This window comes from Serinus canaria, chromosome 1, assembly GCF_022539315.1.
Source record: "Serinus canaria isolate serCan28SL12 chromosome 1, serCan2020, whole genome shotgun sequence".
Lineage (NCBI taxonomy): Eukaryota > Metazoa > Chordata > Aves > Passeriformes > Fringillidae > Serinus > Serinus canaria.
The window spans coordinates 27583921-27644100 of NC_066313.1; the positions used below are offsets into that span (position 1 = coordinate 27583921).

General features: G+C 40.7%; 1 protein-coding gene across 1 annotated transcript; it reads left to right on the forward strand.

Moving 5' to 3' along the window:
- The first annotated feature begins 13263 nt into the window (after positions 1-13263).
- Positions 13264-38909, forward strand: LOC103827180 (transient receptor potential cation channel subfamily V member 6). Its single transcript, XM_009102662.4, has 15 exons — positions 13264-13865; positions 23293-23390; positions 23795-23917; positions 24814-24954; positions 25488-25586; positions 25794-25969; positions 26851-26997; positions 29298-29510; positions 29831-29917; positions 30948-31024; positions 31212-31377; positions 31668-31734; positions 32317-32585; positions 33714-33820; positions 35346-38909. Exons 1-15 carry the CDS (start codon positions 13735-13737, stop codon positions 35617-35619), a joined length of 2175 nt encoding a protein of 724 aa, XP_009100910.1. The 5' UTR covers positions 13264-13734; the 3' UTR covers positions 35620-38909.
- Positions 38910-60180: the final 21271 nt, after the last annotated feature.

Below are 60180 nucleotides of genomic sequence, written 5' to 3' on the forward strand. Positions count from 1 at the left end.
TCATGATTTCTCAGAATTGCAACAGAGGGCAGGAGCTGCCAGACTGTGCATTCTTCCCATCATACTCTTGATAATGTGGTGCCCAATCAGCAATCTGATCTGTAATTTTTGGAATGCGAACCGTGCCCACTTCTGCAGCACCTGAGCTCAGGTTCTTCCTGGGATCCTTTGTGCATGTCTGGCAGCCTGGCCCTAGGAAACAAATAGCAGGAGTTGTTTTGAAGATTTTTGTGTTGGTGTTCCTCCTTCTTTCCTAATATAGCAGATTCACAAGGGTTTATGTGAAGAAGAACCCCAAAGGTGGAGAAGTTCAAATGCCCTATATTTAGTAGATTGTGTGACTGCCTTTGAGATTCTTTTCATGTGAAATGACACAGTTTACCTGAAAAGTATACTCTTAGGATTTTCTCCCTATGGCTTCCTAGTCACGGCTTGGAATGTGTGCTATTTCTATGTAACATAAACAATATGCTAATAATATAAGAAATATTTCCTACTTTCATAGGGAAGGATAATACTATACTGTGCATAGGCAATATTAGAGAACTGACACAAAAGATAAAATGCTAGAAATTACATTTGCTTTCTAGCAGTGGGAATCATTCTTAAAATGGCAAAATGATCTTTCATTAGCCCGTTGATATGTTCCTCTGTCTTTTAAAGTCATCTGATCACGTGGGTATGGTTTCAATGTATACCACTCACATAGGGTAGACAGCTGTGTAAAAACTGACCATTTTAATTATTCAGTAGTAAATTACCTTATGATTTATTATCAGCTTATAATATCTCAGTTTATTATTACAAAGTTTATCTCCCACAGGTAATGCAACAAAATAAGAGAAGCTGAATGGTTGCCCTAGTTTGAAGTCACCACCAAGATATCTGTAACACTCATTGTAGGGCACCATGCAAACTAAAGATGCAGCCAAGAGTTTGTGTTCATCATAACACAGCAAAGAAACCAGTATAGGTAGTGTCAGACATAGCTGCCATACCTGGAGGAATTACCGGTTCTGAGAAAAAAATTAGGAATACAGTTTAAATTTGTATTGTCAGTAGTTTTTTTCTTCCAATTTATTATTCCTAAATTCTCCTTGACAGAAATGTAACCTTTTCAAAGGCACTTTTAACCAGAAAGGTTTTGGAGTTAAAAAGTGTTCATGAAATAATTGCACAGCTGCAGAGCACTCATGGGTCTGCAAGTTGGCAGAGTTTTGTGAGCTGTGGACATGGGTTGGCAAAGTAAGTCCGACAGGTTTTGTAAGCGTTAGGGTATTGATGTGGGTGATTCCCATACTCCAAGTTCTGAGCATATTATTCCTGAAAAATAAACAGATATCAGAGTTTTATTACTGAAGGGTAGAAATTAAAATGTCTCAAAAGAGTTAGGAAAAGGAAATTTCCAAATGAGGAATGATTTAAAACACCGCATAGCCCAAATAAGAAAAGAGCAAGAGGTTACATGCCACTCTTTGAAAACTTGAACCAAAACACTAAACTTGTGATCTGGTCTGTGATAGGGATAATCAGTTTTCAACTGAAGTTCATAGATGGCATCACATGAAAATAGATCGGGAGTCAATGTTTATAGTTGACGTCAGAAAAAACTTAAGATGCAAAGAAGGCTTTAAGGCATAACTATTTTCCTTGGTAATTCAAAACATGAGAAGCCAGATGGAATAAGTGTATTCAGTTACCTTTTCTTTTTCAATAAACTTGGTGACTCCAAAGGGCAAATTATGGAAAAATGCCGTGGGTGCACAGGAGATGTTCAGGCGGAAAAATACTTTGTGGTCTTTTCCCCAGGGTTTGGATGAAGGTCACCCAGATACAGTGTTCTTACAGCAGTTCTGAGACATGACCTCTGATCTTGCAGACTTCAAATCAGAAGATGGACAAGGACTTGAGCACTAATGCTTGTTACTCTGCTGTATTAGTAGGAAATGGCCTTCTTAAGGGCTTCAGTTGATCTGACTTAGTGTCTGTGCAAGTCCCACTCTAAGTGAAGCCACCATTTTCATTTATTCGGAGATTAATTGCCTTGAACATCCAGGAACTTGACCCTGAAATCAGGAGGGGCAGATGAGATGTGGATTCTTCCCAGCTATGAACACAAAGATTGTAGAGGTTTCAAGAGAAGTCAGGTTAAGAAGCAAGCTGGTTCTTAGAGCTGGTTCCAGAGTCACAGAGGACTCTGGTGTGCAGAGCTGGTTCACACAAAAAACCCTCCAGGACAGAGTCACATTTTTTGGATAGCTGGTCACCTCCAGTAACTGCTTTGGCTAATGTTTGTAAGAGGTGACAACATTGTAATTTGATGACTGTATTGCTGAAGCATGCACTAACATCAGTGAATAAGTAATGATTAGATACAGAACATTCACATCTTAATAAAATACATTTTTAAAGCATTGCCAAATTTTTAGTTTTTAGAAGCACTTCTATACATTCATAGCCTTTAGAAAGGCTGTAGTCTCTCCTTACTAAAAAATGCTGACATAAAAACTTGTGATCAGCTTGCTCAGAGTCTTATTCAACAAAGTTTTGAAAAGCTCAAAGAACGGAGATGTCACAGCCACTCTTGACAACTATTGTATTGCTGAATCACCCTCACTGCAGTGTTTGAAAATTGTTGCTTTTTTTCCTTGGTATCTCTTAGAAGAGTCTGGTTCTGTCACCTCTGTGACCCTGTTGGACACAGCAATTAGACCTGTACCTTCCCTTCCCCTCCCCTTAAGCAATCTCCATGATAAACAAAAGCAGCCCCCTCAGTCAGTCTCCCCTTGAACAGTGTTTTGACCCTCTGTTTGATGTGCTCCCGTTTGCCAGTGTGGGGAGCCCAACCCTGGATTCAGTCTCTTATTAAAAGCAGCTTAACCCCTCTGAAATGGAAGGGAAAAATAATTTCTCCTGACGTACTGCCTACAGTACTGCTAATGCAGTCTAGCATGTGGTTGACCTTCGTTGCTGCAAGGACACCCTGCTGGCTTATGTTCAACTTGCAGACTCTTTTCTGCAGAGATGGTCCCCAGCCAATCTTTCCCTAGCCTGTAGTTTTCCTACCCTAGATCCAAGACTGACTTTTTGTCTCTGTTGAGTCCCATGAGATCCCTGTTGGACTCTACTGCATTTTATCAAGTAGTCTCTGAATGGCAGCCCTGCCTTCCAGTATAGTGAGCATTCCCCACACTTTGGGGTCATCAATTCACTGAAGGTGCCCTCTGTACTTTGAATGCATTTGTGATGCCATCATCAGTGTGAACCAACTCTGATTAATCCAGCAGAGGTCAGTCAGTCTCTCCTAATTAACACACAGGGCACAGAGGCATGTCAAAGCTTCTACACCACCAGCTCTCGTGTTCCACAGATAAACAGGTTAAAAAACAGAGAAGTCATTATGGAGACTCTTGGAATAACTCAGATAAAAGATGTATTTATATTTGCTATTCAATTGTTGAGTGTTACACTGAGACATGAGCTTTTTTTTAGTGATAGTGGATGCACACTGAGCATTCTTCTGCACTGGGACATTAGGGCTGAATCAAGGAGAAATGGTATTACTGAGCCACCTCCTGATGCTGTTCTACGATACCAAATTGGTGGTGCCTTGTTGTGATCTTTGTGCCACTTCACCTGTACTCCCTTCAGCAGCATGAGTGATATTTTTGTTGGTCCTGCAAGGGAAAGGTGTCATTTTGGATCATCAAAACAAACAAAAACATTTCCTTGGTTAAGAGGCAGTTTAAGGAGTATTTAAACATATTTAATTGCTTGGTCCATGGCCAATGGTAGTAAGAGACTTTAGGGAGGCTATAAATGAGCCTCTACCTGGGAAAATTCATGAATCATACTTGCAAAGGGAATGGTAACTTTTTATTTCAAATCCTATTCTCAGAGTCTCTCATGAAGATAGAACACTTGCTCTAATAGTTTGTTTAATAAATGTCACTCCTATTCAGGGTTATGCAAGTCAATGCAACTTCTTTCCACTTAAGAAACTAGTTAGTTGTCACTGTGAACATGCACGTCAAAATCTCCAGGACAGTCTTCATAACAGAAAGATTCAGCTGTGCCTGGAGTACGTACAAGTGGCCAAAGACCTGACTTCTCTGGATAATTTTGTTCTGTACTCAGTTTTATTCAGTGCACATCTATTTCAGGGGACAGCTTTCTGGTATTTCCAGCATTCTCAGGGGGAAGTGTGTGATGATTAATTTTGGTCATTCATCTGTCTTTAATTGTGTGGTTAGAACACACCTCTCTCTGTTGTCAAGTACAATTTCTCTCAAGTTCTTGGTGGAGATGAGGGTAAAATTCACTAATGCAAATACAGCTCTTGTAGCTCTTTGGATGTTGTGTTATATCAGGCTCAAAATTCATTAGCTGATAAATCTAATCAGATAACATGAATCTGAAGAAGAATTCTGCATTATTCAACAAGGTGAATACAAGAGAATCTGAGGAAAAACAAAAATTCAAACAAAAAGATCCCAACCATCAAGTTTTCCAGCAGAAGTATAATAAATTACTAATAAGTAAACAAATTACTAACAAATTACTAATAAGTGAACAAATAAATTATTTTTTCTAGTAGTTACTTTAATAAATGCATGAAATAAAACCCAACTAATTCCATCTTACAGGAGATTAGTTATTTCCTTTCTCAGTGCTTATAAAAATTTAAGTTTAGTTCATTGCCATCTCCCTGGATCAGTTTCCCTTTGCGTACAACACTCCCATTTCTTCCATAAAATTTTCCATGAGGTGTGTAACAGTCCTTTTCCCAGAAGCTCAGGGCAGTGAGTTCTGCAGCCTTTGAGTATCTTTCTTAACTATTGCAATACCATATCTGCACAAAAAGAGCAGAATTACTCACACAGTAACACAATAACCTGACCCTTGCCTGGCTAAGCTGACCAAAGCTGACTAATAGACAAACACTTCTGAACGGGCCATTCCCCAGCAGTAAGTGTTCCTTCCCAGCAACAAGTATATTGAAGAATATCCTTCAGGATATTCCCTTTGAGAGGAGCATATCTAGCTTCTCTGCTTCGTCTCCTCTCCATTTTAAACCCTGTTGGCTTGGGATCTAGCTCTGATCAACTCACCTAATCAAAGATCTTCTAATAGTTAATGCAATAAACCACTGTCTTCTTTGTCTCTTCTCTACCAGAAAAATTCTGTAAGCAGATCTTCAGATACCATAAGTGTAATCTACTGTTTTCACTGATTATTCCTTTTCTGGTGTTGAAAGCAACAAGTTCACATAGGCAGAGATATTTGTTTCAACTTTAGGACCAATGGATTATCTAAGCTAATTTTGCAGAGCAACCAGTCAGATCTGACACCTGCCCATGACCTTCTGCTACTGCCAAAACTCTCAGAACAGGTCCAGACTTCACTGGGACAATCTTCAAGACTGCAGTTCGAAGAGTAATAAGTGCAAAGGTATTTATAGGACCTCTTAAATTGTGAGGGAAATGTCATGAAGCTGCAAGGGCTGGCTGCATCCTAACAGATGGGACAGAGCCTGACTTTACACCAGCCAGGACAGGGGCCTCACATCTGGGGTACAGTCCCACACTGCTTGAGCAAGGTGAGTAGGCAGACCTGGAGATGATGGCTCAAGCAAGAGCCTAGATCTTCAATCAATTTCATGGTGGTGAGGCAGGTCTAAGCTCCAGCCAGGAAATCAATCCATTGATCAGAATGATCTCAGTGATGGTGACAAGGGCTGCTTATCACAAACTACAAATCCACGTTGACAAGGCAAGTGTCAAGCTAGAAGAAGTCAAGCTAGAAGTCATGGAGCCCCTGGCCAAACACAAACACAGCTGCAGGCAGGAACTGGAGACCCAAGACAGACCTTAAACAGGGCTTCTATGCTCCTGGGCAATCATAGGTGTGGGGTGTGTGTGTAGCTTTTGGGAAGGCTCTCGGTTTGACTGGTCAGGGCCATGAAAACCCATCAGAACACTCAGGAGCACCACAGTAAGGGTCGCCTGCCAGCAAAAGTGTCCTCACATCTCTCGGGGTTCTGGAGCCAGAAGGGACTGTAAGTAGAGTGGATTAGTTGTTGTGAGTTTCCATAGGGCTGTTTCAGGGGACACAAAGCCAAGGACAGACTACTGAGAAAGAAAAGAAAGGATGGGAAAATTTGGGCTGGGTAGCAGACCTGAGAGTGGCTATGAGGTTTCTAAAGGCTAAGTGGGCTTGAGAGACAGCAGGGAATGAGTGGGAAAATTCACTCTATCCTTGACAAAATTTGGGGATGGGGCAAGGCAGAGGAAGCAGGGGGAGGAAACCCTAGGGAACAAGGGAGGAAACCTGGAAACCTAGGCTCTGTGAGAGACCATACAGACTGTAAGGTGAGGAGTGTGAGGCTGGAGATATCAGATGAGGCTGGTCAGGACCATTAAAGACTTTTAGTACACTCAGGGACCTGACCAAGGTGGGGCAGAGAAATCAAACGAAGGATTTTCAATCTGCTCTCAGATTTCACAGGTTGCAGCAAGCAACCTGTGGAATTTGTAGCATTATTTGTAGGAAGCCCTGTAATCTGAGATGTACAGCTGAATGGCTCTGCCAGGAATTGCTCTCAGGATATTCTTAAAGACAAACATTTAACAGGGCCCAGATTTCCCCTGTTTGTCAGGGCCAAAGTTTAACCTCTGTCATCAGCACTTACCTTCAAAATTCTTCCTCTTACACCAAAGCATATATTCAGGAGTTCCCCTAATGGTGCTTTGGACACATCAGAGCTGTGCCTTCCAAGTACTGAGTGGTGTCACCTGTTGTCACAAAAAAACCCAGTCACAATCCAAATCTTATTTCCTGTCTGCTATCCTGACTTAGTTTTACAGCTGCTATGGGCTAAGACCCCAAAAAACCTCAATAAAATCAGGATGTGATCATACTGCAGAGGTTTCAGAGAATCTTTTAAGCTGATGCCAGCTATGAAATTGGGAGTCAATTTACTCACACCCAGACTCAGATCAATGCTATAAGGCATGAAAACAAAGCAGCTGTTACACCAACTTCTTCCTTTCTCCAAACTGCAAAAATGTTGCTGGCCACAGATTTGGGGGTTAGCATTGCCATAGATGCACCCCAGAGCTATACCTTCATGTTTTTGTGTATCTTTAGGATCAAGGAAAATCTCTACTGAAAAAGCAGGGTCTACTCACTCATGCACAGAACTTTACAATTGCTGAATGAAACACTTAGTTATTCTTGTGGCACCACATAAAACTAATAAGTGAGCTGCTTTTTTTTTGCTAATGGTTTTTCCCACTCTGTTATAGGCTGGTTTGGAGATTCCTGGTAACAATCTTGGGCTACCTTTAAATCTCAGACCTCCACTGAGGAAATCTGAAGGAGAAGGCTCTCATGACTTGATTTCAGTATCTAATAACCTTACTGTTGATGCCTTAAGTTTTAGCTTTCATATTTTCCACATTCTGTACTGCATTAGTGTATAACTCTGAACTTCATATGAAGTGTTAGCAAGTTCTCTTCACAGTTTAGTCACACAAAACAATCCTTTTCCAGCCCAAGAACCAAGGACACCATTGCAGCTTCAGGCCAAAAAGTATAAACAGCAGTGAATGGACAAGACCAATCTGGGAGGTTGGGACTCCATAACCTGAAGCTGCAATTAGACAATTAACCCCAATATGTAAATGGACCAAAACTTATAAAAGTGTGAAAATGTGGGACCTGTCATCCATCTTGGGTGGAGCCATGGCTGGGCTCTTGTACTGCCCAAGGTGCATCCTTTGAAGGCCTTTTGATAAATACCTACTTTATTCCTTTAACACTGTCCAGCCTCTGTAGCCTCTCAAGGCATGACTGTCCCAATTTTAATGTCAGTCTATGGTCCAGGTGGAGATCCAAGCCCTTTTTCCACTTTTTCTTTATTACCTGTGTTTGTGTTAGGACCCACTACCAGTTCCCCATCTGCAGGAGAAGATTATTGGTTTCACATTTACTCAGTCCACCTTTTATAAAGGAAAATGCTTCTGCTTCTGTTGAGTACACGAGTCCCTGGGACACACTCCCTTGACAGGAGGCTGGGGGATTGATCACTATGTAAACCACCAGTAAAGAAACTTCCCAACTCACTCAGAGAAAGCTTTCTGACTTGAGCTGGTACCTCAAACCACAACAGTAGAAAACCATCCAGGATCCTTGTCTGGGCTTCCCCAGTGAGGCAGAATCCCACTGACTCCCTCAGTCAAGGTTTTTTAGGAATTAGTAATACTCTTGGTGATCCTATTTCACTAAGAGATCTCCTTCACATTGCCCATATAACTGCAGTTATCAGAGGTCTTCAATTCTCTTTTGTCCTTTCCTGGAAATGTTACAAAATCTGCTGCAAATGCTGGGAGAGGGGGGGAATATGTTTTACAAAATCTAGTGATCTTTGTGCTGCTTTGCTGGAACAGCCAATGGTGCTGTTGCTGATCCCTCATCCTCAAGAATGCATCCTTTAAGGAAGTCTGTGCCTCTGCTGCTATTCCTCACACGAGTAGCTGCCCTTGCTTCTCCTAATCTGAGTCAAGAAGCAGAGACCACTTCCCTTTAATTTTCTTAATCAGGCTTACTACAAACAAATTCACACACAACAAGGCCACGCTATTAATTAAGGGAATTCAGTGTAATATGTTATTTACAACCAGCTTCCCTCTAGCATTTTGCACTCCTCCAGGCCAGGGGATGGATTAATGGAAATACACATCAGGATTTGTTGCATAATAAAGATTAAATCCTTCAAGGACACTTATGCCCTGGTATAGTTCATAATGCATTGTTATGCCTGTTGCTGAGTTACCAGTGATTTACTGGTGGTGAAGTAATTCATATTTACACAGCAGAGGAGATCTTGTGAAGATAAGAGTTTCTCAAGACTGGTGGAGATAACACCACTAGTATTCTGCTTCTGGAATATCTAGTTATTTTCCTCTGTTAGTTTGTTTTGGTTTTTGATAGGTATCACCACTCAGCTGTGCAATATCAAAGTGTGCATAACGCTGTGCACTTCCATACAATCATCCTCAGCTTTGTTTTCCTATGCTACACAAGTAAGATATATAACTTGAACAACTGGAAATATCACAGTCCAGCAGGATTCCCTAACATATCTGTAATACATCAATCAGTTGCTGCCTAGTTATTATTACAATCTCCTCAGATGGAAGATTATCCATTATAGACATGGAGAAACTACATCACTGTTTACTGCTGGCTTGGTGAATTCCTGACTTTCTGTTCAGTGCTCTCTCTATACTTTGACTCTCTCTGTCGTTGCTTTTTCCTGTACTTCTGCTCTCATTCTTTTCTCTCACAACTTGCATCTTCAGAGCCTTTATTAGATGTTGAGATTTCAGGCAGAGAATTGTAGTACAATCAGAAATGTACAGGGGAAGTGTTGAAAGACTGGTCTGGTTGTAGACTGCACTTCCAGTCTTGCTCTTAAGATGGTAGTGTAAACTTGGGAATGCAATCCATGCACTTAGTTTTTGCTGTTGCTGAAATGACAGGATTTCTCTAGTGATTTCCAAATTGGGAATTTTTAAGAGCTAATTTTTATAGTGAAATTCTTTTGTGAATTTGAGGAAAAAATAGAAAATGAGTTTTTATTTTTAAGGTTTGAGCACATATGTGATAGAGAGATTATGCGCAAAAAAGACATGGAAGAATAAGAGTTTCTGAATTGGTTTGGCAGTCTGTGGCTCTGGAAGAACAGGCAAATCTTTGTGTGAAAATTTGTCCAGGCAGATGTTTGGGAGCAATACTTATCTCTGACAGATAAAACTTGTCTGTGCTCTAGCCAAGATAACCTGGCTACTCAGTGCCTCTGAATGTGTTAAGCATCTAATTATGCTACTTTATTTGTCTACCAGATGCTGAACATGGATGTGGGGGGCCAAATTTGGAAGGTAAATGAAGAAGAGGTTTTCAATTCATCATAATAAATGAGTTGACTTCCCTTTCTTTCCTTTCTCTTCAAAAGCCACTTTGTTTAAATTCTCCTGATACCACTCATTGCATAATCTTGTGTGCTTAACAGAAACCTTAAAAAATTTTCAGAAGATCAAAATGGGGAATATCTACCATGTCCAGCCAATTTGGTTTCTTCTTTAGGTTCAGTAGGTTTCCTTACTTTTAGAATGCCTTTTCTCTTTTCCATTTCTGGCTGCTCAGAATTTACATTCCTGTGTATTTTGTGAAAGACTGGGATTACACTTACATCTTCGTAGTAACTTTAAAATATCATGCAGCTCTTGCAATTCCCCCTCCCCCTAAAAAACCTGTAAGATAAAACCAGAAAGATTAAAAATAAAAATGCACTCCCATCCTGATTTGTCACCAGATAAGCACATTGGATTTAATCTTACATACCTCCAGCACTCAGAATTTCCAGGAAGGTTAGCAGGAGTCTTGTAAGAACATGGAATGTAGGGGTCAGGAACATTCAGAGGGAAAGGAATCCATGTACTGCATGAATTACGTCTGTCTCTACATTAGCACTGAAATTACTTTTATAGTAGGCCAGGTAATAGCTGTGTTGATTTAATTTTGAAAAGAAGGCACTGAAAAGGTGGCTGGGAGGAAAACAAACCTGGAGATTATGTGAAAAATTCACTTGTAGTGTTTTTCTCTAATTCTCCTGCTATAATTTTTCCTTTTCAAGTATGTTGCTGGCAAATGCTCGCTTGAATTTCAGGTTCATCAAAGGTCACCTCATTCACACTCAACTATTCAGACTTCTTTTAACTAAAAAAATTAAAAATTAAAGGCTGACCTAAAAAGAATGCATTTTGCTATAAAAAAGAGCAGAGAATTGTCTCTAGCAAGATAAAAATCCCGAGTAACAAAAGTGGGTTTTTTTCTCCCTTGTATTTGTGACAGGTATGGGAAAATTGGAATTGGTGGTTGCTGAAGTATCTCCACACACTGGCTTATTTGAACTTATTTTCTAGAGTCCTGCAAAGGGCAGCACATCCTAACTGTGCCAGGAATGATATTGGTAGATACTCCAGAGCCACGGGGTGACTGAACTGCACAGAGCCAACATTGTTCCATCATTGCTGGTCTGTTTCAGTTTTGTGTTCTTAGACACTGTGGTGTGAGAAACGCCTTTGGACAGGTTGTGCTTTGTATTTCTTCATGCTTACATTGCTATGGGTGGCCTACGGATATGGGAGGGAATTTGTGTGGAAGGAGATGTTGGCATCTGCTGTCATATTTGTTAGAAGGGGTCAAACTGGAATCAACCAGGTCAGTCAGAATTATCCCATTTCAGAAAGAAGAGAAGCCAAGGCATACACCAGTAAAGGGCACTGCTGGCAGCCAGGATAGACACTGTTTGCAGTAGGAGTTTGGAAAAAGGAACAAGCAGAGCTAGAATAATGTCGGGAGCTAAAGGGCTAGAAGGCAGTCACAACACGACTCAGGAGCTGAGGAAAGGGATTCAGAGACCTAAAAGCACCTATCAGGTATGTGGAAAACCACATAAACCTTAACTGTATAGACCCACAATCCACAAGTTAACTGCAAGGCATTATCAGGTCCTTAGTTTTTGAATAAAACTATTTACAGCCTGCTAGACTGAAAGCCCAGCAGTGCCTAAGTGGTGTGGTCATGATGTGCTGAAGAGGTTTCAGTCCCTACCATGTGCTTACATATTTCAGCCACCTTCCCTCTCCGTATTCCATTTCTGCTGAAAATGCCCTCTGCCATGAATTACAAGGAAACACTACAATAACTCTTTTGCAGTATTACACTTCATGCTCATGCAAGTGGGTAAAGGAAAACCATGGAGCCAGCTTTAGTGCAGTCTGAAGCCATAATGAGAGCTCTGATGAGCCGCCCACGACCATGTGGTGAGTCCACCTGAGACACAGCTTTGCAGCTGGAGCCTCCCTGCTTGGCTAAGAACACCTTCCTCAGCCTGCTGTCGGACTGGTCTCCACTCCTTGTCCCCCAGAGCTGCTGCCGGGGTGGCAGCGCTGCCCAGAGGAGGCAGGAATGGATCACTGCTTCCCTGCCCTGCTGATGGCAGGCACTCTTCTAGGGCTTCCTTGGAGAGACAGTGGAAAGTGTTCTGTGCTTGGGAGAAACAGAGATTGTGTTCGTCTGTCAGGGGCTCTTCACACCTCAGTGTCTAAATACCTTTCTCACCTTCAAGAGGAGTTGCTTCCCCCACCCCTCACAGTGTTAGGAGGGACTCATTGTTGATATTCTTAAAAACAGCCAGCTATTAAAAACACAACATATGCTCAGAACACCTGGCTGGTATAAACTCTAACTTCTTAAAGTAGCAAGTAATATATTCTTCCCATTATGACAGTTTAACCTGACACTTCCTCCTAGATCAGGTCAACCCAATGAATTCTACATTTTAGGGTATGGCCCCTCAGGTTTGCCATAAGCATGGTTTTTGTGTAGCAAGTTATGATTTTGTAGGAGAGGATACATCATGAGTTTACAGAACTTTGGATGTTAATCCTGGTTTTGTAGTTCTAAGAAACCTCTAAATAAACCAGGAATTTCAAAGAGATGACTCAGTCCTTTTGCTTTATACACTTCTCTCTCTTACTTTCTGATTCTGTCACAGTCCAGGCATCCTAAACAGAATTCTTTTCCACTACAGCAGGAGTAGGAATGAAGTGATATTGCTGTTCATTCAAGGTGCAAAAGTACTGGGACAAGTCTTTAAGGAAAGAAGATTAGAAACCAGAAGCTTTCTCCTTTCCATTTTTTTTTTTTTTTTTTTTTTTTACTTTTTGTTTTTTTCTTTTCTCCCTCATAGCTTCCAGTTTCTTCACACAAAGAAGGATGTCTCATCTTTTCATTTTCATATTTGGTCTATACTCTGACTCTGAATATGTTTTTCTGTGCCAAAATCAAGTTTTTGTTAAATGAAAAAAAAAAGACCAAAAAAAAAAAAAAACACCCTGATTTTGTTAAATAGAAATTCGCATCCCTTTCCTAAGTAAGATTTTTCTGGATGAAATAATGAGAGTTTGTAGAACATTAAATGAAAATGAAATATGTAACGTTTACACATTAATCTACATAAACTCTTCTTCCAGCTTGTGGAGTAAGGTGATTCTGTTTTACGTGGAGAAGGTGGAGTCTGTAAGGATAATTTCTTTAATGGGATTTGCAGACAGCTGAGGTGGGAGGTGTGTCCTCCTCTCTGCCACCTTCCCAGAGCCCTGTGTCTTTTAGGGCAGGTTCCCACATGTTCACTCACCTTAGAGGTGTTTTGCCTGACTTGCTCAGCTGTCTATTTCCAAATTGCTTACATGTTGCTTTCCAGAGGAATTCAGAGATACAAAAGGAGGATGATTGCTTCTAAAGCCTAGATTTCAGAATCAAAATAGCAGAAGCCTAGGACCTCGATGCTGTGTGAATCCTTCAGTCGCTGTGCAGGGTCTTTTTTGAGGAGTAGGCTGCTGGCGAGCTACTTCTAAATCAGACACACCTTTGGGTTGGGCTATTTTGGAAACTAAGTAATTGATGAGGCTCAAGGAACTGCTAGGAACAAGTGATTTTATTGTGTGTTTTTACAAGTACTTTGATCAGCTGATGCAGTTGACTGACAGTCTCCTCTGTAAGTAACTGGGGGCGGAGGAGTGGTGACCTGCAGTGAGCCTTTCCCGACTTTTTCCCAAAGTGGGGATTGCTGGCTTTCAGGCAAGAGAGGAAAAGGGACGTGATATGGGGGTACCTTTATTTGGGGAGAGCAATCCCTTCTATTCCCGTATATGGAATGGACTAAGTCAGAAGCTGCAAGGCAAAAAATCCTGGGATAAACATCTGGATGAAATCTACTTACTCCAGCAGAAAAGGTACGGTGGGCTTCAGCCTTCTTGTCTTCTCTTTCTTCTGCTGCTCTCCCTGTAGCTGATTCTCACTCTTCCCCCTTAGGCTTTTCTGCCAGTAGATAAACTTTAAACAACCCTGGAGCACTTTTCTCTATCAGATTTCTTCTTTCAAGGTGGAATGCTTCTGGAGTTCCAATCTTATCTGCCTTCACAGGTAGATTTACCAGGTTGCAGTTGAATTACCCTGAGTGCAGTACTTCAGTCACAAATTAATAATGTATTCTCTTGTCTTTCCTGCTTCATTGGTAAAGCTCACAAGAAAATCACGATTTAATTGTTATTATTATTGTCAGCATTAGCATTATTATTATTAGGAGTGTGTGTGATGCATAGGCTGCAGTCAGCTGAAAGAGTGGTGCATTTTGGTCAGGATTTTGCTTTCTGTGCCTCTAAAGGTTGCTCTTACTGTGGGATAGAGGAGGCTTAATGTTGAACATTTTGGCGGGTCAGTCACCTCCTGGCTCAGACTGTGGTTTCTCTGACCTTGGTGTCAGCATGTGCAGTGACTCCTTTTAGACCTTAGACTATCCAGAGGATTGGCTGTGTCTTCCCATGTGAGCACTGAAGGCTGTTTGTTACTGCTGCGCAGGGTTGCTCCCTCCACACACAGAAATGTGGGACTATTCATGGAAATACAGCTGGATCTGCTTTTCGTTGTCATTTCTGCATGCACAAATGCTGCAGTACTCAAATAACAAATTGCTTCCAGTCGATTGTAAAATCTGGTTTTTCTTTCCATGCATAACTGCGAACATCTGTGGGGACAAAAAGGTGACTGTGGGACAAAATCTATCTATACATATGTATGTGTACATATATGTACAGAAATATGCAAAGAAGCAGATTAAGAGGGATAAAAGTACACCTTTAGGGAAAGAATTCTATCATTATCTAGCTTCTGACCAAGTATTAAAGCCTGTTCCAGTTTACTTCAGAGCAGTGGGACTTAAATACACTTAAAGTGGGAGGGACAATGGGAGCAATAGTGTTTCTGTGGAATGCTAAAGTGTTTACATTTTGATGTCTTCAGGAAAAGCATCACAGGTAACTGAAAAATAATTTATCTGCAGATTCTGTAAGATCCAAAGAGTACAAAATAGAAGCTTAAATGATTAATATATCAAATTAATTATATTGATTATATACTAGTAATTAATACCAATAAGCAATATATTGTAATACAGGTTTTTTATGATTATAACATTACTTCATATTTTTAAGTCAAAGAGATGTGGAAGGAAGCTCTGCTGATCTCCATCTAGCCTCCCACGTGAAGCTGAACTCTTGCCAGCAAGAGATCACATTGCTTAAGCTCTGTCTAGCTCAGTCTTGAAAGCTTCCCAGGACAGAGATTCCATCATATCTTTAGGTACCTGTTGCAGTGCTGTAGTAACCTGCTAGTGAAAGAGTGTGTCTGGTTGGTTCTTTCCCCAAATATTCAGCCTGATTTTGATGATACTCCTGTCCCTTGTTTACCATCTGCTGTTGCCAAGAGGGGTTTGGTCCCTTCCTTTTTGCTGCTCCCTTTCACACAGGCTCCTGTAAGATTGCCACTTCCCTTTGCCTATTGGTCCTCATGAGTCATGTGCTGCAGGCCCATGAACGTCTTGTGTGTTGAGACTGATGGAGGAAAGCAGCAGAGATGTTATTCACAAAAACCCTTCTGCATAAGCTTCTCTTAGATCACGGCAGTGCTATCCCAAAGTCGGCTTTTCTGGGCTTCTTTATAAAGCTCTCTGTAAAACACCTGCAGTGTGCACAATGTTCTCTGTGAAATCAGGGTTGCATGGGGACGTGATTGTTCCCTTCCATTTTAGGTCTCTCTGCTTCCCACAGCTTTTAACTAACACAAATTAGCCTCCTGCTCTTTGGTCACAATTTACGTGGTGCTAATATGTGAAAAATCTTTTGCTAAAGAGGGACAGGACCAGCTCTTCCTCCTATTATCCTGCTCTTTCCTTTCTTGTCCCCAGGGATGCTCAGAGTTTGAGGAGAGAAAAAATAATGAGCATTTTGCAGAGGGCTGGTTTTATTGCTTTCGCATTTTTAGTTATGTACAGATAGAAAAACACAGCGGGAAGAGCTTTGGTGACTGGTGTGTGGGAACTGCTCTTCTGAAACCTCTGCTTTTGTGGAAAAACTGCTGGAAGCCAAAAGGGCTTTTGCTGTGTCCTGTCATTTTGTGGTATAGAGCTGCAGTGTTGTGGCTTCAGCTTCAGTTCTTCTTAGTGAAAATGGTGTTGGAATACACACAGTAATTAGCAGTGTTTGAATTCTACTATATTCTTATTGAAAGCCAGCGGTAAATATGTTACTGTTTAACTGGCGTTCTCTGTTCACACACAGAGTCTGCAAGAGAAGAACAAAGCTTTCTTTCCCTGTCTGACAACTGGTGATAATACCTGACAACTGATTGTTTTGGTCGTTGTCACCTTCCCTGGCGCTGATGTTCATTCTCTTTCTTCGTGTGAAACAGTCCTTTGAATCTTACTAGCAGTAGATCTCAGCATTATTCACAGGAAGGGGTTGATATTGCACTCTGAAGTATTTCCCCAGGGTAGTCCAGGTTCAGAAAATGCAATACAATCTCCTAACACTGAAGAGAACTTAGAGTTTATTGGGTCTTGATCTTCTGGTTTCTCTCTGTTGAAGACTCTCCTTTTTAAACAGCCTGTAGCTCAATGTGGAGTCCCAGGGACAGTGGTCACATCTCATATGTCCCCTCTAGAATCATCTTTGGAAGCAAGCTCTGGGATCTGCACAGCCTGAAGCATATGAGCATAATCCCTCAACATAATTCATGATGATGGAGAACAGAAAGATGAATGCTTATGAAAGTTTGGGCCTGATAGAGGTGAAGAAGGATCACATGTCTGTCACAATACAATAGTTCCTCTAGAAATTATTTTCAGTGCAGGAGTTTCCAAGGAAATGTGAACAAATTCCTCCTAGAATGGGATTTTAGAAAATCCACCCCATGAGAATTTCACTGTTCATAATAAAAAAAGCAATATATGAATTAGAACAGGTGAGTACATGGTAACAATACCTGTAAAAGTATAACAATAATGTAGTTTTTTTCCTCCTGCTACTGCCTGTATTCATAGCTTTGATTGGTAAATAGTAAGTAACACACAGTTTGCATAACTTGCAGAGGGCTATGGTTATTCCAAAGACATCACAATAAAACCTTTGATTTCCAAATTCTTTGGTAGCTCTTTAGTGTTCCAGACAAATTAGCAAGGTGCTTTGCTTACCCTGGAAACAAATGTGGCACAAATAAAGAATTAGCTCAGCCTGATGCAGGTAAACTGGTTTGTGTCAGAGTTGTGCAGGGACACAGAGAGCCTTCAGCTTCTGCGCAAATCTTTCTCAAGCTGGGAGTGAATGAGATGTTCCCACAGTTTGGCTGCTCATTTGTCTAAACAACATTACTGAGTTTTCATCCCACAATTTAACGTGGGATTGTCCTGTCTTAAAATCCACAATGCCTGTCAGTATTAATTGGTTTGTTTGCTCCCAAAAGTGACAATGAAATAAAGACACCAGCTTTCAGTTCCAGCACTTCATTTATAGCTTGTTTCAACAACAGTGCTTCTGAGTAGTCAAGATGCAAAGAACGATTGGCTGCTGTGCATGAAATAAAATCAAAAGCATCAATAGCAGCATTTCTGTTTTTTTCTTCTACTGATACACCTTCATCCTAAAGAAAGTTTTGAGACTAATAATGGAAAACAGTCTCCCTAATTTTCACAAGTGTAAAGGTCCTCCAGAAGTCATGTTTCCCCAGCAATGCACAGACATACACACACCCAATCTCAGCCCAAGATGCATCTCAGGCTCATAGATTTAGGAAGTTATTTGTAGATTAAGGAAGTTATTGGATTTCCTAAATTTGGCCATAGGTTTCCATATAAAGAAGAAAATATGAAAGTTTTGCCCTGAACCACCAACCCTGCCCCCCTCCCCCGCAAAAAAGAAAATTAAAAGCTGTTAGAAAAAAATTATTAGACTCAGGGTGAGGAACACAACCTGGAATAAAACTGCAAGAAAATCCCTCTTGAGGAGGGCTGGATGTTTTGATGCAAAATGAAGTTATACATCACATACAAAAAATTCTTTTATGACTGCTTCAGTGATAATAAATAACAACTAACAGCTTCTGAACCATTAAAACCATTCTAGCATGAGATTATTCTTACAATGCTCTCGGATGCAGAATTGGGAAAAAAAATATGTTAATGCAAGCAGAATGCCCTGCTGGAAATGACTCATCAAGATTTCTACTGCTTTGTGTGGCAGATAGGGAATTCTTATCCCTTCAGATATTTAACTATCAGTTTCTTGTCTAGTAACATTGACAATTATTAACCTGTTTAATTTATTTCCAGAGAAGCTCTGTTTACTCTCAGCTGAAGGGGCTTTGACATACATGAGCAAGAGGTCCCAGTTGCTGAGTCTTGTTGCTGGTGCTGAAGAAATTTGCTGACCCTGTTGATTGTCCAAGCCCCTGTTATCTGGCTCCTTTTCAGTTGGGGCAATTATTCCCTAACTCCTTCTTTGGCATCTTGCTAGGTGATTGCTTTGATCCTCTTTCAGCTGGTTGTCTTCCTCTGAGCAGCCCTCTGTGCTCCTGAAGCCTTCCTCACATTTACATGCACATGTTTGCAGAAGGAAGGGAGAAGATGAATCTCCTCTGGCAATTTCATGATTCATTCTGGAGCATGGATATTCTGAGCATAACAGGGAAAGAAGAGAAAGCTAATATAATATTCTGAGGATGAATCTATAGCTTAGGTTAAAAAAAACACTTGAGAACCCCAGGAACTGACTCTCTATGGGCATAAAGCTTGAAGCTGGAAGCACACTTAAAATTAGAGCAAAGAAGGGGGAAATTCCATATAGTAAATGATTGAAGTTGTAGAATCTGATAAGAGAAGAACAGAAAGAGATGCTTCATTGCATTTCTGGTGAGTTCAGTCGTGAAATAGAATCTTCAGATTGGTCCTTGTCCAGACAGTTCACCTACTTAACTTACTTACTTAACTGTTCTGAAAGAATAATCGTAGCAATCCAAATTCCTATTTTTATAATGAAATTAGGACTTATTTCTTTGCATTCTGTATCTCTCCATAAGTGAAATGAGCAGGCTGCACTCCAAAAGAAGTGCTTCAGAAGCTGAAAGGGTACATTTTACCAGCAGAAAGTGCTTGTGAAATCTTTAACCTTGTTTAGAACTGTTTTACATGACTCCCTCAGTCAGAATCTGACCTACATTTTACCTTCTCTTTGTTTCACAATGGATTTTCGGGTGTTCCTGATTTTGCCCTCCCCTGTATTGGAAAAACAGCTCACGGCTTCCCGAGCACCTCACGGAATCACCTGTGAAGAAAACTGGCCAATAGTAAGGCATGACTGAGGCTCACCAATGCCTCCACGCTGACACATCCCTTAGCTCAGCAAGAGCAGCCCAGGAGCACATCCAGGTGGATACTCTTGTGGCTCTCCTTGCCCCTCAGAATTACTGCTTTGCTATGGAGCTGTGCTTCACCTAACCTGCTCCTGTAAGGCAGCCTCCAGCCTGCCTAGTGTTACAAACTTCACTGAGCTGGGTAAATCAGGAGCTCAGTGTTCCTTGGTTCCATGGCTGTTGAAGGGGATGAACAGCATTAGAAGAGGAGCTTAACTTAGATGTGCTGAATTATCTTCTCAAGGTGTCTGGATATGTCTGCTGAATGATTTTCTGAAAGCCAGCCCCACTGTTCAGGGACACAAAGGTACTTTCTGGAAGCTAAGCATCTCCTGTAGGCAGCTCTGTTGAGAGACTTAAGTTGCAGATTTTGCCAGCTGTCTCTTTGACACTCAAAGGGGCCCAAGTAGTAAAATGCAAAACTCTTGTGCTGTGTTTGATCTGTCAGGAAGAAAGTTGGTTAAATATGCAGAAGTTAAATAATTGAAAATATTTTGAAGGTTCTAAATTCAGGTGACTTCGTTTAATTTTTTATATTTGCAAATTTGCTTCCCCTAGTTTTTGACATTTATGTGCTCAGTACATCGCTGCAATGTATTAAAAATTAGTTGGTAATTAGAACGGTATGTTTTAAATGAGGTTAAAATGTTTCCCCAATTAAGAGACAGAAAATTAAATGATAGTAAAAGCATGTGCCAGGAACATGTAACTCACAAACCTTTGAAACTTCACAAGCAGTGTGCCATGACATTTGCCAGCATTTCTGAGTTCCTCTTCTGGGTTGCTCTTTGGCCTGAGATGTCTGGCATTTTAAGCCCAGTTGGAGGTTGCTGCAATAAGAAGAAATATTTGACAATTTTGCCCTCAGTTTCCGAAAGTTGAGCTCAGTGGTTTTTAGGTGCCTTCCTCGTAGCAGTATTGTGATTTACTTAGTTGTTTACAAGAATTTTGGTAATTTTTGAGAGAAAGATATTGTGTTTGTGTCCTCCCATGTCATCTCTTGCCCAATCCTTCCTTCCCTCTGAGGTCATTTGAGGGATAAAGGCTCATCCAGTGAAGTATCAACATATTGATTGTAGCATTGTTTATACTATTGAAACCCCACCTCTTTCCCACTTCCTGCCTCGGAAACTTGTCTTTTCCAGAACCACGGAGTCTTTCTTAGCCAAAATAGTGGCAGAGGTGGCAAGCTGGCTTCACTAACACTGAATCTTGACACTTTTGCTTAGAGTGCCTCTTCATTTAGTTCCTGTTTGTTTGGTCCTAGATGCAATCTCCTCATCAAATCATCTTGTCATTAGTTAGTAATGAAACTGACGCATGAGTAAGCTATAGAAGGAATACTTCCCTAACTAGGAGTGTGAAGGACATATAAAAATATCTCAGAATGGCTCCCTGATGTGTTGAGCATGGTTCTTTCTCTCCTGAGTGTTTTTACTTCTCCTCTGCTCTTCAGGGGTTTTCCAGTTTAGTTTCTAGTGACTTAGATAATGGGGTGTTTTTGGTGACAGGAAGGGCTCATTTTGTGGAGTGATAAACATGATGTTCAGTTATGCTTCGATTACTTGTAGCCCATGCCCATTAATTTACACTTACTCTAATGATTTCTATTTATCGGTATAATTCTGATTTTCTTTGTTTTGCTTCATCCCCCAAGTTTTCTCAAGTGTCTCCAGTGTCAAAGGAGAGCAGAATTCTCACTTTTCAAGTGGATTAAATCCAGAGATAATGGCATATAAATTTCTTTTAGATTCAAGATCTTGTTGTTCATAAGACAATAATTTAAAGCAAGAAGTACATATTCCAGAGAAGCCAGAGAGTTCATGTTGCCTGCTTTCCTGTTGTTTTATTGTTAAACTGTCCTTAAGATGCGTGAGTTGCAAGAAAACATTTTTTGCAACGGGCCATTTCTATTCTCTGTGTTTCTGATGGGGGTTTTATTGTGTCTTGTAGCAGAGTTATACTCATGGGTAATGTATCCTCACATCAGTGTAACCACTTAATGCCGAGCACCTACTGCTTTATGTAGGATTTATCCCCAAAAATATTGTAACTAAATGATGCCAGAATACATGGAACATCACCAGGAGGAAGCATTTACTGTATCTGCAGGTGGATGGTTTGACTAATGTCTTTGTCCCACGTGGGTTTTTGGGAGGAGTGCTTAAGGCAACCATTGCCAGTTGTTATTCTGTAGTAAAGGGACAGATAGAGGCTGGCAGAAAAACAAGGGCTGGTGGTATCCTGGTTCATATCAGCTTGAATTTGTCTTTTTCTACTGTAATCCTTAGGCTTATTCCGCATCACACATTGCAGCCTGACCTGGGCCACGCTAGATAAATAAGATCAAATTAAACATTTGTGCTAGAAAACAGCAGGGGTGAGATAAAAGCACAAAATTTTAATTTGAACAGAGATCTGAAACTGACCTTGTCTTGTTGGGAGAGAGGATTCTCTTTCTATTTCATACTGAAAACTCATGAGACATAATTTTTTTCTTTTGGTTTGAGAGTCTTTCCTCCCCTTTAATCTTTATCTTCTGGATATGGATACTTATAATTCTTTGTTTCTATAAAATCAAGAAATCTAAAAGCCCACCTCAAACCATTTTTTAATTTATAATTCAAAAGACAAACCTGAAAATACTCCAGGATAACAGAAATATTCACCTCACTTTTGTAGATTTTGTTCTTTTTAAAATTTTGTGTGGTTAATTCATGATTTCGAGCATTGGCAAACCTTGTTTGGATGCTGAACAAACGCTGCAAGCTCTCTTCAGGTACTTATGCAAATAGATAGGAGCACTACCCGGAGCCGTCTCTTTTCCAGGCTAAACAGTCTCAGTTCTCTCAGCCTTTCCTCATCTGAGAGGATAATTTTTTGATTCTCATGATCATTTTTTGCCTTTTGCTGAACTCTCTCCAGTAGCTCCATCTGTGTTTTGTACTGAAGATCCTGAAACCTGGATGCAGGGCTCTAGGTATGGCCCCGCCAGAGCTGAGTAGTGGGGGAGGATCACCTCCCTTGACCTGTTGTTTGCTTCCAAAGATCTTGCTGTGGTGAAGTTTGGTGGCTGTACTTATAAATTCTTCATCAAGCCCAAAAGATATACTCAAATAACCCAGATCCTCATGGAAGACTCGAGGACATGCTTCAGCTATAAGTGAGCCACTCTGTCTGGAACTTGTTTGGATGTATGCTCTTTCCCAGGACATGAATGTATTTCAGTTCCCAACAACTTCCTCAGCTCTCTCAGCACTGAAGCAAAAAGTAATATAGCTAAGCTGTCAAATTTTTCTCCATAGCTTTGTATATGGAAGAACTACATTTCAGAGCTCAGTCTCTTAATTATAGGAAGTGTTGCTAGAGCGCAGATGGAATTCCTGTTTTCCCTTTTCTGTCCACTATGGGAGCAATTCAGACAACAACCTTTTCTTAATTTATTGTGCTCTGTGATGAAGCAACTGGCTTTTTCTGGCTCCTGAGATAACTCCTCACAGAAGGGCTTCAATGACCCATCATTCACTATTTCTGTGCCTCAAAAAGTGGGATATAAAAGCAATAAACATTTTGGTTTAGACAGCTTCCCCTCTGCTGCCACCATATGGCTCAGCACCAGTAAGCCAAGAGATTATGAAGTTCAGTGTGGTTTTAGAATTGCACTGCTCTGCTTTCTCCTGGTTTTTTGGTTTATTTTTGGTTTTTTTTTTTTTTGGTTTTTTTTTTTTTTTTTTTTTTTTTTTTTTTTTATTTCTCTTTTGGTGCATTCAAAGAATACCTTGGATGGTAGATGTGCATTGCTGATATTTCAGTGAAAATGTTCAAGATAAAAACTGCCTCTAGCAAAGGCCATGCTAGCTCTGGAGAGAGGCACCACGTGCTTGACTCTTTTCCTTATCAGCCACTTTTTCTTGACTCCAGGATCTGGGAATCCCCACTCCTCCAGGCTGCCAAAGAGAACAACCTTGCTGCCATCAGGAAACTTCTCACTGACGGAACATGCGATATCTATCAGAGAGGTAACTGGGATTACTTGAAAAAAATGGTTTTCTGTGGAAGGCAAGAGCTTCCTACAGTGAGCAGCTTGTTAGTTTGCTAAAACATTTGCATCAGCAGCCTCAGATGACTTAACTCCATGTCAGCAGCTTTGCAGCAGAGTGAGTTTTCTGACTTGGTTGTGCTCATTCTCTTCATGCCTGAGGTCAGCTGTCACTTACAGACAACTGAAATTTCTGCCCAGTTTTCAGATTTTGTTAAAGGATGGAGACTGTGCAGTTGTGTGGCTGTCCCAGGCACTACTCAAGGGAGGACATAGCCCTCCTGTAATTCCCCACCTCAGTGAATCTATTTCTGCTTTTTTTCCCCCTGCTTTCTGTACAGTTGAACGTCTCAGCAATTCTCATGCTTGTCCTGCTGTTTCTAGGTGCAGTGGGAGAGACTGCCCTTCATGTGGCTGCCATGTATGATAACTTGGAGGCAGCAGTGGCTCTGATGGAAGCAGCTCCTGAGCTCATCAATGAGAGGATGACATCAGAACTTTATGAAGGTAATATCACTGGGAATGAGGATGGGCAGGATTCCCAGAAGGAGGGGAGAGGAAGTCCTACTTGTGCATTTGGGAAACTGTCTTACATGGTTCCTGGTTCAATATGCTGCTGGCCTGTTACACAGCAAAACCAACATCCAAATGGCTTCTGGCCTTTCTTGGAAGGTGGAATTATATTAAACATGAGTACACATGTGCAAACATGTGAAGGCCTTGACCAGGGAATTGCAAGGTATTGGAAAGGGATTGCAAGGACATATACGGTTTTCTTTCTGACATACTTGTTTGTAAAATAGGGGATATCTGCCTGACCTCCCCTGAAAGGAAAAAAAAAGTAGTTATTTGGTTGAGAAAATGAGAAATGGGGCCATTGCTTTTAAGGCTAGCTCTTACCCAGATTTTTAAAGAATGCTTCTTGTTGAGCACACAGAAATTCCAGTCTGAATCCCAAAACCAATAAAATAATAATATGGGGTTTATAAAATTCTAAAGCTTAGTTTGAAGGATTAGAGGAAGTCTTTGGGAGTTCTGTCTTTACCTCAATCCTCATTTCTTATGAAGGAAATCATAGTCAATCTCACAAGTTTCTGTTTGCTTCCCAGGAGACAGTGCCATGTCTTGATTTTCCCTAGGAAAAAGAAAATCTAGAGAATGCACCCTGTTGGGGTTTTTTTGGTAATTTGTAAAGGCAGTTTTAATAAATGGATGAAAATATTTAAGTAGAACAGAACCTCTGGAGAATCTCTAGCACAACCCTTTGCACACAAGAGGGGTAACTTCAAAGCCAATTCCTGAGGCTGCTGTCCATCCACCGTGGCTAACATGTGAACTGCAGGCTGCTGATCAGCCTGAAGTTGCTTTCTTGGAAGGCAAGGTTTTGTTTCTGTGTCTTGCAGGGCAGACAGCTCTCCACATTGCAGCAGCCAACCAGAACACCATGTTGGTGAAGGCTTTGCTCAAGAGAGGAGCCAATGCCAGCACAGCAAGGGCCACTGGGCACTTCTTCAGGCGCAGCTCCCAGAACCTTTTCTACTTTGGTACAGCCTTAACTTCTCCCCTTGCTGCTCTAGGAGGGAACCAGCAGAGGGTGGGGGGACATGGGGGAGCCTTACTTTAGTCCCCATCTAAAGCAGATAAGCAGAGTCCCCTATCTCCAAGTGTCATCAGACATACACCTTTTAGCAGAGAGTCAGACTTCCTCTGAGTGTGTGTATGTTATGTGAATGCAAACAATACACATTTTATAGATTGGCATGTGTGCAAATAAATACATATATTGCATAAAAATTGCCATTTAGCATCTTCCTAGCAGCAAATTTGTTGTCAACCTTCTTAGGGAGGTAAACCACTGAAAAGAACATTTCTTCCTTTTAGTGCAGTGTGGGACAGGTCTTCTTTAACCTTTCTGATTAGGATGAGAAGTGGGACAGGAAATTTACAAGATACCTAAAGTAACTCCTCCTTTCATATCCTATGGCTTCATAGCATGGATAGCTTTCCCTCAGCATGCTTCAACCTCTCCTACCTCCTGGATCCCTAATGTTGTTTCTCCCCATTCCTTTCATTTCAGGAGAGCATGTTTTATCATTTGCTGCCTGTGTGGGAAATGAGGAAATTGTGCAGCTGCTCATTGAAAATGGAGCTGACATTAAAGCTCAAGATTCTCTGGGTATGTGCTCTGGGGCTCAGTGAATTGCACGGAGTGGATCTGGACATTTTAATTCGGGCTGTCATCCGTGCATGCAAATATTCTTCTCTCACTAGAAACAGCTGTGGGATGAGGGATATGAGGAAAATAAAAGCCATCAGTCCATTCTCTGTCTTTGCACGGGGCTGGGCTATTTCAGGTACTTCATCCAGTCTGCTTCCTTCACAGGTAACACTGTTCTTCACATCCTGGTTCTCCAACCTAATAAGACGTTTGCCTGCCACATGTACAGCCTGATACTTTCCTATGACAGGAACAAAGAGGGACCAGGGTCACTTGAACTGATTCCTAACAATGAGGGCCTTAGTCCATTCAAACTGGCTGGAGTCGAGGGCAACACTGTGGTGAGTTTGTGTGGCACTGGCACCTCTGTGCAAAAGAAATGGAGACTTTGAGATAACATCATTGAGAGAAAGGGTGTTTGTGCTTGTTCTTAGTGGGTAGGAGATGTGTAACAAGATTTTTTTTCCCCCCCATAACTCTTATGTAGGTCCCAAAAACCCTTAATAAGAAATTTCTTTATCCTAATGAAAGAAATGAGTGCTTAAAGAATAGATTTTTTCCCCCCAATTTTTGGAGCATTTGAGTTAAACATGTGTTAACAGACGCATTTAACCCAAGTAATTTTTTGGAAAGGCTCCCAGAAATTATTGTCTTGTTTGTCTAGATTTCATTACTTCATTAAATGTGACACATGGGAAACCTCTTCAGGTACTCACAGGCATTTATTCATAGACAAAATCTTAGCATTTAAAGTAAACTCTCATCCTTCCACTCACTGAAAAGTCAAAGGTGGTTAGTGTTTCTTCTGTAGATTCGCAAGGGACAGCATCATTTCCCTTGTCACACCTCTTTCCTGATGTCTTGTAGAAGAGTATGAAAACATTTTTTTTCTAATCACCGTGTAATTCCATCTGAAGTCTATTGTCAGGAACTATAACTGTGTCAAGTGACTTGAGTTGTTTGATTAGAATGTAGAGTAAAAATAACTCATCGTTTACGTCAAGCATGAACTAATAATCAAATGGGAATCAGAAAAATTTCTTCCACTTCTTAACCTGCTGTAATTGTTCCCAAGAGATATGAGAACCAACCACAACAGCTACCAAGTTCAAGGAAAACACGTCATAATTGAGGGTTTTGAGCAACTTTATTTGTTCTCATTGCAAATACACCATATACTGGAAAGCTTCTGATATCCTTGCCTCCCTTCTTTTCTCCTCAGATGTTTCAATACCTCATGCAGAAGCGGAAGCAGAATCTCTGGTCCTTTGGCCCCTTGAGCACTGTGCTCTATGATATCACAGAGATTGACTCCTGGGCTGAAGATCAGTCCTTCCTTGAGCTCATCGTATCCACCAAGAAGAGAGAGGTACTGCCCTGCATGCATGCTCAGTGCAGACCATGGTGATTATGGAAGGGCAATAATGATGGGTTTTAAGGATCAAGCTCACTGATACAATCCACAGAGCAAGGACTTTGTACCATGAGCTGCAGAGGACATGAAGTACAGGGGTTTATTAATGGTCTGGCAACAGCTGATGCTTTACATACAGTTTCTTCTGAGGTGTGAAAATTGAAGGTTAATGAAAGAACTAGATATGAACAAACTACAGAAAAAGGTTTTCTCTCAGCAGGCTCAAAGATACACTAAGAACCTGTAGAGTAGCTCTAGCAAGTATCTTCCTGTACCTGTGATACTGATTAACTCTCAGAATATCCCTGTGAGACAGCAGTACATTCAGAAATCCTAAACTGGAGTGCATTTAAAAACCACTCACTGCTATTATTCCCTTCATTTAATGACAGGTTATGACTCAAAACAAAGTGGGAAAATTATCTCTGCTGTAGGCTCAAAAGCTTGTAAAGGGATTAATAAGTCAAAAATAGCTGAGTGTAATGGTGAGCTTTGATAGATCTCCCTAGGACTTTCAAGGTACACAACCCTATCAGTTGTAATGACCTTAAATAATCCTAACAGGACAGGAAGTGAATCAGAAGACACTTCAATTAGCACAGTTCTGCCCATCCTGTATTGTTTCCACCTACCAAAGTTTTAGTCTAACCTTTCTAACTAAAGTTTGTTCTTCTGGAGAGCTTTGCTAAGGAGCTGCTATGTCTATGGAGCTCTCATTTGCTCTTATGTGAAATCCTCTAAATTTCTGTGACTGGGGGGGAAAGATATGGAAATCCAGGGAAAAGCAGTCCATGTCAAAAAATATAACAGGCTTAGAAGTTGCCCACTTAAGAAGACTAAACCATAATTCTAAAATGAAAGCAGAATATTGGGGCTCTCTTATCACAAAACATTCATATAGTGCATGCAGATCCAAGAATCCTAATTTCAGAAGATAAGATGTCCCCTGACCCCAGGTATCAAGAGAGATAATGACTTGTTTTCCAGAATGCTCTAATTTGTATGCAGTTGCAATTTTTTGATGCATAACTAGTAGTTCTTTTTTGCAATTGATATGTTTGGCCCAAAATGTTTGCTGTCTCTCTAGAAGAATGCCACGTGTGACCCCATCCCATCATCCCTGCCCAGTTCTGTATTGGACTAGAGAAGCACCTTTAGCCCCCAGACAGAAGTAGGTTCCTCTTCTATTAAGAGGAATGCATACACACATAGGTACTAAGATGTATTTTCTGATCTTGAAGTGGTTGAAAGGTAAAAAAAATAGATGGGAACTAAGCTACAGGAAATTTATAGTAAGCTTCAAACTTGTATTATTCCTTTGAAAATGAAATTTACTCTCCTATGCAAAGAATTGTAGAATACTGGCTTCTGCAGAAACCAGAACACCCATAGGTGGGTTCTCTCTCATGCAGTTTTGATCCTTTATGACGTTTCATAGGCCATTCAAGAGTTTAGTTGGAATAATGTCCATTTATGGAAACATTCCCTGCACTTTTTGCACTCAGCAGTTTTTTGGCTGACTTAGAGGAAACAGGGCATTGTAGCAAGAGAAGAAAAACATCCAGAGTGCATTAAGTAGTTTTTCTTTAAAGGAACCCAGTCACAACAATTTGACTCACATTTTCTTCTCACTTACTGCAGTGGTCCCCTAAACAACAGAAAGTCTAGAAATACTTAATAAAGTGTGTGGCTCAAATTCATAAGTGGTAAAGTACACCTGTCTCTCCTACTTGTGCTCTGTCAGACTTCTAGTATAAGCTGAAGGCTTGATATAGGCAATTCAATTAATTATCACCCAGGTAATAAGGCAGAAACTTAAAAGGCAGTATTTTTACATGAGCCACAGACCATCAGACAAGTACAAATATCTTTTAGAAAAATGTTTCAGTTTTCTTATTTTAAAATTCCTGATACAGAAACTTGTGTTGCTGTACTAACAGGGATATTCTGTCATCCTCAATTCTATGATCCTACACAGAGGACAAATTTATTCCAGTATCTAATATGCTTTTCCACTGGTACTCGACAGCCGTTCTCTGCAGGATATATTTCTTTTTCCCAAAGCTCTTTATTGTCAGGCTGAGCAAATCCAAAGCCCACTAGAGCATTCCACTTTTGCAAAGTAAGTTCAGTTTGATAATGCTGAACAGGGCAAATGGGAATAGCTTGTTAACACTCTCTCAGGAAAATTTGCGAATGTTGTTTGTGAAACAATGCACTTTTGGCAATTAATTCCTTGTTTCTCTCTTCCTCAGGCACGCCAGATCTTGGACCTAACACCTGTGAAGGAGCTGGTGAGCCTCAAGTGGAACATGTATGGTCGTCCCTATTTCTGTTTCCTGGCCTTATTCTACATCCTCTACATGGTCTGCTTCACCATGTGCTGCGTCTACCGGCCCCTCAAGCCCCGCACAGGCAACAGAACCAGCAGCAGGGACAACACTCTCTATGTCCAGAAAATGCTCCAGGTACCGTGGCTGTAGGAATTGGAGCCCCCATTGGGCAACTCCCATCCAACCTACTTAACTGGAAAGGCCCATCCTTGACCAGTCCTCAGCTATTGCAGCTGTCCTGCTCCCTTCTTTCAGCCGGCTGACCTTTGTCAGGGAGGAATAGGAGGTGTGCTCTGTTCTCCATTGCTGTGGCTGGGCTGGTTCCTCTGGCATTGCCAGGTCTACTCATGTTTATTATAAGTAACAACAGGCTTTCTTCTCCCCCATCCTCTTTTAAAATTTACTTTCACTTTATTTAAAGTTTAATTTTAATTTTCATTAACTTTATTTTTCAGGAATCATATGTGGCATATGAGGATGAGCTGAGGCTGGTGGGGGAGCTGATCACAGTCATTGGAGCCGTAGTAATTTTGGTCCTTGAGGTAAGAGAAACAGCTGCACAGTTTCAAGTTTCATCAAGGCAGATTTTACTTACTGGACAAACATGGATTTGTGCTCACTACTTGGTAGGGCTTATTTGCTTAGTCTGAGTGCTTCAGCAGAGGTCTATGGCAACAGACATTGCCAACAGTATCTATTAGATGAGACAGAGACTGTGGCAATGTCCTAGTAAGGCTCCAGGTGCGGAAGAAGCAATTAGAAGGATTGGTTGCACTCTCAAATGCTGTCTGCAGGGTAATCCACAGTTCCTGTTAGCACCATCCGTGGTCCAGCTGGCTCCCAGATGTTGCTTCACCCAGCACCCATAAATATTCCTGTGATTAGGGGTGCTGTGCATAAACAGAAAAGTTTGTATTTAATTGGAGGTCAGTTACTCTATGGACTTGTAACGGGAGCCTTTCTCAACTGCCCCCCACTTGATTTTATTATCAGAGGAAATAGAAGAATAAAACTTTTTGAGAAAACTCAAAAGATGATGACAGGAAGAACTGGCAGGTCTTGTAAACAGCTTTCTGCCTTTATGGGGTACATCAGGCACGGTGTAACCATCTGGCCAAAGGAGGTGATTGTCCCCTCTCTGCTCTGCACTGGTGTGACCTCAGCTTGAGTGCAGGGTGCAGTTTTGATTCTATGGCATGTTCCAGAAGGACAAGTCCTTCTTCCTGTGCTAAGTCAGGACTCAGGGGCTAAGGCTACAACCAACACAGTGTGAATTATAACAAACTCCTTGGATTCCCCAAGAAGGTCTTTTTTGTCTTTGTTGCTGAGGCACCTCTCTGTGACAAGTCTCTCAATCTGCCCAAGCATTCTTAGATTTTTCAGCAATCTCTGTCACATCCCAAGAAGGCCCCACCTGGCTCAGCCATTCTGATTTTAAAGTGGCACAGAAATTGATCCATCAAAGGAGATGTGGCCGACCCTAAGAACCTGTGAATATTGGTGGTTGCCATGACATTTAGTAATGTTGTGGAAACTGTCTGAGTCCTTATGTTAACAGGATGTCTCTCTTAGATTCCAGATATCCTTAGAGTTGGAGCAGCGAAATACTTTGGACAAACAATCCTAGGAGGGCCTTTCCACATCATTGTGTAAGTAGAGAACATAATAAGTTTAATAAATATATTGTCCATCATTTTCCCCAATGCTCTCTTTTGCCAGATAAGTCACTTTCTCCTTTTTTTTTTAGAGTATTCTTTCTCTGGATTTATTTCTCTTAATGGCTCAGCCGATATTTCCTTTACTGAACTTCTTTTTGCTGTCTCTTCTTCCTTGCAGCATCACCTATGCTTGCATGATCCTGGTGACCATGGTGATGCGCCTCACCAGCACGACTGGGGAGGTGGTGCCCATGTCCTTCGCCCTGGTGCTGGGGTGGTGCAACGTCATGTACTTCGCTCGGGGCTTCCAGATGCTCGGACCTTTCACCATCATGATCCAGAAGGTGGGAGACACCAACAAACACGGGCTATCCTGGCACCTCTTTGCAGACAGGGAGAACTGCAAGAATACTTTTTTCCCCCCTCAGGACTATTTGGTTAATTCTGCATTCATGGCAAATGGACAGGTTCTTGTGTGCACAGAGTGTTTTAGAACTTTCACATTCTCTCTCTAATGCAAAGGTTTCCTTTAGTTCCCTCATGGCCTTAGAATCTGGAAACAGGTTTACATGGGTTGGCACTGTGACTTGGTGGAACAGCTGGGCCTCATGGTGGCTCTGTCTTTGCTCTACAGATGATATTTGGAGATCTCATGCGCTTTTGCTGGCTCATGGCTGTGGTGATTTTGGGCTTTGCATCAGGTGAGTCTACAAAGAGAAAATAACCACATGTTACCCCCGCCAACTGCTTTGGTGTGAATTAAGAATGTGGGTTTTGATTAAATCTCTGATTCACTTCTGAATTGCTGGGAAAACTGGTGGTGATGTTTAGCTTCTATTTCTCTGAGCATGGTCACTTTCCCAGTACTGACTTCAGTTCTCAAACCATGAGTTTGGTTTTCAGTTCTTGCTCTTTCCAGGGTAATAGAAAGCAGAATAGAATTCAGATAATTTCTTATATTTTTTGAGTCAAGGTTTAAGAACGTACTGCATTTATGATATTTGTCTGTGGAAAATTTGAATAACACACATAGCTTTATTATATCCTTGAGGGTGAAAAAAATCACTACTCTGAGAAATAAATAAATAATCAAAGTAATTTTGGGTCATTTATCATGGAGACCAGTGATTCTAATCAGGGATTTCTGCTTGCATAGAAACTCCTGTAGGTCCTGCCCAGACAATTTTTTGGTCAGAATCTCTTAGAGGATTCTGTTATTCCTCCTGCAACATGATTCCTGTTGTTAAACTCTCTCTTTTTTTCTCCTGATTTCTCTCTTCCAGCTTTTTACATCATCTTCCAGACAGAGAACCCTGAAAACCTTGGGCAGTTCTACAACTATCCCATGTCCTTGTTCACCACTTTTGAGCTGTTCCTCACTATCATTGATGGCCCTGCAAACTACGATGTGGACCTGCCCTTCATGTACAGCGTGGTGTACTTTGCTTTTGCCATCATTGCCACCCTCCTTATGCTCAACTTGTTAATTGCCATGATGGGTGACACCCACTGGAGAGTGGCCCACGAGCAGGATGAGCTCTGGAGAGCCCAGGTAATCTGGTTAAGGTGGGCATTCCTACCTTGTTTCAAACAGCAGCTAGTAGCCCATCAGCCTTGTCCATGCTCTGTCTCCCTACAAGTTTGTTCCCTATGGGTGGAATCTCTTGTTAAATAGAATTGAAGTTGCATCTTTTTTTTTTGCAAATCCCATTGCTGTGTAACTGAAAGTTAAATTATAATTATGGGACTTGAATGAGGGGGGATAGAACACTAGGTAATGATTACAGGAAGGGCAGAAATGTCTTTTGATCCACTAAAAAGAGTTGGCCTGACTTTCTTGGTCAAAAGGCAAAGTAATTCAACCAGTTCTATAGGTAATCATCAGGAAATCCATTTCCTCTGCTTTTCAGTGAGAAAGAAGTCAGACAAATGGTAAAATGTAGTCATGTGGCCACAGTGGCGAGTTCTGCCGACAATTAAAATGTGTATAGATACTGTCCTCTTTTCTAGCTTGCAATTAATTATCCTAATCATTTCCATGAGGTATAAAAAGAAAAAAAGGAACAGAGTTTTAAGACCACCATTACTTCTTCGTAACATGTCACAGTTAGACCTAAATTGGTGACTGTCTTATTTGAAATAGAGTATAGATGCTGTAAGTGTTTTTTCCCTCAAGGAGCTGTAATGAAGTACAGTATGGGTTGGTGATGAATTGTTCACAGGGGTTTTAGGATGAGGGAAGAGATGAGAAAGTTGACTTCATGTTCAGAAGGTTTGGTTTATTATTTTATGATATATATTATGTTAAAAACTATACTAAAAGAATAGAAGAAAGGATTTCATCAGAAGGCTAAGCTAAGAATAGAAAAGGAATGAATAACAAAGGCTTGTCTCTGACCGAGACAGTCTGGACAGCTGGACTGTGATTGGCCATTAATTAGAAACAACCAGATGAGAGCAATCACAGATCTACTTGTTGTATTCCACAGCAGCAGATAAGAATTGTTTGCATTTTGTTATTGAGGCCTCTCAGCTTCCCAAGAGAGAAAAATCTTAAAGAAAGGATTTTTCATAGAACATGTCAGAGACAGGTTGGTGCTGATGAAACGAATGTTTTTGAAAGAGAGTCTGACTTTTTTTTCTCATTCATCTGAGCATTTTCCTTTTTCTCATTCCAAAGGTTGTTGCTACAACTGTGATGCTGGAGCGGAAGCTGCCGCGGTGCCTCTGGCCCCGCTCGGGAATCTGTGGGCGGGAGTTCGGGCTGGGGGACCGATGGTATCTCAGGTGAGTTCTCCAGGAGTGAGTGCATGTCAGGATCCAGGGAGAAGAACCCAGTGTAGGGATGTTAATAGAGACCCTTTCCAGTGGTCTGGGGTGTGTTTGAAGGGCTGTCCCTACAGAATACAGACCCCAATCTGTTTTCTGTCTGTGACTGATAGATAGACAAGCACTGCCCCCCTCAGAAAGCTCTGCTGTGCATTCCCTTGTAAAATCAGCTGATGCCTTCTCATCCAGTAGTCACATTGGACAGACACCAGAAACTGCATGGGTTATAAGGGCTGAATTTTTCTTTCAAACTTCTTGTAATGAGTATCACTGAACTTTACTGCTGTGCTTGGTTGGCTGTCCCAGTCCCTTGGATACATGAAATGGCAGAGGCAGAATGAATCTATCAGGCATTCAACAGCAGTGAGCTGCCCTGTGAGTGACTTAAAATCAGAACAGGAATAATAAAAGTCGAAATTTCATTCTCGAGTGAACCTAGTAAATTCGTTATATTTTGCAAATACTGTGCCAGGTGGAAAAGGAACAGGTCCAGGATTTCAGTTTAGTTACTGAACTAAAAAACTGTCTGTAGTCTGGATAACACTAAATTCCTCATTATTTCTGATTTTAATCAATATTTATGCTGGGTGAGAAAAGAAATAACTTTTGGGCATTTTCCTTTTCTAACTTGCCATCTTTTGCTGATAAAGCCAGAAGGGGGAGTGGTGGCTGTATGAATCATAGAATCATAGACTCATAGAATATCCTGAGTTGGAAGGGACCCACAAGGATCATCAAATTCCAACTCCTGGCCCTGCACAGGACTTTCTGTAGGTTTTGCAGACAAATTGAGCCTTGTGGATTTTCGTATTTACTGGGCAGAACAAGCAGATGTAAAGTGGTGACAATATGCAACACTTTCAGTCAAGGTGTGGAATATGGAAATATATTGCAAGAGCAATGTCCCAGAAGTTCACTGGGGGTACTTGGGAATGCCAATTATTCACTGGATGCTGTGAGAAAAGAGTGCTGTGATTTAGTTCTGTCAAATCACATGGATGTTCCATGGGATAGTAAATCAGAAGACAATCTGTAAGTAATGTAGAGGATTGGTGGAAGTGGAGCACTTAAATAAAAGTTCAGCAAGAGATGAGTGACATCCTGAGGCTAGCAGCCATAGAGTATCAGAGGAGGAAGGTCAAGAACAGATAAAGTAAATTAATACATGCATATATATGAATATATGCAGATATCAAGGTCTGCCAATTGCTAACAGCTGGCAGAATGGAAAGGGCAAATCACAACAGGGAAAAGAGTTAAAGGACAAGAAACCACGGACACACAAAGGTACTGAAGTCAATAATGAGGATGAAGGTCTAGGAGATAACTGTGCTAGCAGCCCCTAGCGTCCCACCTATAGTCAGTTTCCTGTGCAGATTTTTCTGGAATATCTGTGTCAGTAGGCTTGTTCTTTGGAGGGGTTTTGTTGATAAACTGGCACTTTTGTGCTTCAATCAGTTTATATTTTCTAATCCTCTTCCAGAATTGAAGACAGGATTGATCCCAACAAGCACAAGATGATGCGGTACACAGAGGCATTTAAGGTTCAGGATAGGGATAACTGTGACAAAGGTTCAGAAAAGCTGGAAACCAACGGGGACACCTTGTGCAAGAAGGAAATGTCTGCTCTGTCACTGTCACGGAGCACATCCAGAACTAGTTCTCACCGTGGCTGGGAGATACTGAGGCGCAGCACCTTCCGCCAGCTCTGTGGAGAGGTCGGTCCTGCCGTGGATGAGGAGGTCTATGATGTCTAAGAAGCTTCTATCTTCACTCCACAATATGTGAAGTGGCCCTTTTGCCATGACAGCTGTCTTCTGCAGCTGTTCTTACACTCCCCATCGTGCCACATGCATCCGTCAGCCTCGGAGAGCTCTGCTGGCAAAGATTTTGTGAGCAGTTCGTGACATCTGTGCCACGACAAAACAATGCAAGTTTTTCTCTCCTCCTTATAAGCGTCCCTGCAATTGCACTGATTCTTGCACCGAGCTGCTGGGCTTGTTGAGCTGTGTTATGCAAATGATCAAAAGAAGCCTGCAATGGGATTTCATCCATTTACAATGAAGTGATCGCAGTAAGCTTTCTTACAGACTGATACATAATCTTTTCCCCCACTTTCACAAAATTGTGAGGCTCTCATAGCAAAGAATGACTGAAGTTCTGATTTATGATTTTATACAGAACAGAAAAAAAACCCCAAACTGCCCCAAACCCCAAAAATCCTGTAACTGATCTCAGGAATGAAGGTAGTTGTTGACACTGTGATGTTTGAAAAGGACTGTAACTACTCAGCTGGCATTCAGAGCCTGACAGATTTTGCTCTCTGAAGAAAGGCAGTCTCCATTATCTGCAATTTCAACATTTCTGGCTTAGCAGGACTGTTTTGGTTTGGTTTGCTTGTTTGAATTTTTTTAGTGGTGATGGATGTTCTTGTTTGTTTTAATTTTTTTGTCACATGAATGCACTTTAAGCTTTTGAAAAGATGTGATTGCTATTCCTGGGAGGATTCTAAAGTGGGAACTTCTTTTCCAATTGAGAGAGTGTATGACCTGGTTAGGTGACTTTCAGCAGTGTGACATTTCAGCAGAGATATTTATCTCCCAAGTAAGCTAAAGCTGGTCTTTTGGTTTTTTTGTGGAAGTATAGGTTTCTGAACCAGAGTTCCCCGACTTATAACTGAGCCATCAAGGTTGAGTAGTGAGCTCCTATTTAACTCAGAAATGGTGAGGAGATGTTGGATAGATGAATAAGAGCTATTGCAGAGACAGTTCAGAAACTGGTGCTCGCTCTGTCTCTCTCTGACAGTCTAAAACCATCCAACGAACAACTTAAAGTCTAAAACTGTCCAAAGAACAACTCTCAGCAGCTCCCTTCCAGGCATGTGCCAGTCTGTCAGTTTATCACCTGCCTCAGGCCACTTTAAGGAAAATGAAGAAATGTTCAGAGAAATGGACAGTCATTTCAGGTTTTTTTTGTATTCTCAGGAGTGTGGAGTTTCATTCCAGTAGCAGAAGTTCAGCAGAAAGCAATCCATGGTCTTAACATTTCCTTGCAAGGGTACTAGTAATAGCAACTTTGTTCTTTAAGAAATTAAAGATTATTATCTAGCATTAGACTTTGAGCCAAATCACCCTGTGATAATCAAAGCAGACAATGAAAAAACTGAATCCAGTGGATTTCTGATTGTATTGAAATATCACTGCAAACCTCTCCTACACCTTCTCACTGGCAGGTGCTGTAATGAGTATCATGATCTTTGCAATCGTGTGTATTTATTTAAATGCCCACTTTCTCTTACTTGAATGCTTTTTTTTTTATTTCTGGTCCTCCAATGGAAGACAGACAGAAGGATGTCACTCTGGAATTCAACTGTATGCTTTTGAGTCAACTGATGTTATTGAATTGAGGGTGTTGCCTGGTCTCAGTCACTGAAGTGCTGTCAGTCCTTCCCAAAACCTCTGGCCTTTTCACTGGTGATCTATGGAAATGGGAACAATGTGGTATGTTAACCAGAACTGTGAAATGCTGCTATGATTGTAGTTTAATTTTATTTCATAGTGAATAGGCAATAGCCAGAAGGGGAGAACTAAGGATTTCCAGGTCCTATCCCTGGCCCCAAATACAGTAGATTTTTACTGGTTTGAAAACCACTGAAATGCAGTTATGATGGAACCACATACTGTCATTTCTGTGAAAGAACTCCCCCTTTTGACAAAATAATGATGATGATGATAATAATAATAATGATAATAATGATAATAATGGTAGTTTAAAGTACCAGTTGTGTAAGCCCTGCATTCTTCTTCATTGCTATAAACATTGAGTGATTTGATCTTAGATATTAAAACAACACTTTGACATGGCAGGAGGCTGAACATAACTCAGTTACCAGTGCTTAGCCTTTTTTAAATTTTGCTATCTGCTCTCCAAGTGCCTTCTTTCATAAAATTGCATCCTGTCATACTTAGCTTTCAAACTCCCTGCACAGAATCCCTGCAAATGGCAGCATCAGAACTGTGTGATTGATTTTTTGACTTTGGAATTACCCAATGTAAATAGGATGGAGAATCATAGAATCATAGAAGGAAGGGACCTTTAAAGGTCATGTAGCCCAGAAACTGAGCAAGCACATCTTCAACTGGATCAGGTTGCTCAAAGCCCTGTCCAACCAGACCTTGAATATTTCCAGAGATGGTGCATCCATCACCTCTCTGGAAAACCTGTTCCAGTATTTCACCACCTTCATTGTAAAAACATTTCTTCCTGGCTCCTATTGGATTGACTTTCAGTTTCCTAAAATGACTTACGAATGACATATTTGAAAAAAACCAAAACCTTGGAGAAAGACCCCCTTGTGCAAAAGGGGGCAGAACATTTTACCAATAGTAATTTAATTGATAAATTGATTCCCAGTCTTTTGTTGGTGATCAATGATGCAGACCATTTTTAGAATTATTTTATTTATCTGTAGGATAAATGGCCACAGAAGAAAACTAGAGGTGTGGAAAATTGGCAGATGTAATGGGCACACCAGTTGTTTGGAATATTAAATTTAATACATAAATGTGGACTACCTACCCTCTTTCATTTGGACATAGGCACATGAAATGCACCTGTGTGAATCTCAGGTGATGAAGTAATCGGAGGCGCTGGAATAACCTTTGAGCTGTTTCAGTGCAATCTGGGTCTGACTCAGCAACAGCAGTGACTGCAGTCACACAGAGGCAAAGCACTTTCACTGTAATATTCTGCATGAATGTGCTGCTTCAAGATTTGCTTCAAGTTTTGTGCTTTTTGGTGTTGTTATATCCTACAATTCTGAAACAGTATTGCTGCTCCTTGCTGTTGCAAGGTGTCTTTCTTCTCCCCTCCTAACAATATTGCAATGATTTCAAAGCAGACATTCCTCCCCTCTGAAAGTGCTAACCTTAAGCTGTCTTCTATGTTACTGAAGTTTATGATAATGTGATGAATGAATGTTTTGATCCACTTGCTTGTAGTTAAATGAGATATATTTTGCTGACAATAAAAATATGGAGTGCCTTGACTGCTTCTTTGTGTCTAAAATAACGATCAGGAGACAATTTATTGTGTTTGTTTCTCTAGCAGCAATAATAGGCATTAGCTGACCAATTGTTTGTATTGTCACATATGGGTCCACACTAATTATTTTTTTATTAAATCTGTTGTTCCACAGCAATCCACTTCAGGTATTTCTTTATACAAAGTTTGTACAATGTTCCAAATACTGATTTCTGGTTCAAACTATTAACTGTCAAGGCCCTGTTTTTTAAAGTCATTGAGAGTTCAGTGAAAAGTGCAGGGCAGTTTTCTTCTCTTCAGGGAAGAAGTTGTCCTTTCATGTTCATGGAATGATGTATGTTGGACAGTGAGGCAACAACTCCAATAAAATACACATTTATACTGAGTTCTCTCAGGAATGCACATGCAAAACAGATACAGATAACTCAGTTTTATAATGTGCCAATGTATAATCATGGTTCACTGAATTTGATGTTTACACCACTCCTTCAATTATAATTGTGATTCAAGTGATTTTTTGAAAGCTTCCTGAATGGGAATGAACCAATTCAACAAATGCTTGGTTTATACAGGATTAGGGTAATACTTAGAGCAATTAACTATTGATTTTAAGAATGAGGTTAAATTTATCTCTGAAATTACAGAATTTAAATCCAGCTCCCAACTGTGCACTGAGCACTCTCTGGCAAGTGTTGTGTCCTGACCTGAGCAATCTACATTCCAAGACGAGAAACTAGTGAAGATGTAAGCCAGGATCTCTGAGATGGGCCATATGAAAACCCTCTGGTCTTGCTACTGTTTTATGCTCAGTTGATAATTGCAAATTGTTTCCTCTCTGCTGCTCCAAAAGAAGCACACTCTGCCATCAGCCCTCTGCATACATGAAAGCCTTGTCCTTAGAACACCTTCCTACTCCTTAATCAAGTGCATTGGTTGGCTGAAGTTCTCCTTTTATTGCAAAGAATTCACTGAGGCTGTATTGTAGGAAAGAATCAGGATGGGAAGGAAAACACTGCTCTGTAAACTCAACCAGCCTAAAGTACCAGAATAAATGATTCTTTGTAATCTCTGAGAAGTTCTAAGTTAATCTAAGAACTTTAATATAAAACATCAATAGATTCAAGCTTCCAGGGTGGCAATATCTGCAACACATACTAATGAACTCTTTTACTGGTGTAGTCAAGCTGCTCTGACAGCCACTTGGCAACACCATGCTGGGCATTGCTCTGTCTGGGTCATGGATGGAAAACTGAGGAGAAATTCCTAGAATTGCTTCCTAGAATTCCCAAGGACATAGCAGGGCAAATAATTTATTTCTTTTCACTTCAAATAAAGATAATAAAATAAAGAATAGGTGTCAAGGAGGTACAAGGCAGATGCAGCTGCATCTATGCCCCTTCTGCAACATGGATGTCCACAGTGCTTTCTCTTATTATCTTTTGTGACAGACATGAAACAATCCAAAGAATTCAGATGAGAGTTAGGTGTTAAGTAGTTACAGTCCTGTTAATTTGCTTGGTCTCCTGGGGAAAGTGCCCTGGACTGCTAAAGCAATAGAGTCTGGCTCATTCTAACATGGTACTCTGGAAATACTGCTGAGATGCTTGAGAATGCTGGCATGCTTCTTCCTCCTGTGGCTCGGTGTTTGGGATGGGCCTCACCCACTCCCACTGGGAAGACTGTACAATATTCCTCGTATGAAACAATCAGGAATGGATCCTAAATGTCAATGTGCAAAAGGTCAGCTTCATAGCATTGTGTCAGCAGCTGGCATTGGCTGTGGACAGCCAGCACACTCATATCAGGGGATCGATCTTGGCTCCAAAGCAACTGACCTTTAACAAATACTGATCTCACTGGGTGGAGCTGCTGGAAGGAGTGGCTCACCAAATAGCAGACCAAAATGTGATCCCCAAATAGTGATCCCAGCTGCTCTCCTGGCCTTAAAGCACAATAGTTTCAACAGACTCATGGTCTGGAGGAACCTATGCTGAAAGGAGACATGTAGTCAGTCCAGGTTTTTTGGTTGTGCTAAGATCTTTAGCCACCAGCTTTTCACAACCAGCCTCAATGCTCTCTTCCTGTTCTCTGTGAAGGGCAAGGATAGGATATTTTGAAATGCTTTTTACATTTGGTACCAGTGTGTTTGCACCTCTCCTTCACTTCAAACAGGAGTTGCCATTTATTTCTTTGTTCAACATTTTTCCTTTAAGATTATTTGATGTATAGCATTGAACACTCTTCAGGTAAAGCAAGAATCATTGAAAGTGATTTTTGAGCATTTTTAAGATGACTTTCCAGAACCAGTAGTTGGTGAACAGGGTGCTGAGAGAATCTGAAGCAGCATTGCCTTGGCAAACTGTAAAAGCAACCACCATGGTGCTTGTCTTCTTGAGCCATCAACACAGATGATCTAGTGTCAGAACTACCTCCTCATAATACACAAGAGGTGACCTATTTAAAGACAAATATATATATGAATTCTGAAAAATGAGGGCATTTTTGACCATAGCACAACTAATAAAGAATCACTAATCAAAAGAAAAGGGTAAAGTGGTATGGTCAGGAACTCTATCAGGAACAGTATCTTCTTGGGAAGATCTATTCTAAAACCCTAACTCTCCAGTAATTTCCAAAGACTTGATCCAAAGATCCAGGCATGTAATTGAATGCTGAATTAATAAAATCTTTATATTTAATTGTGCCTGCTTATGAGCCACCATCTCTCCTATTGACTAGTCAGAAGATATTTATAATATTAAATAATATTAATATTTAATATCAATACTATTAAATAGATTCTTTACAACAGTTGTGTCTGTGTTTTTGGTCATAAGGGGCTCTGACAGCCATTTTGATGATCTATGCTATGCAGCACTTCCTCTAGATGTATATTTGTCTTCATATTTATATATCTCTCTATATCGATTTTCTTTAGTAGGAAGGAGGGAAGAAGTTTTCTGTTTCTGTCATTCTCTTTCTTCACTACTTCAGCAAATTCTTCTTTAAATACTTTCATATAGTTCTTTGAGTATGAGATAATCTGCCAATTTCTCTTTTAAAACTCTTTGGTTTGGGACCACTCCCTGACAGGAAAATATGCAATCAAAACCTTTCCCAGTTTTATTACATTATAGACCCGCACACTGCTTTTGGGGGTTTTGCAGCCCTGCAACAAGTAAGTTCCCTTCTCAGCCTCACATTGCAACCTAACACTGAAACTAATGTTCACAGACAGTTAGAAAATGGGACTTTAAAGAAAGGTATTTTCCTGGGGCTAAAACACGGAAAAAATCTCAAATTTGTGAGATATTCCTCATAGCTTACAATTCAAAGAAGCCTAGAATTTACTTGTCTGTGTGGCACCTCCACTCATGCCCTGAGGTCTGTGCAAAAGGTATGAAAACTGGTACAGTCAGCATGGGCCCATAACAACAAGTAAAGGAACCCAATTCAAATACCCTGAAATTAAGACAGACATAACTGCACCTGCTGTAGTGCAGTGGTATACTAAAGTGGTGATGCCTGTGAGAACAAAGGCACAATAATTTTTTTCCCCATCAGCACTGGGGAGCAGCACTCTGTTATTCAGAGTGAAAGTCAGAAATGAGATAGATCAACAATTTACAATACAGTTTTTTATTATCATCTTTGCAGACCCCTAACCACTGAAATCCATTTAAAGGTCTGTGTATATTCCATCACTTTTTCAAGACACCTGCACCCAAGGTCTCTTCTGTTTATGCAAAGCATATTTGCTTTTTTAAAACTCAGGAACTGCAGGGATTTACTCCTGGACTTACATTCATGATGAAATGATTAAATGCTACATTATTACTGGAATCTTTGTTTTTTGTAGTAGTTGGATAGCATATTCAAAAGCATTTTGAGAACTACAGAGTCCAGACTTGCAGAAGATGTCAGACAATTTCCAGAGGATTTTCTATGGGCATGCATGAAGAGTATGCAAGCAAGATACAGAAGCACGTAAGATAACTTAGGTACTTAATGCAGGTTGCTTTAAATCATTTTTTCAGGGTTTCACACTACTTCCTTTGACATCTGTGCTGAGTTCTGAAATTTGGGAGCTGAACTCTTGTTTCACATTATTACTGTGCTAACTAATTTGGGGATTTCTTCCACGCTATCTTCCATTGTCATTTAGCCATCTAGGCTTCCTGCATAATGATACATGCAGAAAATGAATTTAATATGCTGGTTTTGCTTGGGATAGAGTTAGTTTCCTTCACAAGAGCTTGGTGGTGTGTCTTGAAATTGTGAATAAAGGAGTGCTGACAAGACAGAGATGTTCTGGTTGTTGCTGAGCAGTTCTTGTACAGCATCAAGGTGTTTTCTTCTTACAATGGCCCACCAGCAAGGGGGTTGGTGGTGCACAAGAAGCTGGCCAGGGACACAGCTGGGACAGCTGATCCCAGCTCATAAAAGGATATTCCAGACAATATGATGCTGCCTTCAGCAATAAAAGCTAGGGAAAGAAGTAGGAAGAGGGGCAGACCTTTGTCTTTCCAGAAACACCCTGTTACATGTGGTTAGTGTGTTTCTATTCATTTTGGTCACATCAAACACACACCCAACACACACAGAAGTGAGAATTGCTTGTTTGTAACCACTGAGCGTTTTCTTCACTTGCCAACTTGAGTACGCACACAAGTAACCCTTCTCTGTTTGCATTTGCCACCTACGTGCATATTTTGCCTTTGAGACCTGGGAAAAACCCTGTGACACATAAAAAAAAAATAGTCAGCAATGGTGAGAGTCCTGTTTGACTAGTTCAGCATGCCAATAAATAAAACAAAATCTAGCAAGGACAGGAGAGTTTTCAAAAGTGATTAAAAGGAAAGCAAATGCATGGAACAAATCCAAAAGTGACTAACCACCGTTTAACTTTTCAGAAAGTGATGGTTCATCCATGGTTTTGGCAGTGAAAATTTAGAAGAAAAAAGAGATTTCTAGTATGGAATACTAAATTTCATTAGTATTTAGTTATATAGAACATAAAGCCAGATGAGAAGAAGTTACTTAGTTTTCAATGAAGACAAGATTAGTTCAGATTTTCTTTCCTTGTTGCTGTATGAGCCCAAGAACATTTAGTGAGGGAAGCCCATGGACAGAAGTTACTTCTCCCTAGTAATTTTTTCCTGTGTTTAGGAGGAGATACAGAGCATGGGTAGAACAAGCTACCATCTCTTTTGTTTGACACAGTCTCTGTGGAGAAATAACTAGGTCCTTAAGGGCATGAACTACTTCAGGTTGGAGGGGACATCAGGAGGTTATTTTGTCCGTGTTCCTTCTCGAAGCAGGGTCTCCTATGAGGTCTGACAAGTTTGCTCTGGGATTTCTCCAATCTGATCTTGAAAGCTTCTGAGGAAAGAAACTGCACAAGGCCTCCAAAATCTCTTCCAGTTCTGAGCTGTCCTCATAATTAAAAGCCTTTTCCTTATGTCCATTCAGAACCCCTCCTGTTCTTTGTCTCTTGTCTCTTGACCTCCCACCAGGCACTGCTGAGTAGATGTCTGCAGATATAACACTCTGCTCAACATCCACAGGCAAATTAAAGCAGTGAGAACCTCACTGAAAATAAGTATTTTTCCAAATGGTTTGAAGAAAGTTCAGGGGTTTTCCACATATTACTCAGTGCAGAAAACATAAACACAGACAATGCAGAGAGTTACTGTGGCTTGCCACTAACTCAGTTTTACACAGTACCTGGAACAGAGCCCATGACAACTTCAGATCTTATTAATGGAGATGGTTTTACAGGGGGAATCACCACAAACTGCTATGATAAATATTTCTTAACAATGAACAGGAAGATGCCCAGGTCCTGTTACACTTGAAGCTGAAAAAGAACACGAAACTGATATTATGACATGTAGCTCTGCTGGAGAATGTAAAAGGAAGTATTCTGTGGCAGTTAACAAAGGGAATGTCAGTGATCTGTCATGTTGGGAACCAAACCCTTTCCACTTTATTCGTGCAGATGCCAGGAAGATTTCCAATATAACATCAAAGTTACACTACAATTATATTTAATTGACATGACATCTAGTCAATTCCTAAGTATCACTCAAAAACAACACCCAAACACAAACAACAAATAACAAAAACAAACACAACCAAAAACCAACCAACCAAACAAAGGAATTTAAAAATTATGAGGAAAATAATATGAAGATAATGTTTCCTTTGGATCTGAAAATAGTACTAAAGAATTTGCCCATTATTCTGGCTGGATCATTTGCACAGGTCTTGTCTAATACTGAAGACACCCAAAAAGTCTCGACCCTGTATTTCTGCTCATGAGACACCCTGATTTCCATCATTCTTCAACATGACAATCATGTAACAATCAAAAATCTGGCAGCATGGATTTGTAAAGTATTTTAAACCTGGAGGGATTTGTAGATTTCCCTGGAAATCTCATGTGCAAAACATGATTGTCTTGATATATCCTTGGGTTGTGCTAATGGCCTTCACTTGGGGGAATGCAGTGCTACAGCTCTTATTTTCCATATCCTGTTTCAATTTGAAGTTATGTTTTCTACACTGGCACGTAACTGAGCAGCTGCCAATTATTTAAAGCTTTTCTACTTAAAAAATCCCTTTGTGGCTCCCTCTCAAAACATAATGATAAAGAGGTCAGATACTGGGCCTCTAAAGTTACCCTAACTCTGCATTATGTCAGCTCAGTAAGTCAAAACACTTGCCTCTAAAAATTGGGAACTTATGCAAAATCTTGTTTGCCAAGTCTCATAATTTTTTTACATTTTTAGATTTCAGCCAACTAGAAAAATGTTTGAGAGAATAAAACCAACCCAGAATTACAAGGAAAAAAGTAGTTAGGAATAACTTTTAGCAAATAAATAAGTGGCATTTCTATCATCAAAACATCACGAAATTGCCAGAGACTCCTCATTTCATTTTTGCTCACTTGGTAAAAATGCAGTTTAAAATTGGACCCCATGGTGTAGTGGTTTCATTCAGGCACCAGTATATTTGAAAACTACCTTGTTCTCTGCAGTCATAGTACTACCAGGGTATTTTCAGATGGCTTTATGAATGTGAAACCAGAAATGAAATAATTTTAATTGCAAAGGAAATTTTTCTGCTGAGCTCAAATCTGCGCTTGAGAAAACAAATTTGGGACAATCAATAAATTATTTTCCAATCTAGCTCATTTCAGTGTGTTTCCAAAGATTGTTTTACAAAGTTAAAGTTAAACCTAAGTAAACTTTCTGGTGTTATCTTTTTCTAAAATCTATAAAGAAATGTCAGAAAAGTAGACCCCTGAAAACCTCAAGATAAGTCACTTTGGTCAGGAATTTTGGTATTATTCCAGCAGTATAATTGCAAGACTGGGAAATTGATCTCCAAGCCTTGAGCCTAGAAATTGGGCTCCAAATTGAAGGGTTAGATGCAAGACAGCAGAAATGCAATTTTCAACTGAGAGAGGACAACTGTAGGCTCAGAGAACTGTCTGACTAGAACAACCAGAATGCCTCCATTCCATCTTTCTATTTTCTTGCATTCCACATTTCTAATAAATGTGCCGCTTCATGTGGGAGAAGATGAAGGGAAGGAAAAGAAATAATGATCATACTAGAAATAAAGATATGGAAGACAGACAGAAATAAAACAGATAAAAAAGAGAAAAGAGAAAGTGATTCCCCAAAAGTTTAGATCATGTTTGTATTTTACGCCAGCATGAAAAGAAGGAAAAGTTTCTGTACCATCATCACAGGCAGTGGTGAATGCTCCCCCTAAAACAGCTGGAACACAGTTTGCACAGTGCAGGTGCTCACAGACCTGCAGGGAGTGATGCATTTTACACTGAACATGAAAGCGTTGCCTCAGATCTCCATCTTTCATTTCCCACAAGCAGGATGGATGAGTTTGGTACCACCTAACTAAAGTGGGTAAAGCATCACAGTCAGAGGCAGAAGAAAGGAAAGGCCTCCATGGCCCACAGCCCATTTTGCCTTAATCTTGCCTCGAAGGAGTGGAGCTGTCATGGACAGGGAGTTGTGTTAGCCTTGGAGGAGCCGGGAGTTGCACGGGATATTTATGCAGGAGCAAGTGAAGGTGTGTTCCACATCAGTGGCCAAACTGTCATTGGAATGGTGATGAAGGACTTGAGTTCATTCAGCCTTGGCTTAACTATCACAAAAAGGGAAACAACTGCTGTACACATGGCAACAGAGTGAGGATGGGCTCCTGCTACAGACAGCAGAGCATTGCTGACTCCCAGCATTCATTCTTTCTCATCAAAGCAATGAAGAACATCTGAAGCATTTTCTTTATTAGCTGAAAGGACAGCTTGGAGGAATCTGTTTAGTGTCCCTTAAGGTTGCTCCAGAGCTGTGTACATGATTTACTTTTCATTTGAAAAAAACATGAGAATCATTCCATCTGAAGATGTGGTTTCAATTATTCCTGTTCTTCTGCTGCTGTGTGGCTTTGTTTTTGCCAATTTTCCTTTCCAGAAACTGTTTCTTCTTTCTGTTTGCCAGACAATACACAGGACAATAGACATTGTTTCACACTGTCTATTGTCTAATAGAACAATGTTGGGGGGCTTCCAGGCATTATCAAAAGTACCCAGTACTTAGAAAATAAAGGCACTTATTACTCTTTCAAGCTACAGCTCAGTCTAATAGGGGGAAAAGAAAGGAGAGCATCAATGATTTGTTAGATCCAACATTTCCCATATTTACTAGAATAGAAGTGCAAATTATTTTCATTAATATATACTGAAATCCTGGCACAGCAGAGATCGAAGTGAATGGGATTAAGAGGCATGCTGAATTTTCCATTTGTGGCTGAGTTTTTCCTGATCAGCATCCTTGGCCAGCCCATGGCTAAAATGAGCAATGAAGCTGAATCTCATGATTCTCTCCCAGCTCAGAGACTGCCAGTACATATGTGAGAAAGAGATGTCTCCCAGAGACAAGCAGCAAATGTGACAGGAAACCCTAAAACATTGTGACATGAGGATGGATCCAATACATTGCACACATCAGATTTTGCCAGGCCTTTTTCTTTTTGCTTTGTGCTCAAGGCATAAATAGAAGAAAACAACAGTCTTCAGTAACTGGTCTGCCAGACACGATGTGAAGTATTGCTTTGCCTTATCCTTAAAAATTCTTAAAGATAAAAGAAGAAGATAGCAGAGGATCAGAGGGGTTAAAGGCAGATACAATATTTATGTTTCTCCGTATGAACTCAGTGACTCCAAAGAATGCAGAGATGAAAAAAATCCTGCACAAGCTGAGGAAGGTAGAAGGAAGAAATAGTTCTGATTTCTTATTACAGACAGAGAAGTGGCCATGAGAACATGGAATGAAACAGAAAAATGCAAGCTAGAAAAACTATTCATCATTGAGGGGGGACAATGAGTCCTGGCTATTCCCACAGTGCTTACTAGGGACAGCAGTTTCCCTACAGAAGATCAGAAAAATAAATGTTGTCCTCTAGATAAGCATATAAAGGACCCTGGGCTTTGGCCTCGTTCATATCTGTGTGCCTGTCACTTTGTGAATATTCATGTGTGCACACTCCTGTGTATGAACTCACTTTCAGCTTCTGTAATAATATTTTCCTTTCAGCACTTATGAAAGGTATTCAGTCTGGTGGCAGTCTTTCAGGGATGCCTTTATATCTTGATGATGCTTTTAGCTGAGTGGTGTCAGATTAAAAGCCTTTTCTCATAATAGCTGCCTAATTTACTTCATATACTGTCAAATTATGGTTGACATTTCCAGTACCTGTTCATGTTGGGCCATGTTAGTATTCAGATCTCCCTGCTTCAAAGAGAAACAACATATGAATCAAGCTTCTACTCTGAGGAAAATATGAGTGCTGCAGAATAATAATGAATAAGTTGAACTGGAAAAAAAAAAAAAAAGAAGGAGAAATTAAATGCATTTAGTAAATTCAATAAATTAGGACTCAGAACTGCAAAGTTAACTTTGAAGTTAAGTGTGGGAAGAAAGAGAGAATAGAATTTGTGTTTATGTGTGTATATATATAGGTGACTGCTGACTCTGCTCAGCTATTTAGAAGGTAATAGAAGAATGGAATAGAGAAGACAATGGGTTTACATTTCTCCATATTTCTGTCTTGCATACCTTTGATAGAAGTTGCTTTGTAAATGTAAAACATCTTGAAAACATTGAGCTTTTTCTCTTAACACACAACTCTTCTTCAGCATCTGTCTCTGAAAGAACAATGTCACAACTGGTACCTTTAGGCAACAGATGAAGCTCACCAAAAGTCCTGCCCTGCAGAGCTCTTGTTCCCCGGCTGTTCTGGCAAAAGCTTTCCTCAATAAGTGGAAGCACATGCAGATGCACAGTGCTGGACATATGCTCCCAGTTGTGATTGCATCTTGGTCTGTAAGACCAAATCATGCAGTCAGTTCACCTGAAAACCTTCCTCGTGCTTGGTGTCAGGAGTGTGCAATGTGTAACAAGCTTTCATCCAGCTTCCTGTCAATTTATCTTGTGGAGTTGCCATTAACATTTTACATTTCTATGTCCTTAACCATGAAAAGATGTCAAAACACTTGACATGTCCTATGGAGTGGGACATAATTATTCATCCTAGCAATAGTCAAATTCAAGGACTTGAAGTGAAGACTCATTTAAAATTCCTGTACTTTAGAGGGAACTTAGTTTCAAATCAGGCACACAGGATTTGAAGACCCTTACGTGTTCAAGCTAAATACTGTCCAAAATTGCACAAGAAAATTCTATTGGACCTCAACACAGAAAATTGCCTTTTCTTCTTACATGTCCCAACCACAGAACCCTCTTCCCATCATGACTTTATATAGCAATGTCATGTGGTCCAGTTTTACAGAGATTTTTAATTTGGCTCTTTGTGGAGAGCTCTAGAAGGCGAGGAGGATCTAGAATAAGACTGAGTGGCAGAGTCATTAGAAATGAGCATGTCCTGTACCACAGCATGTGTTAGAATGCAGAAATTTGTCACTTTCCAGGAGCAGCAGGTAGGGTTAAATTGTTTAGTGGCAATTTTCCATGTTGACAATGCTCTCTTCAGCCCATAAATATCCAAATAATTTACAACTGCCTCTTTCTCAGGATTGTTTTTCCCATTGGACATACAAGGAATCAGTAGTGGTGTTGTTTCTCCTTCAGACAACAACTCTGTCTGCATGGAATCTTCAGGCAATATGTCTTCCATTGTTTTCTATAGCCAGACCTTAAGTTTTAACAATAATTGTAAAATTACAGACTCCACTGATGGCTAGCAGCTTCCAGATGTATGAGGCAAATGATGCTAATGATGCATGGCTAAGTGAATAAATTCCTCTGTTTAGAGCAGTGATGTCCTAACAATGTGTGGGGCTGTTTCCTCCAGCAGACCCTCTGTGTTTGCCTTGTCTAAAGGCTCTTTGTTCAGGAAAGTGATGCAACTAAAGAACACACTGAAGTGCTTTTCCTTCATTCCTCATACACAGGTGATGTCAGTGTTTGCTAATATCATTATATTTGGAGCTTGTGTTCAGGCTGGGAGGTATGTTAGCCTTTTCTTTTGTTAGTGCAGAGAGGTGAAAGAGTCAGTGGTGCTAAATTATATCTCCTATGTGCCAGGAAGGGTCACAGAGGTTGATTCCTCGCTGTAACAAAACTATACTACCATATAGTCCTGGTCACAAACTCATCAAACCTTAAATTAATCACACAAACAGTAAAAAATAAAGAAATCTCATGAACAAATGCAGGCTCATGAAAAACATCTGAACAATGGCAATGGAAGCCAGGCATATTTCTGTACATGAGGCCATCTGCTTGATTCCAACTAAAACTGCTCAGTTAATTTCTGACATCAGGCAGTGGATTTCCCTTGACTTTCATCATGTAAGTATTAGGAAACTGCTCAATGTCAGGTTTTCTCAATGGTCCATAGTAGGAGACTGTTCCAGGTAGGAATTCAGCCTGCCTTGAGTGCCTGTCTCAGTTACAGAGTGAACTTGTTGGCTCTCTGACTAGTGACATACAGATCTCTGCCACTTGTATTGGATGCCTGCCCCTGCAGTGTTACGCTTCAAGGAAATTTATTTTCTTAACACTCTCTTAGCAGGATGTCCCTGTGACATTTCTTACTTTTTAAACATGCACGTGTCACTTGTCTAAATTAATAATGACTGCAGGTTAGTGGTTTGTATCACCTCTGAGAGCAGAAATAGTTAGAGGTACACATTTTGACTTTGATTTCTCTGCAAGTAGCCCACTTTTTTAACAGCAATTTCACCCACTTGGGAGCCTTTTCTATATTGTGGTAAATATTTAGACAGCTGCATTTGAATCAGAACTACAACAGCATTGAGATACTGCATAAAACCTAGCATTTCATGGTTTCCTTCCAATTTCCCTTTAAGGGAGGTTTATTGTATTTCCCCTTTTTAAAAGGAACACATCTGAACAGGTGACATCTTTGAGGTTCCAGTGAAAGTGCCCATTTATCTCATATTTGCACTTCAGATAAATTGTAGTTACAGAAAACAAAAAGAATTCAACCCTACTGCTTGCCTCAGTATCACTTTGGAGATCTGCCATCTGCTTTGACCTCAGCAGCCTCATTTGCAGTGTGAACTGAATGCTTCCAGATCTCAGAGTTAGGGCTGCTTTTCAATCAGAGATCCAAAAGGGATTTAAAACATGTCAGGAACACTTACTGGAAGCTGCTGGGCCTGTGGTAGCTCAGGTCTAACTCAGAACATTGTTCCACAAGTATGAGGGTATTATTTACTGTGAGTAACCCCACTCCAAAAGAGATCAAAATTTCTAATACTTTAAAACCAGCTCCCCAAAGACTAAATGAGAGACTGTAGTTACATTGAATTTCAGGATTATTTCCTCTTAATATACTTGGTTTTTCTGTTGGGTCTCCTTTTCTTTTCTTTCTTTCTTTTCTTTTCTTTCTTTTCTTTTCTTTCTTTTCTTTTCTTTTCTTTTCTTTTCTTTTCTTTTCTTTTCTTTTCTTTTCTTTCTTTTCTTTTCTTTTCTTTTCTTTCTTTTCTTTTCTTTCTTTTCTTCTTCTTCTTCTTCTTTCTCTTATTTTATTTTTTTCTTCAGAATTTTGGAGTTCTTCTATTTCTGATTTTTTTTTCCTGGTCTGTGTCTTCAGTTCTGTTTACTCACTAAGCATTTTCCCCTTTCTGAAGGTCTTTTGCTCTCTTTCTTCCATCAAAATCCCTCCATCTCTCCTATATTTTTCATTATCCCAACTTCCTTTCCTTATCCTCGGCCAGCTGTGAGAATGCTGCTTTAGGTTGCTCTCTCCATCTTCTACTTCAGAAAATAGCAGGAGTTGCAAAGGTAACCAGGGTCATCATTATGGCCAGGATTTCACACCTTTTGGGAACCTGGCCCCACTGGCCTTCAGTGATGTAATTGAACTGTTGAATGTGGTGTTGAGAGATAGTGCTTGAATTCTCCAGAGAAGGATTTGTGAATATCACCTTCCTCACTACATTGTTACTCCTGGAATACTTTTTTCATCAAGAAGAGTTTGCTTACGTGAGGTATTTGTTATTTCCATGCTTTAAAAATGTCAGCAAGCCTGTCAGGGAGGAGATCCATGATCATATAATTTTGAAAACCACCACAATTGAGTATATTTAATTGTTTTCATATCTGTCATACTTTACAAGGCTTTATTTTATAGGATGAAGAACATGAAGCAAGATTTCTTGCCTCTTAGACCTCAGGTCAAATTTGTAAAATAACACTTCATGTGGAGCTGGTAATTTTTAATTTTCTAATGGAAAGGCTGAGTCAGAGATCATTCTACCAAAGAGTAGATTATAAGGAAGAAGCTCTGTCTAGGCTCCATATTTAGAGTTTGCTTCCCAAAGCTGAATTGCACTTGAAAATGTCTGAACAAGAAAATAATAAAATCAGTGTCCTCAAATCTTGTTAGAAAGGTCTGGGAAGAGGGCAACAAAGATGATCAGAGGGACAAAGCACCTCCTCTATGAAGATGGGTTGAGAGAGCTGGGGATGTTCAGCCTGGAGAAAAGAAAGCTCCAGGGAGACCTCATTACAGCCTTTTTGTACTTAAAGCCTATAAAAAAAGGCATGAGTCACCTCCTACACAGGCAGATAATGACAGGACTGGGGGAATGGTTTTAAAATAAAAAAGAGACACTTAGATTAAACATTAGGAAAAAATTCTTTACTACGAGGTGTTGAGGCACAGGAACAGGTTTCCCAGTGAGATCATGGATTCCCTATCCCTGGAAGCATTCAAGGCCAGGCAGAATGGAGTTTTGAGCACCTGGTCTAGTGGAAGGTGTCCCTGCCCTTGGTAGAGGGTTTGGATGATCTTTAAGGTTTTTTCCAGCCCAAACCACTCTATGACTTTATGATTCTATGAAATACCAAAATTTTTTGCTCTTGGCTGTGTTATGAAGGGAAGGGAGAAAATGGAAATGCAGGAATGAATCTTCATATAAAGTTAGCTAACTCGTGATGGAATCCTAGTAGAGAGAAGTTCTTCTTAGTGTGAGTGTTTGAAGATAGGAGCATAGCCCACCTAGGCTTAAACATGCATTGCTAAAGCCAGGGCAAGGAGTGACCTTCCTACCCCCTGTAATGGTTCATCACAGCAAATTCCATATGTAAATAATTCTCCTTCTTTGGTGTGCACAAAGGCTCTATAGCATTTCCTACCTCTCTTGCCTATGGAGAGTTGAAAATACTAAGGACATAAAGGTAATTTACCATAGTAGTATTTGTGATTATCATTGAAGATTGGGAGCTAATTGGTCACGCTAAAACAAATAAAATTTAGTGTTATTGCTCCCATTTTGTATAAGATGGAATTGAGATACAGAGCTGAGCTGCCCAAGGAAATAGCTGTACTTGGCAGCACAACTGCTGTCACATTAATGTCACTTTAGTATGCACCTGAGATAAATACAATGGTGTGGTAGGAAAAAGAAACATCTTTTCCTCAATCCATCCTACTGGATATATACAGTCTGCTCTTGATGGGCTCAGATCAACTTCAGGGCATGCAGCCATCCGGAGGGACCTTGGCAGGCTGGAGAGAAATAGGCTGAGACGATCTTCAGAGTCCAACACGGGGAAGTGCCAAGTCCTGTACCTGGGGAGGAACAATCCCATGCACCAATATGTCCTGGGAGCCACTTTTTCTGCAGAAAAGGACCCTGAGATTGGTCCTTTTGGGACACCAGGTTGGACACCAGGTTGTCCTTGAGCCAGCAATGTGCCCTTGCCACAAAAAAGGTTGCATTAGACAAGGTCAGGTCTCCCATCAGGTCATGGGAGATGATCATTCCCCTCTACTCAGCTCTGGCAAGGCCACACTTGGAATTCTGTGTCCAGTTTTGGACTCCCCCAGTACAAATGGATGTACTGGAGAGGGTCCTGCAAAGGGACATGAAAGTGATGAAGGGACAGGAGCATCCCTTGTACAAAGAGAGATTGAGATATCTGGGGCTTTTCTGGCTGGAAAAGCGAAGGTTCTGGAGGGGATCCATCAATCTGCACAAATATCCGAGGAAAGGATGCAAAGGGGACAGAGCCAGGGTCTTTCCAGTGGTGCCCAGCAACAGGACAAGAGGCAATAGGCACAATCTGGAACCCAGGAGGCTCTGACTGAACTTCAGGAAATGGGCATTTCTGAGTAAAGGTAATGGGCCAACTCTTCAAAGAACCTTAAGGATTGTTAGGGAGTGGGACAATTCGTTGTGAGTGGGCAGGGCAGGATTTTACCACTTCTACTCCTTTTCCTGGTCAAAAGTCAGACCCTTGATATTTAATAATTTTTCAAGGGACTATTCTTCAGCTAAGAGGACTAAACCAAATTGTGTTTGTATGGTATTTCTCTTAAGTGGTCCTGAGAATACAAGCATCCTTGCTTCCCTAAAGGAAAAGCTGGTCACAACCATCAACAGAACATAAAACAAGTGAAACATAAATTAGGATTGCTTGTGTGAACACACATTCCTACCTACCCTGAACCTGAACTTATCAAGACCCTCACATGAGGGTCATGACAGGCAGCTATACAATCCTGAGTTGCAGAGGCTCCCCTTGCCCCTTCGTTCATCTCTTTGGACAAAGGCAGACCTCTCATCCTGACTGCCCCAGATGCCAGGAGGCAGCAGAGGTTTATGTTCCCAGTCTCTCAGGTTCTCACACTTGTTCACATACAGCCCCCTCCCTCCAGGCAAGTCCTTTGAGGGCAAAGAATCAGTCTGATGCCCACAGGGGCAGTGAGACTCTCTGAGTTCACAGGGTTTATTCTCATTCACTTCAGCAGACAGACTGTACCCAGAGTGCTCACTCAAGCCAGCCTGCCAAACCTTCAGCAGATCACAATCATTCCAACTCATGCTTAACAAATCTAAACGAGTTTTCTTTGATTTCATGATTGGAGAATGAAGCTGCTGTCCTTGGTTTATGGTGGCAGCTAGATAATGCTGTGGCTTTGTTATGTCTTTTTAGCAAGAGACCTGTAACCTAACTGAGCTTCACACATCAGTTTTGGGTTGGTGTTCTTTGCAGGTTCCTTCAGTTGAGTAGCAGGAGAGACAGGAAACAACAGCCTGATTCCTGGGCCCTCACAGGTTTTTTTATTGCCAATATGGCATGATCAAATTTTCATTCAGGGATAGCAAGTACCTGCAGGGATTATTAGGCAGGCATAACAGAAATCAGCATTAAAGAGATCTTATGGAGATGGCTCCTTTTCAGTCCCTCTGCTGATATACTTTTGTTTTGATGGCTCAAACAGGGGAAAAGAACATCTTAAGATAGCTGAAGGCCATGGGCAGCTCTTATTCAGGGCTGGGTTTTAAGCACGTGCAGATGGGATGGCTATTGTCAGAAAAGGACACAAGAGAGAAGTTTGCCTAGAAACTTCAAGCAGAAGAGCTTCAAGCAAATCTCCACATTCTCCTGTCACTAATACTGTTCCTGCTTCTGCAGACAGGGACAAAAAAAAAAACCTGAAAGAGAAAGAAAGTGAAAAGAAGTGGAGGTAAATTGGAGCCCCTGACAATATTTGGTACTCTTCTTGTAAATCTGTTGTTTATCTTTGAAATCTACTGTTGCAAATATGTTCTGAAAGTCCTGTGTGGAATATAAATAAGAATATGGGAAGCACAGTAGATTTCTTACAATCTCTGAAGAAAGCTGTCTCTTTTTAAAAGAGGGAGTAGCTTGGGAAAGAGGTGTGTGCTTGCTGTCTTTCACTCAGCAACTCTCCATTGGGCTGTCTGTCCCTGAAACTCAGCCAAGTTACATCCTTAGCCAGGTGTTGCAATTCCCTGACACCCTTCTGCACCAACACTTCCTGCAGAAACATGATTCCCACTTGGGTAGCCTTACCTCAGGTGGGGTACCCTTACCCCACGTGGTACAGGGGAATTGCACGTGAGAGGGAAAAAGAGATGGATGGAAAAAAGAGATGGTTTGAGTCCAGCTGAGGACGGCACAGAACCAAGGAGATGGCCCTGCCTAAGTATCATGGGTTGCTCTGGAGTTCTTTTTAGGCACTTTACAGGGTGACAGGACTCAGGTCAGATGTCTGGATGAAATCAACCTACTGCAGCAAAAAATGTCTGTATAAGGCTTGCTGTACCCTTCTGCATTTCGCTTCAATTTTTTGTGGGTTTTTGGATTTTTTTTTTTTTTAGTTTGCTATCCCTACCTGATGTTTACCTGTTTTCTGCACTAAACCTGCTCTGTTCAGACAGCTTGGAAAGAGCTTTTCCTTCATATATCAGTGGGTGTTAAGAAATGGGCATTCCGAAGATGCTAAAAGCAAACTACAGCTCAATGGCATTGGTACGTTGACAACTGAGAATTCAGAAGCTCCAAATTGTGAGGGAAAGCACAACAGAGATCACAGGAATCTCCTGTCATCATCCATAGTTTGTGGTCTTGAGGGAGCCATACTCTGAACTTTGGCCCAATTGCAACCAGAAATTTGGTGTGTCACACCCATGATTATCACATAACATCTCTTTCTCTTCTCTGCTGAAATGTTTATGGAGAGAGACAAATTTTTAAAGCATTTTAAAATTGTGTGACTGTGGAGAAGAGTAAAACAAAGATTACAGGAATGTTCCATCATGCCCGTGTAAGGTCCTAGGGGAAGAAAGCCACTGGAATGCTGTATTGGCCTTTCAGTGAGGCTGACTTTGTGTGGCCACAGTTAGATGAGGTTGTGTGCTTTGAATGCCTCTGAGAGCAGAAGTCTTCTCCCTGTGTCCCAACCCACCCACATTCACTCATCACCTTCCTTGTGCCAGCACTAATGCTGATGTTGCTGTGCTGCAAGCTGATGAGGAGATGTGAGCTTGTTGCAGAAAAGAAACCTGAGAAAAATATCTGTTTTCAGCTGGATGGGCTCTTGATGTGTTGTTGTGAGCTGAACATGAATTAACCTCAGCACAAGGAGGTACAGAGGACTGCACTCCTGGGGCACAGAGAAGGGTGAGGCTGAGCCTTCCTGGTCTGCCCACCCCACCCCAGTGGTGTGCTGCTGCATCCCAAGACACAACATACCCACTGCTGATCCATCTGGCTCTGCTGCCAGGCTTTTGGCATCCTTCTTTTCTGGCAGTGGCATCCTGTGAGGTAGGGAATAGCCAAACAGTTTGAAATCAGGCTGGCAAAGGGATTAGCACTGCAGTCTGCTGGGTGAATGGGCACTAAACTTGTTCCTTTGAGCTTTGGCTATCTGAGAAGTATCTCATCCTTAATTGCAGGGAGCTACTCATAACAATTATCATTGTGACTAATTTCAGGATCCATAGCACAGGGGCCACAGCACCTGTGTTTCTGCAACAGCACTTAGGTGAGAGAAGGGATGGTCAAGGTGAGCTGTTGGGTGCTCAGAATACAACCAGAGGGGAAAAAACTCCAACTATTACCAGGATAAAAAAATCGTACAATCCTAACATAGTACCTGCTGTGGACCCTGTTCTTGCAAGGTATTTGGGGAAACTGAGTAGTGCAGTGTGGGTGATTATTTCCTGTGGGTGGCCAAACAGGTGAATCACAGGACTGGCTTGATCAGCTATTTATTCTATTAAGTCTTAGGGTGTGCATACTGTAATTGTGTCTGGCTCAATCATGATTAAGGCTTGCACCCGAGGAGCTCATGGGCATGGAGGCAGTAAAACTTGGCTTGAGAACTGAAGTCCAGAGGGCCAGTAATTAGTAACTAGAAGATTTGCAACTGGAAACCTTTCCTCTAAGCCCTCCTACTCTATTACCAATTAATGCCACTGAATTAATGAACTGTTCAAAGCAAATAATGAAATTAATGGAATGTGCCTGAAAAGAGGAAAGGGGTGGGATGTTAGAATACTTCCATTGTTAGCAACTTAATTTTTTAAATTTTGGTTAAGAGAAGGATGAAAATAACAATGGGAATATTGCAATGCTTAGGACTGGAAGCAGCCACAAGCTGAATGAGAGAAGTGAACAGTTACAGAGCCAACATTCTCCAGAAAACTTTCTCCTGTCCCAGTCTGTAAATGAATTCATTCAGCCTTGGTCATCATATCTTAATAAATGAGGTGAATGTAAAAACGAATACAAAAACTCATTTAAAGTATAAAGAAAATGTGATATGTGACAGCGTTTAGATTGTTTGGTTTAGGAAGATTAGAAGGTGGGTGTGTACATAGAGGGAAGATTTTCCGAAACAATAAATGAGAAAGAAGAGGATGATCCTGTTCTACACATAGTGGAAGAAATCAGAGATGTTGTCAACAAAAACAAAATTTGCTTTACATAACAAATTCAATTTGCTTCTAGAACTTTTCTGCAATGAAATAATTAAAATGCTGGAAATCTAGACCTTAGGGTTTTACTTTGTTTTGTTCAGGGTGTTTTTATTCTTCTTCTTTTTTTTTTTTTTTTCTTTTTTTTTTTGGAAGGTAGATTATGTTCATACCAATGTCCAGCAGCGTGAATCTCCTGTATGCAGTGGGAGACACAAGAGACCTGTTGGACAGCATTCTCCAGGTGAAGCCCTGCCAGGAAAGGGACAGTTAAATGTCCTGCAGATTGTCCCATCATCAGTGCTGTTATGTGCTGCTGCACAGGACACCACTCCCCAGCAAGCACACTGTACTGCCTTATACTCTTGAGTGTGTATGTAAGTTGTGCCCACCAGTGCATCTGATGCTGATGTTGGCACTGAAGAAGCCTCTGTCACCCTTCTGCCCTGTGCATGTCACTGACCATTCTCTGGCAGGGCACTGAGTGAGCTGCCCTCGTGTCACAGGATGGCCAAGGCCACCTTACCCTAGTTTCACAAAATAAGGAAGGAAAGCACCATGTAAACTTGAAATTTAATTGTAGAGAATGGCCTTGGATAACTTGTACTACCTCTCCTTGTTTTCAACCTTATAACCTGCAGGGTAGGGCTTCCCTTTTGGTTATCTCACATCCCCCAGCAGGTCTGTGTTAATTGAAAACTTTGACAATATCTTAAGGAGTAATACATTGTAATTCTTGTATGCATTAAAATAGGACTAGGTCGATTTGCCCCAGGATTTATTCATTTAAATTATCACATATATTTTGATTATTCCTGTTCAAATTACTAAGTACCACTAGATTATGCATATATCATTAGAACATGCATAATATTTTTGTCAACAATACCTGCATTCCTGCTGTAGGAAAGGCCAAATGCTATCAGCTCATGTTTCACCAAAGTTGTTTATTCAGATATCTAAAAAGCACCCCACTGTCCAGCAGGAACTGGAATTTCATGTAGAACTGTCTGGGACATTCTTCTAGATGATTACACAGATAACATGCCAAGGAATGCAGCGCTGCTAATGGGGTATTAGGAAAGTAGTCATTACCATAAATGACTGTATTTTTCAGAGTGACTTTTTCTAACAGGTTTATCTAAAGAGTTATTATGTAACACAAACAGCCCACAGCCGTTGTATTTTTATGAGGTAAGTCCTACTCTCAGTGACACTGTCCAAACTCATTGACCTCAGTTAGCCCGTTCAAGTGGCTCCAAGAACAGGTGACCTTTTGGCCAGCATCCACCTCCTCTTCTGTCGTCTCATGAGGCTACACAAACAGTTTAAAGGTTTCTTTCATGTTTGAAACAAAGTTTAATTTTCTTTTAAAACTAGAATAGAGTAATTCTTTTTGGAAGGTCCCACTGGCAATCATCAAGTCCAAACTTAACCAAAGGTTAAAGTGGGTTACTGA

Excerpts from the sequence above, each read along its gene's own strand:
- LOC103827180 (XM_009102662.4), top strand. The coding sequence starts at position 13,735 with ATGGGGGTACCTTTATTTGGGGAGAGCAATCCCTTCTATTCCCGTATA. Across the intron at positions 13,866-23,292 it reads TACTTACTCCAGCAGAAAAG|GATCTGGGAATCCCCACTCC; the intron begins GTACGGTGGGCT and ends TCTTGACTCCAG. Across the intron at positions 31,025-31,211 it reads GGGCCTTTCCACATCATTGT|CATCACCTATGCTTGCATGA; the intron begins GTAAGTAGAGAA and ends TCTTCCTTGCAG.